This window comes from Sardina pilchardus, chromosome 16, assembly GCF_963854185.1.
Source record: "Sardina pilchardus chromosome 16, fSarPil1.1, whole genome shotgun sequence".
Taxonomy (NCBI): Eukaryota; Metazoa; Chordata; class Actinopteri; order Clupeiformes; family Clupeidae; genus Sardina; species Sardina pilchardus.
The window spans coordinates 17,487,790-17,559,878 of record NC_085009.1 but is presented as its reverse complement, the minus strand read 5'-3'; the positions used below and the strand labels follow the sequence as shown (position 1 = coordinate 17,559,878).

The following is a 72,089-nucleotide window of genomic DNA, read 5'->3' as shown; positions in this document are numbered from 1 at the left end:
TTTGCACACCGCCACACACATAAAACAAACAAGGGGGGTGTAATAGGTTAATGCACAATGTTGGTGCTGTCTCTTTAAATCTGGGAGGAGCGTCCTTTGACTATGCCTTACTGAACAGGAATTGAGATACAGACCATGTACAGACATATTCTTCAGCAGTGTGCTTTAGAAAAGAAATACAAAACTGAATCAACTTAAGTCTTAAATGGGGACATAACATTTAAATAAGGGAAGTAGTAGTGGAAAAGGCATTTTACAATGTTTATTGAATAATTATAGTAACATTTGTGATTTCCAGTATGAAGTGAACTGTAAAGGAGTTTAAAGCATTTTGCGTATACTGTATGTTAAAATGAACACACTCAGCATAAACAATGATTTGAACATATTTGCAGGATTTCAATGTTTGAATGTACAGTCAGACAATAAATCACATCTATAGTCAAAAAAACTATCTTCCCATATATATATCGCTTGAAGCTGAAGGCACTAGAAGTTGAAATGAAAGAAACATTATACCATTCTTTTGAATGACATTAAAATCAATAGTTTTAAAAGATTCGTATATGCTCCCTCCACAGCGCTACTCAACCACTGATTCCAGACCAGATATGGTACAAATCTGTAGGGGGGAGATCTGAGCTGGAGGGGGACTCTTTATCGAAGGTACCAGTGCAAAAACATCAACCCCCCTCACACCCTGCCATTTGGTGAGTCTCGGTTTCCTCACAGGATTTTGCATAAACACATTGAAAGCCAGCGGCTTGCATTCAGACAGCATCACACACTTCTATTCAGGCTTATATTTGGCACTCAAAACTCAATTTACTACTTGAGTTTTAATTTCCCCCCCCATTTTATTTCATCAAACACTTTCCTGAATTTTGCAATCAAATGGGTCATGCAGTAGAGATTACCAGGGATCACTTTTTGCAATATGACAATGAGTTTCATTTACCCTTCTGCCTTGTGATTGTGACTAATCCAGAGGCCGAAATCACATGTACAAGTTGCTTTCACTACCAGAGGGACCCAGGCAACCACCACCAAAATATGTGCTAAGCTAGTTCCAATCATTCTTGTAATGAACCATATTCTTCTGGTACATTAAATAGATTTATGGTATTGCTTTGTATTTTATACATTTTAGCAATACATTTCATTAGTCATACACATTTTAAATGATCATATATGATTTTTCATACATACTGTGTATGGTTATTTCCAAGAAAAGGTTGGATGTGTAAAATACTGGAAGGAAAGCAAAGTATAAAAATGGGGGGGAATTTCTACCGCATTACCACTCTGATTCAGGTTCTCAACCCTCAATGCAAACACACGGCTAACTCAACACCACCTTTAGTGCATTCCACTACTTGCGTCCGCCGAAACAGGAGAAGCACGGGAGGCGTTTCTTATTCAGATTCAGCGGCACTTTGCTTTGCATCTCCGCACTCTGCTCTGTGACTTTGCTTTTCTGGGCCTGGATTTTCTCCCCCGCGGGCTGCTGCTGCTGAAGCATGTCGGGAGTGTAGTAGCTCCCTTGGCTCGCCATCTCCTCCACGGTAGTCAGCAGGTTCTCCACCTGAACTACGTTGCTCCGGTACTCGTGCTCCTCCTTCCAGCGCTTGTTGTCGACCACGTGGCAGCGGCCTCCGCACTTCTGCACCAGCTCCTTGAGCCTCTCGCTCTGGCCCACGTATTTCTCGATGGTCTGGTCGTCGTCGAGCTGGTCGCCCCAGGTGAACAGCACCACGGCGTAGTCGAAGACCTTTTCCCCGAACACGTTTCGGATCTGCTTCACGATGTCCATCTCTTGCTCGGTGTATTTGCCCGTGCGGAAGACGAAGAGGAAGGCGTGAGGTCCTGGCAGACACATGCTGACGCTCTCCCTTAGCTCCTGGGTCAGCTGGTCGGTGGACAGCGTGGTGTTGGACAGCCCTGGCGTGTCGACGACTTTGATCTTGCAGAGGTCCGCAGCACCGTCCTTGGCCATGCTATGCTGAGTGCCCGACTGGGTTGCCCTGGCCACCTCGAAGGCCTTCGTCCCCAGGATGGTGTTTCCGACGCTGCTCTTGCCATCGCCCGTCTTCCCCAGGAGCACAAGCCTTATCTCATCCAATCCTGGAACAGAAATAGGACATTGTGAGACCCTATCATATGCCCTGAATGCAAAATGGGAAATTATAATTTGTAGTATGGTGGGCAACATATCACATTGGTGACTGAAAATCGCTTTTATCCAGGAAGGTGTTAAATTTGAATTGATCTGTAAATTCAGATTCATTATACTCCAGTTGCTGTTCATTACAGTCGTAAAATGACCCTTACACTACTGAACGCCAATTGTAACTTGAATGGCTAATCATCTAAACAGGTGTTTGTGTTCTGCTACATAATATTTAATAACAAGAAAGTGGACCAGTATTTAGTACCAGTACAAAGTCTAAACCAGTATTTAGCCAGCATTAAGAAAATGAAGCATTCACTCAAAATGATAGCAGAATAATAGTCATAACACAAAATAGTTATCCAGTGACAATGAGGACAAGTCATAACTGTTGTCTGTGGAGACTCTCTGGATACAGGCCACTTTCTGAAATGATCATTTTCAAGTAAATATTGTTTGGATGAAAATAACTCATTTTACCTGGAGCTTCTTTTTTGGCTGCTTGTAGCATGTCCGTTGTGTAGCAGCCTCCGCTCTTGGCCATGTCCTCTACGGTGTTCAGCAGCTTCTCCAGTTGGACACTGTTGTTTCTGTACTTGTCCTCCTCCGCCTCCTCTCCTGCCCAGCGTTTGTTGTCAATAACATGGCATCGGCCTCCACACTTTTGAACCAACTTCTTCAGATCTTCACTCAGGTCGACAAACTCCTCAATGGTCTGATCATCGTTGAGCTGGTCACCATGGGTGAACAGGACAATGGTGTGACTGAAGGTCTTTTTGCCAAAAACTTTTCGGATCTGAGATACATTTTCCTTCTCTTGCTCAGTGTATTTGCCCACTCTGAGCACAATGATGAAAGCGTGGACTCCTGGAGAACACTGGGAAACAGATCCCTCCAGCTCCTTTCTCAGCTGTTCCTCAGTGAGCTTCGAGTTGCAGAACCCAGGGGTGTCGACGACTGTGATGGTTCTACCGTCAACGCTGTTTTCTATAGCCTCGTGTTGTTGGGTTCCTGCTTGTGTTCCACGGGCCACTTTGAAAGGCTTACCTCCCAGGATGGTGTTCCCAGTGCTGCTCTTGCCATCTCCCGTCTTACCCAGAAGCACAACCCTGACTGGAAAAACACAAATGTATCGTCACATATACTCTGAGTTATGAGGACATTGTTATGTTACTGTTGTATGAAACATCATAGAATTACTGTAGTGCTTGTTGGAAGTCAAACTTCACATACTGCTTGGTAGTACATAATACGATTACCACACATATACAGAATGGGTAGAGTATGTCCCGTTCCTAAAAAGACTGCCATGTTACATTACATTGCATTACATTTGCCTGACACTTTTTAACCAAACATCTTACGCATTTTTAAAGCAATTCTAACAACAATTCTAGGAAAATCTAAAAGGGTAGAGTGCAGTAAGAGTGACAAAAAAATGTAGAAAGTGACAAAAATAGTACAATTAAAAAATGTAGCGTGGTAGGAATAACTGCATCAGTGAGTGCAAATGTCCGTAGGGGAAGTGCAGCTGGGATTGACTGTGTCCTTTACGCCTCCTTTACATTACTTCTTGCCATTTCTATCTAGCAACACTTGAATACAAAGAAAATACTGTGTAATATTCTGGGGACATTTCAGGAAATAGAGTCTAGATATAGTGATCTATGTTCTTTTGCACTCCCATCATCGTTGAAGTCAACAGTGGGGGCCCAAAAGACCATCAGGCAGATATAGTGTCTGTACAGTGAGATAGTGTGAAGCAGTATCTGAGATATCTTCTGCAGTTCTGTGACCAACCTAGCAACTTTGAAGGTGAGTGTGACTTTGTGAAATGTATTCAGTTTTGAATTTGAGCATTTTGTGAGATGTACTGTACAGTACATGTACAAAGCATCGTAAATTAGTGTAAAATACACATAAATGTAATGTATCAGTATTTATCAGAAAAGTTATACATTCTATTATGTATAACATAAAAGGTGGACACTTTATCATGGTAATAAGGTGAGTTGTAAACATTGGGGTCCAAGCAGTATGTATGAACTGCCATAGGTAGTGAAAGGTTGAATGAGGACGATTTCAGTTTTTATCAAATGGATTTTGATGATGGAACGAACAATCATGTCAGAGGAATAGAAGAAAACACGCTGCAACTATAATGCTATATCTTATCAGCATCAGATTTGGTTCTGCGCACCATTAGGAATGTGTTTGCCACATTTGTAAGCCAAAACAGATTTTTTTTAAAAAATAGATTTAGAAATAGATTTAGATTCCGTGGTTCACATCTCAAGTTATTGAAATATGTAATTTGTATCAGTCCTTATGGATAAAATTTCCAAAAATGTTGCTTGTGTTCAAAGAATTTGATTGTGATGCTGGATGAGAATGTTCTGAGGTTTCAGCATGCTATATTTTGTTCTGAGCATCAACAACTACAGAGGTGCCAGAAATTAATCTGAATGAGGTAGATCTAATGCCATCAGAATTTCATAATTGTTGGCAAAACAAGTTTTTGCTATTGCCCACTATGTGCTTTGGGCCTACCCTACCTCAGAGACTGCTAGCATAAAGAGAATCACATAAAAAGGGATACTTTTATAGGCCTATTTTGTGTCAACCATGTGGGGCGACAACCATACCAAATCTCCTATGGACTATTGAAGTGTGCATGCACTTGTCTCAATAGGCCTTGCTGAATGTACACTACTTGCTTTCATCTTCATTTATAGATCTATTTGTGTTTTACTTTCTACAATAACCACTCATTGATGCAATCACATCAAATTAATTGCTGATGTTTTCATGCAATTAGTTATAGTTATTTGGATGAGAGAAGACTTTTCTTTTATAGTAAAAAAGTTTGTGCACATCCCAGGTCAAGGTGCAGAACAAGGGTAAATCATAAAAAGGTTTTGAAAAAAGGTTTGCACACCAAATCCTTTCTTTTTAGTTTTCTTTTCTTTTCTTTAGCACAGAATAATGACGTTTCGACCGTGTGGTCTTCTTCAGATTCAGATTAAGAAGACTTTTCTTTACCTGGTACTTCCTTTTTGGCTGCTTGTAGCATGTCCGTGGTGTAGCAGCATCCGTTGTTGGCCATCTCCTCTACAGTGTGAAGCAGCTTCTCCAGCTGAACACTGTTGCTTCTGTACTCGTCTTTTTCTTTCCAGCGTTTGTTGTCTATCACATGGCAGCGGCCTCCGCACTTTTGAACCAACTTCTGCAGATCTTCACTCTGACCTACAAACTTCTCAATGGTCTGATCGTCATTGAGCTGGTCACCATGGGTGAACAGGACTATGGCATGATCAAAAGTCTCTTTGCCAAAGATTTTTCCGATTTGAGATATGATCTCCTTCTCTTGCTCAGTGTATTTGCCCACTCTGAGCACAATGATGAAAGCGTGGACTCCTGGAGAACCCTGGGGAACAGATCCCTCCAGCTCCTTTCTCAGCTGTTCCTCCGTTAGCTTCGAATTGAAGAAACCAGGGGTGTCGATGACTTTTACCGTTTTGTCGCCAACATCATTTTCATTCATCTCAGTTTGCTGCGTTCCAGCCTGTGTCCCACTTGAGGCTTTGAAGAGCTTGTCTTGGAGGATGGTATTCCCAGTGCTACTTTTGCCATCTCCAGTTTTCCCAAGAAGCACAACCCTCACTAGAATAAAAAATATACAGTGTCTTTGTTAGTGTCTCACAAATAAAGTTATAGTTTGTAGTTTGTGTACGTTTGATGGGAATAATGGCAGCAATTAAAGCAATTAAAACAATTAAAACTCAAAATAAGCATTGAGGAGACCTGAGCATCTCAATTCTTGTCATTGTAAAGCTACATTGCAAGCATCGGAGAAACAGGAGTAGCCAGTCAGTAATTCTTAACTAATAATTCCATTCCTCACAATCACATTACAAATACACATTAGTTCAAGGATTTCCCACATTTGCAATTGCAGATTAGAATTTTCTGTAATTTACAGAGGGACATGGTTTGTGGTTTTATCACAATGATTGCAATAATCACAAGAAACCTTCCAGGATCTTAGAGAATGTTTTAAAAAAAATACTATCTAATCTCTATTTTAGTTGTGATTTCTTTTCAAGAATCCCACAACAAATTCAGTCAAATTTGGCTGCAACAATCAAAACAAAACCCTGCAAGATTGTGATGGGACTGAGAGTCGCAAAATAATCACAGTTAGCTAGCTAGCTACAAATCACTTACGATTTTAGCTCAAAATATGAGATTATTAACAAAAGTATGAATCCTTGTTGTCAAACATTACATAATGTTGTTTCTTTAATGTAATAGTTCCTGTGTGAGTGTTCTTGCACAGTGTCTACTGTATATTGTTTTATTCCGACTGGTGGTGGAAAGTATTTCTGTTTTGGGATAGCTATTACAAGAATGAGGCTGTAGGCTATTTTTAGTTAACATGCTTCAGTTAGCCTGTGACCTTCACCTACTTCCAGGTGTATGTTACTGTTGTATTCCTAACTATTACGAATACTGTACCACTAGGTGCTAGCTTAGCTTTGTCTGGGTTTTTTTTTAGCTGAGGTCATAGGCCCAAGGACATTTAGTTTGTGCATGGCACTGTTAGTAGAATTGATCTTAATGGGACCCTCATATTTGCACAACCTACAGGCAGGAATGGAGCCAGCAATGAATCCAAGTCAGTGTGAAAGTGTTGATGTTCTGCTAGCTAGGCTATAGTGCCACCTGGTGGCATTTTGTCTGAAATAGTCTACTTCTGTTCAATTTTCCTAAAACTTAATGACCTTGCCAAAGTTCATAAATTAGCAATAAAAACTCTAAATCATCATGAACTGCACCCTGATTATAAGCAACAGTTTGAAAGTTTCTTCAAATGTTTTATAATTGTGAACATCATCATCAACAACAATAATAATAGTAGTTATAACAATAACAATATTATTAGCATTATTATTAATAATAATGATGATCGTAAGGATAATGATGATAATAATGATAATAATAATAATAATAATAATAACAACAATAGCAACATAGCGGCAACAACAACAACAAAATGTTATAAAAAATGAATTGTAGCAATATGCTTAATAACTTTTTTTTGTTTGCCCTCTGGAATAGGCCCTTATATGTTGCATATCAGTCTTTGTAGAATGATCACATTTGCTAAAAAAGAAATAATATAATTAGTAACATTCATTTTAAAGCATCCATGTTTTCAAAAACATCCCAACACCCCTGAAGGGGAATGAGAGAGCTAAGTGCAGCTTGTAGAGAGCAAGACTGTCAACATTGCCCAGTGCATTGACCTGGATTTCCCCTCAAACCACACCCCCTCCTGAATAACAAAGCCTCCCTCCCTCTCTCTTGCACACATTCTCTTCCATAGTCTCTCTCCCTCCCACCCTCCCTTCCTCTCTCCCTCCCTGCCTCCCTCTCTCCCTCATATGCTGATTCCCTGCGCCAAGGCAGCACAGTGTGAGAAGGACATTCAGTGAGTCAGGCCAAGGAAGGAACCTTCCTCTCTTTGTTTACAACTTCATCCATCACCATGGCAGCCAAGCTTTCAGTGTTGCCGTGGAACATAACTCAGTTTGTGGGCTGAGCAGATGATTGCAATCTAAAGGCAGAGCATTCCTAACTCACATGGAAGCAATTAGAGCCTCAGCAGTGTTTAAAGGGATCGGGCCCTTTAAAAATGGCAACACTCTGGCTTTTAGACTAGTCTGTATGTTTTGTATTAGGCCTAAATATAATGCGTAAAATGGAATGTAATCTCGGGAAAATAGAAACACACTCTTTCACCTCACATATCACACTGATTTTTACTGTACTGTAAAATCTAGTTTAGCCACCCCTACTCAGCCTAGGAGATTGCATCAGACAGTAGGGCCCAACCCAGACAAGGAAAACGGTGAAGTAACATGCCTGAGCAAAGTCGATTCTTGTCCCTGGCACACCTTCTTTCTCTGAATGTTTATGGAGATTAGCTCTCCATTCAAAGCAGCAGAAAACAGCACAACACAACTCCACAGAATAGGACACACCCAGAGGAGCTATGCTGATAAGTCTGTTGTGATTATTAGCTAAAGGTGATTTGTTTTTATATACATTTCTGTATATAAAAATGTGGGTATATGTGCATGGACAACTGTTAGAGATTTAGTCTTTATTTCTAATTCCTCTGTATGACTTCTTCATTCATGTTTTTACCCAGAAATGGTAAGACCATAAAGGACAGAGAATGCTGAGCAGAGCAGCATGTACAGTAGGCTACACTGCAGGGCCTCTACTCCAGATGAGGGTGTGTATGCTCTGAAAAACCATATGGCTGTAATCATGGCTTTAGCCTTTAGGAGATGGAAACTATTTTGGATTTCCCTCTCAGTGCCTAGAAAAGCTGTCTTTAGATGAGGCAGCAAAAAAGCATACCAGACAGTGTCTGTGGGGAATACTAAAGGCTGCTCACAACAGCTCATCATTACAGTATGGATCAGAGGGGTTGCTTAGCAACAAGCAGGTTGCCTAGGAACAAGAGGTGACATTGAAGCAACTTGATCTTGGTCTACAAAGGTCTCCTTTTGTGGGGAGTGAAAGCATTATTCCTTTTTGACAGTTTAGACACGTCAATAAAGATGCAAATACATGATCAGCTCAAGTTTAACCCAGTGTTGTATACAGACATGTATATTTACATATTTCCAATGATCCTTTCTTTAACAGTTTGATATATTTGAGTGTATTTCTCTATTGCTTTATCTATTGTTTGATGAAAGAAAAAAGATTCTTGACTCTCGGCACTTGAGAAGTAAGACAAAGCCGTGTAAGAAATGGTAAGCAACCAATGTCGACAAATATGATTGGTTGGAAGAGCAGCAGAACCATGTCAGTAGATCATGATGCTCAAGCGGTACAGTTGAATAGGATGGAGGTTTTGGGAATAATTGGCACTTGTCTATGGTGGTCCATTTCCAAAAAGTTTCAGCATTATAAGTGTTATCTTCACAATTATGAAGACAGTGAGGATTTTCCAGCCAGTAATGTTACAACAATTGAGAATGTATTTTGTACATTTATGGATATACAGTGAGATCAGACAATTGTCCTTTCAGTGGTATGTTGAACCATTCAAAGTCCTTGACCAAGGCATCATGCCTATCACACTGATGGGCTTTCCTTTAGAAACACCAAAGGAGTACACTTTGACAGATGGTACTGTAGGTACATTTCTTCGGGTCAGCCACCTTATTGCTAGACATACATGCTGCACTCTATGCTCCCACATGTATGTTGTGTTATCTACTGTAGTTCAGGCAGACATTTATTTGGTTTTCCAGACCATAGTTTCCATCTGCTCCTGTACATAACAAGCCAGTAAACAATCTAAACATGTGAGTTTCAGATTGGATGTTATGTGTGTTAATAATTCCTTTGGAAGAATCAGTTTGTCTAACAACTCATTAAATTGTCCTCTTAGTGAAACTGTATTGTCTCTACTTGAACTGATGTAGGTTGGAAAGCTTATAAAGACCACCAATTCAGACAAAGCTTTGTCTGTATTGTATGTGTTCCTACTTGGAGTTTAATGTGGATTTTACTCGCCATAGGATTGCGACCTTGTCCTTGCATCACAACAGGAACCTTTGATTGTGTCAATGTTACCGGCCTATCTTTCTATTGAAATTAACGCCAATTTCAATGTTTCAGTGACCTTGTTCACATTGCAATTTCTTTGTGGCAATACTATTATGAATAATTAATATAGTGCTGATGTGACAGCATGCCAGTCTTTTGAATTACTTATGATATGATGTTTATGTAGCCTAGGCCCTAGTCATCACATTCGCCATCACCTCACCAATCTACTGAGCTGAGAATTATAAGGTTATATCTTCACTTTTGGGCGAAATTTAGTTTTTGACATAATCTGATCCATGAGGTGTTTTGTAATGCCTGTGTGGTGTTACTTTTATAAAAATATATATTTTTAGTTAGTTATTAGTAAAATAAAAAGGTACTACATAACAGTTTTGCTAGCTATGTAAGAACTTTGATGCTCAATATCTCAGAACTACCCTGAACGGAGATAGAACCTTATAATTCTAAGCTCACGAGCTGACAAGGGTGGCTCAAGGGTGAACTATAGGGGACTAAAAGAGATCATTGCAGAACATGGAGCCAAATGTAAAAGGAAAAAAAATCCTTGTCCACTCACTGTCCAATACACAGTGCAAACAGAACCAAAAGCAAAAACATCAAAGCAATGAAGTAACACTTGTGTCGAGTTGGTGGGTGCAAGAAATCTAGCCAAGCACTACTGGTCCTCAATGCTCTCATCAAAACTTTAGCAATTCATGTTGAAGTTGAAGTATTTTGAACAATGTTGTATGTATGTTGGGCTTGCTACTAAGAACATGATATGCAAATATCTGTGACTGTCTGGTACAAAGTGGTATTAGGAGTGAGGTCTGGGTGCTGCTAGCTTGTTAGCGTAATATTTTAGATAATTTAGTAGCACAGGCCACACATTTTTGATATTGGCAAAGGTTCTTTTGTCAATCTTTTCACATTCTGTTGTCATTTTGTATTCATTTTGAAGTTTTTAGACTATAACGATTACACAAAGTACCTTAGAATAAGTCAAATGAGATGGATACTCTGAGCAAACATCTCTTTCAATATATGCAATCTGGCAGCATGGGACTAAATATGTTAAATATACTCTGTCACATAATACATTATAATTCATATGTATTAATATGGCAATATGGCAATTGTGCAATGATATGTACCAAATGATCTTGCCGATTTTGATATGAAAAGTTATCCATAGGAAGGTCAGCAAGGTTAAATTTATTCCTTTACGTTTACTTTTTGACAATGTTATATTTACATTATAGCCAAAACAAATCAATCAATATAGTGTTTTTTTTTTAATTTTGAGCCATATGCCTTGTTTCATCTTCTAAATGTGTCTTGTGTTTTATTGTGTATTTATTTTCAGTACCAGTCAGGCGTTCTTCTGAAAACGGAGTAGCGAGATCATTCATGCCACTGAAAGCTAAGTCTCTACAGGTAATAATTTTAGACACAGACACAGTGATGATATTTTTAGGACATTGACAAATTAGGAAATATTACACAACTGCCACACATACAGCATGTACGTGCTGACAAAAGCCAAATAAATGTAATTAATATGTTTCTTACCAATATTGAATACAGTATATTTTATACTCAGAATTTTTGTTCTGCAAATGTATTATAACAATGCATCATCATAATTAAGCATCATTGTAATTTTTCATTTTTCAGGGTGACTCTGTGGTTTACATGCATAAATATGTGCCCTATGTATGGTTATCATCAGAGATTTGATTTACCACTGCATTTTTCACAGTTTTAACCATTTATAGTCTATAGCTCCAGGCAGGACTGTCCTTCCTTTGACATAGACTCTTGGAATAACTAGCCACACCTCAATGCAGAAAATGACGTCACCCACACAATATATTATCAAAACATCTCAGATTAAGTTATAAAATCACCTGTGTATGGGTGTAATTCAAATTGTAATGTATTTTTGGGCAGGATATTTGAGTTTGTATTTCAAAAATTTTCCACATTGACTCTTCCTCAAAAAGGTTACTAGGACTGGAACAGTGTATGACTCACAATCCACTCTTCCCCTTCATTGTATCCCATGTACAGTATGTTTAAAAGGACACACAGATAAATTATCTCTAATCATTTTCATTAATAGTCTTTTTATATTGGTTTTGTATAGGAATACTTGTAAGGTAAATATCCTAGGCAAAGTACAAATCAAACAGAAATAATTAGAAGGTACTATCGCTGTGTAATGCTTTACATGATCAAAAAGCAGATAATATATACACATTGAATATTAGTGGAGTACATAGGAGAATAAATAGACAATGTTGATAGCTATGCATTATAGGGTAGCTATGTAGCTCAGCTATCACATACAAGACAACAAGTACAAAGGATAATGCACTTACATTCCATGATAAATCCTGATTCCTCTCCCACAGCCAGAAAGAATGATGGATATTCTAAAGATGAATATTTTCAAATGTGTTAAATAGCACTAAAGGATTCTTGAGACCTAAAGGGATCAAGAGGAGGCTCTGGCAAGAAGATCTCTGTGTACTGTGTTTGACAGAAAAGAGACTGAAGTATAAAATGGTGGGTAGGATCTTATGCAGAAAAAGGGGCTGGTCCTCTTGCAGGCACTTTCGCGGCAAGATTTCCCTCTAGCTGCGAAAAGGCCAAACAACACATTCACATAGCTGCTGTATCCCTACCTGGTTCAGGACAAAACCTATATATTTTTTGCTCAAGTCTGACCTTCTGATAGCACTTCAAGTGTGTACCATTATTTTTTTTGTTATACAACCCAAGATTGTAAGAAGTTTGTTTAATTCTATAACAGATGAAAGGGATTTTAATCCTATTTCTCTGAATAGACCAGTAGCATTATGGTGTGAACCATGGAAAAATAAAGAAAACTTGAATTCTGTGAAGACCAATACCATTTTGGATATACACAATTGTCCCTAATATTCCAGGTGTTGTACCCTTATTTTTCTAAAAAAATATTATAATGTGATGATAAATAGAATGCAGTAATGCTCCTATAATGTTGGTAAACAGCCAGGCCGCACAGGTGCTTTCTGCAGCCTCATATGCTCTCAAATGGCTAAGGCAATGCCTAGCATTGATGTCGGCTGCTTTCCCTATTTATAACTCTAAGGGAAAAAAAGTTTTAATGGTCAATCGTCAACTAATTAGTCCCTCTGACTTCACTGTATTCAGATTTTACCCAAACGTATTTGTATGTTTGCGTAAAAAAAAAAAAAAACATGGAATATACACAGACTGCATTGTAATGCAAAGCTTGTCAGTGCTAACAGTTTCTCCAATGTCTGTAGCTTCCTGAGTGTTTCCTACAGTAATGTTTCCCTCAAAATGGTGTAACATCTAGCTCTCTGTCTACACTCAAAATGTTTCTATATTTGATTCTGATTTAAAGTTTTAAATCTAGAACTTCCCTGACCTATGGCAAGTAATGAACAGAAACAGTAAATCAATAGTGTGATGAAGAGTAAACAGTACATTACTAAGCAATGGTAATAATTTGAAAAATGTTCAACTTTAGTTAAATGCAAAACATTTTCAAATGCAAAAATGTATTTTCAGGTTTCATAATATGTCAGATTTTTTGCATTTCATCAAATGCAATTCTATCATTTAACACAAGGGGCATTTTAAGGAAAAGCGCTTCACGTACCTACAGTATACACGCCACAGCTGCAACTAGTTTTGTAATGTGGTTCTGATGTGTATGTACTGTATATTAATGCTCCTCTGGCTATTTCACATCCATGCATTGCAGTGAATGAATTCCATTTCATGAAATGTTATGTATTTTTGTTTCATGTAATGCATGTAATAACAAACATATCCAGCAAAAAGAAAAAAAATATATATACACCACTGTAGGTCACATATATTGCATTTAACTGCCATAAGTCAGAGGTGTCAATTTATTGCAACTTAAAACTTGTCTTGTCTGATTCAGTATATTATTGTCATATATATACATCATATCATCTACATACAGATCAGCAATCCAAGCAATCCAAATGTGATTATAATTTTTGTCTAGTGATGTTTGGATTTGGATACGTTTTCATTTGAGTTAAGTTTTCTAACATGAAACTTGAGATTTGGGTATAAAAACAAACAAGTATATTCTGTTGCATTATTCAATGCAAATTCTGTGCTATTTCAATTAATGCAATCCACAGGTATAAGTCACATTATCATCCAAAGGTTGAAGTCATATAAATGCTATGTAACATCCCTCCCCATCACATAGCCTAGACAAAAGATAAAGCCAGGGCTTTGTCTTTAAGGCCAGTTCAAACACAAGATCCGCGACGAGACGAGCTGCAACATTCTAAAAACCAACAACTTTCTGCAACAATGTGTTCTAAAACTAGGGCGTTCAGACCACTGCAACAACATTAAAACGGCAACATTGTTGCCATAACAACAGTCTAGGCGTGAGGACAAGATAGAAGTTTTTAGCCAACGTCACAAAAGTGTTCTAAAACTCTGCAACTAAGATTTGACATGTTGAATGTTTAGCGACGGCTTGAAACTGCTTGTAACTGCTTGCAACTTTTGATTCACACCACCGCAACTGCTCTCCGCAACCGTCTCAGACCGCCGCGAATCTTCGGTTTGAACTGGCCTTTAGGAGCACTGAAGACTGCTAACTTATTTACACATATCTCCACACTATTTATCACCTGAGTATGAGTGTAATTCAAATTGTGATGTATTTTTAGGCAAGATATATGAGTTTGTCAAAAATGTTCCACTCTGACTCTTCCTCAAAAAGGTTACTAGTACTGGTACAGTGTATGACTCACAATCCATTCTTCCCCCTCATTGTATCCCATATATGTTTAAAAGGACAAGCACATTAATTGTTAGAATAATTATTAGATTAATTATTATTATGCAATGCATGCAAATGAACATTTTGGCACAAAGTACGCAGCATTAAAGGGAAACCTGTCTATAACAACAATCTAGGGTATATGGTTTGATGAACAATAGTAAACAGGAAGTCATTTGTCACCTGTAAGCATGAATAAAGGGTATAAAAAAGGACTGTTTGCAGAGACACTCTCCAAAGATATGTCATTATATTCTGGAGCCAAGTCAATGGCTCAAAAGAGCAATTTACTTTGTGGAAGTATAGCATAGCATAGCATAGCATTTGTGGAAAAGCTGCCTTCAAAGGCTATGCTAAATGCTATTCAGTTGTAAACCCATATTCCCATCCTATACTCAAAAATGCACACATTAACATTGTCCAGTCTAAGCACAACATAACTCAAAAATAGCTAATTTTAGATCCCTAAGACATCAATCCAGTCCAGTCTGAAAATATCAGGGGATGAGGAGTACTTTTGCTTTGCAAATAGGTCTTAATTTGACATAACAATTTGATCTTACTGTTGTCTGAAAAGCTTCAAGGTAGGGTAGTAGATCCTGGAAAACGATTCCAGCAAAACTGCATGTTGAAAATACACAGGTCAAAAGTCCCAACCCCTTTCTTCAGACTTCCCCCGAAGTCACGCCTCCAGAGACGTGCAATGCTTGTTCACAAGCGGGAGGGAGGAGCAGATTGCGGTTTGATAGATGCATCAGAATCCAATCATCGTTAACAGTTCGTTCAGTATGATTGGATTGTGTTTTTCCTGGATTGTTCGTTCTAGAGGCCACTAAAACTTTTTATTTTTGTGTCAAAACTTGGTTGCAATGGGGGTGTGAAGAGTATTTCAAGCAATATGTTAAAAAAATGCTCCAGAGAGCATGCTCCAAACATCTCCTATCCCATTTTTAAAGGTCAAGGCAAAGATAGTGAAGCGAAGGAAAAAGAGAGGTTCCTAATATCTTTCTACTCTGTGATACGTTTCCTAGTTTAGCATCCACCAATAAGTACAAAGATACTCAAAACATTAAAACCTAACTCTCCCTAACCGGACAAAATGACACACATTCCCTATACTAACTCTAAAACGCACCTTCCTAATATAAAGCACACTTTTACCATTATTACTCATAACACCAAACCGTCATGTCACATCAATGACAAAGCCCCTCATATGTGTAGTAAGAGCCCCCTTTTCTGTCAGACAGAAGAACACATATGAAAGTAACACTTACCCCTCTTCACCAGACATTTAACCTCCAGCGGAACTCTGCAGCCATTGTCAACACACGAACATCGAGACTATTCCACAGATATTTCAGCTGTGATATTTGTCCCCTTTTCTGCCAGACAGAAGAACATATATGAAAGTAACACTTACCCCTCTTCACCAGACATCTAAACTCCAGTGGAACTCTGCAGCCATTGTCAACACACGAACATCGAAAATATTCCAGAGATTTTAAGTCCACAAGAAAAAAGTTGTGTTGTTTATTATACAAGACAAAAAAGTAATGCCAAAAAGCACAAAAATCAAACATATAAAAATGGTTCAAATACCTTTAAAAATAGTAAAAAGTATTAAGAAGCGGTCCTGCGTGACCTTACAGGTGACTACAGTATATCTCAAAAAAGTTTGCGAACTTATATTTGTTCTCTGTTTTTATACTCTCTCCTATGACTGTGGTACGTTCAACACTTCACCTGATTCTGGTGTAAACTGTTGTTTTGACAATCTGGTGATTTACCTTGCCATGACACAGGATACTGATCAGTCACGTTAACGGGGATTGTTCTACTCAGACATCTCTGAGCACCCCGTGTTCTTTTGTGGTTTGTCTAGTGTGGGCTTTGCAAACAGCCTACCCTCGTGTGGTTATATGAACATCCTGTGCACCCACATACCTTACACACTACACAGGTTTACAGTTCAAAATATGATTACATTCCAAACATACAGTAACAATTCCAAATACTTCAAAGTTATATCACTGGCAAAATCTAACTGACCATTCCTTGCGCTTGGGTATCTCTCACATTGTATTCACACAAGGTTTGGTTCACACTTTTTATTTCAATTTAGTTTCAAAGGTCTCTTGGCAGCATGTTTCTTTCCAAATGTGTTTATGTAGAAACCTAAAATGGACATTTTACTTAATCAACTGCTTTAAAAAATCTATTTTTATATGCTGAGATTGTGAAGAAGAGTTTTTTCCACTAACCTGTTAGCGACCATTGCTCCATTCGAGATGGAATGGGACTGGTACTTTTGCTAACAAATATGCTAGTTGTCTGTTGCCCTCATTAGTTGTCCTGTAATACCGGCAACATTGTCTGAAAAATTCCCCTGTGTATCATCAGCTTTACAGTTAACACTCACGGCGTGAGTGTGGATGCAGTATCTCACAGCCTACCTAGTGAGAGGTCATCTGATCCTGGTGAGTGACACAGATTCTGGGGCAGATGGACGTCACTTGTTTTGGTTTTGACGCAAGACAACTAATAGGTCTACATGTTCCCACGGTGATCATGCATAAAGACTCATAAGTAGCCTACAGTATATGTTATTTTATAAACATATACAGTAGAAAGCATCTTTTCTACGTTCTGTTTATGTTTCTGAAGCCTATAGGACGAAGCCTACTCTGCTACAGTTATGTAGACAGAGTCACTTGCAGTACAACAATACATTGCAATTCTTTAAAGGCTGAAAACATGTTTTGATGCTGCAATGGATCATAATACAGAGAATAACATCTCTGACATTGCCAATGCATGCCCAGAACACAAAGGAGCTTATGTATTCATTCTCCCGTGGTGTTTCCTTTTAAAGCCGGATCAGAGGTTTATCTGGGTGAAATCTTAAAAGGTGATCCAATAGGTATCCAGGAGAATTGTTGCAACTGGCATTGAGAGCAGAGGATTCAAGACTCAAGAGATTATATGATTTACTAGTTCTACATACACAGACTGTGCAGTGCATATGATTTTTTGTGTATAACTGTTAAGAGTTAGCATTTAGAAAAATAGATGCAAGTGAATAATAGAGAATAAATAGACTTATTTATTAAAAACCTAAAATCCCATATATGGACAAGTTAAGAAGACATTTCACATGTAAGAATATTGCACATTGATGTTCAAGAGACATACTGTACTTGCCGGAAGATGGAGCACAAGGCTCACTAGAGAAGAAATGAACATGATCATGCTTACTGTATAACTCAAAATAAAGTAATTATACATGGACCTCTTGTTTACTGTTGACTCTTTTGTGTGTGATATGTGGTCCTCCCTCCCTCAAAACCAAGTTGTAATGACAAGCCAAAATCTCAGTGTGTTACAAACAGAGATATAAACCGTTTTCATGTTACACATCATCATCGGTAACGTTATGATCCCCAGAGATTTAAAATTGTTTGTTTGAAGTGCATTCCTTCTATTACCAACATCTACATGTACAGTAAGAGTTTTATGGAGGTGGGTGGAGGTGCCGCTGTGCTGTCTAGGGAGCAAGTTGCCCAGTTGAAATAAAGAACTTATGACCTATGTACAGTATGCTATTTCTGGTGACCACTGTCATTAAAGGTACAATTTCAAGACACCAACACTGACATTTAGTATAACTAACACACACACACACACACACAGAGAGAGAGAGAGAGAGAGAGACACACACACACACACACACACACACACACACACAGAGACACACACACACACACACACACACACACACACAGGTGGTATAGCAATTGAACAGCAATCTTGATGACTGTCGATCGTGCAGAATTACGGCTCTCATTTCATGGCATGATTCCAATGTAACTGCTTCTCCCTTGTACTATGCCACTGACATCAAAAGAAACAAACAAAAAGGTCTCTAAATCTCTAACACTGTTGGACAGGAAAATGTTTACTGTTTATTTATTCACACTAGAGCATTCTAGAACATTCATAGCCCTTGGAAATGCAGATAGAGCAGACAATCATTCAGTCCTCAAGGAGAGGCTCTTCCACCCAGTCATAACACCACCCTCTGGTAGTCTAAGGGCAGACCAACATAGAGTAGCAGACCAGCATGAAATATGTGTGGGAGAGAGCACTACGTAGAGGAGCTTCTGTTGTTCACTGGAGAGTTGGAATACAACACAAAGTGTTAAAATCATGCTAGTCCTGAAGATGTCTTTTGTGTGTTTTGTCACTGTTTTTACATTACTGAATATGTAAAGCATATATGTCATGATATGCCATTATGCCATTTTCCTCTATTTTACATGATTACCTCACCCCCTTGAAACAGTGCTTGATAATGGTTTGATGGTACAAAGTACAGTACATTATATATTGTTTGTTGTTGAACATGCAGTAACTCTTGGTCAAGTATGACTTTCCCTGTCTTCCAAATGAGGTCAGTGTCTGTTAATTACCTGTTGCCTGTACTTTGCCAAGGTATGGCAGTTCTGCATTATCCAGAAAACGTGTTTGTGGTTGTTTTTGATCATGTCCATTAAGGAAGACAATCCATTATACAGTACAACTCAACTCAAAACAGCTCCAGATTTGACTTGTTTGGGGTAATAGAACATTCAAGGCAGACATGACAATAGACTTCGCTGCTTGGCCCCCAGTATCTGGTCATAAATAGGCTAAACAACAAGACAATTTATCAACTTGATCTTTCCCTCATGAGTTGTGCAACAGGTTCCATAAAGCCCAGAATCAAACCTAACTGATATATTTAATTTATGTTAATGCTGATATTTACCCAAATGAACCCATATTTGGTGAACTGTTTGAAGAAATGTTTCCACTTATTCAAGACAGCAAGACTTTTAAATACTTCAAAGTCTTGCTGTACTTGCAATACTTTGAAACTGTGGGTCTCTTAATAGACCATTTTGTATTATTGTTTCGGGGTGTTTTTCTTTATTTATTTAAGGGCCATGAAAATGAAAATGCAAAACAACAGAATGTAGAATGCAGTCATGTAGAATGCTGGGCCAAATCATTGTGTACTCACCACCAGGTGGAGACAAATACTTGCCTTTTTAAACATTTGTATGGTATTGCCTCTTGCTTTCAGCTGCTGCAGGTGTGAATGTCGCGTTATTTGTTTTCTATTACTGTATGTACAGTAATGGTGTAGTGGGCCACTGTTGAGAAAAAAATTGGGGCCCACTCGATTTTATTTTGCCTGCACTGTGGTCATAATTACATTCTGTCTCAACGTTCTGTTAACTCGAAGACTGATTGCAGTTCACTATCTGACCACAGTTTAACATTGTCTTATATGGGGCAATGGGGGCGCTATTGATCAGGTAGGGTAGATCCATAGTCATGATGATGACATACTGTATGGTTTCCATTTAAATGTCTCCATTCCTTTAAAGAATGTTCTGAAGAATGTGTCAATTTGTCCCATAGGAGCATGTTGCGTTCTAATTAATTATGGCCGCCGGTAGAGCGGTCATATAGCCTAGTGATTGTCAAAGGTTTTTTATTTTTTTTTATTTTTTTATTCCCCTCCATCTACTTCCTGAATTTTTCATCACTATTCCCGGAACACCGTAACACCAGGGCTCATGAAACTTGGTGGGCATGTAGCCCTAGTAGACTTATATGGAATCGCTCCTATCTTCAGATGAGATGTTATGAACTGGACCAAATGTCCTGTGTATTATTAACCTGACCCTCTGGGAGTATGCCAAGTTTTGTGGAATTTCATCCAAAATAAAATTAGAATTAATGTATGTGTACATTTAGTGACTACACCCATCAGCCTGCAGATGGTGGTATTAAACGAAGTGTTGCTCCATGCTACTGTCACACACAAACAAACACACACACACACACACACACACACACACACACACACACACACACACCTACCTACATGCCTACACACACAGTAGGCAGGCAGGCATACACACGTAAAAATGCACCAACATACACACACACACACACACACATAACAATGTACACAAACACATGCATAAACACGCCCACAAGCATGCACACACAAACACACCATTACCCACACACATACAGTACACAAATATACACAAAGAGACATATAAAACACAAGCAGGCAAGCACACACACACACACACACTCACCATTATCCCCACCACACACACTCACAGTGAAAACTCACAGACAGAGACGCACTCATACACAAAAGCAAGCGCACACATGCACAGATTCATTTACATACATAAAAGTTGCAGTAGGAGATGGAGTAGATGATGGAAACAAAAGCGTGATTTCTATAATGTGCAAGACTGAGCAGCGGTCATATTGTGTATAATTAATTACTTTATTCTTGTAATAAACAACTTTATTCTCATAATTAATGACTTTATTCTCGTAATTAATGACTTTATTCTCGTAATAAATGACTTTATTCTCGTAATAAATGACTTTATTCTCATAATGAATGACTTTATTCTCGTAATTAATTACTTTGTTCTCGTAACATTATGACTTTATTCTCAAAGTTATTGAAAAAATATTATTTTCATGTGCCACTAATCCTCCATCGTACTGCCTTATATTTGAAAGTTTAATTCTTTTCTTTTTTTTTTTAATTCGATTTGTATTCGATTTTACTCTCAAATTCTTTACGTATGCACATTGAGAGTTTAAACTGTAGGTTTGGAAGGCATAACTTTGATCATGCTGTGCATAAACTTTCCTGAAGAAAATGCTGAGGAATCAAAACACTACCTTTTTGAGAGAAAAAGAAAGCACAATATAACTTGATTTTGATGTGCAGTAGGTGAGGACACAGCATGGACCTTTTGTTTATTATCTTGATAAGATCACCATCTTGGAGATCGTGCTGAATCCCATGCTCTCAGACAGGATATGCTGCAAATTCTCATGTCTAAACTGGCAAGGGTCACGTTTCTGCATGTGCAACAAAGTTGCATAGTGAAGTGTCTGGAATTCAATGATTTTTTCCCCCAAGTAAAACAATTACATACTACAGTAATACTCTAAATGTGGCTTTAACATACTTTTCATTTTGTGTCAATCACTTGTAAGGACCTTCTCAATTCTGAATTCCAATACAATACTATGAACAGCTTTCAGTCAATACCATGGGCAGCAGTTTACTGACAACAGAGATAGCACATCAGTTATGGGCCACAGACTAGCAAGCAGACACTTGTGAGAACAAAAACATCAGGTGTCACTTGCTTTCAATGTGACTTTTCAGTCATGGAAAATCCTATCGCACCTCCCTCATATAAAAAGGTATCACTGTGCACATTTTTTAAAATCAATTCAGTCAAGATGAAACTCAGCATTACCTTTGGTCTTTTGTGTGTGTTCATATCTGAAGGTAATCATTTAAATGATTTGTGGTTTTAAAAAAGATGAAGGAGTAGGGGTATTTTCAGACATTTCGACTATTTTGGCATGCTGTGATATTTTTGAAAATGTGATGTCCCTTAATTATTCTGTATCATCAGTTGCTGCACTCACTTGCAACGATTGCGTTCATGACACACATGGATACCTTTACTGCTATAATAAGACCTGTCCAGAGAGTGATGGACATTGTGCCAGCAAGACTCTTGTAGGTAAGACTAAGCCATATGTCAAGGTAAGACTACGCCATTTAATGTCATGGGCATTGCATTGCCTTGTCTGATGCAAAGTTCTGATTTGCACAACTTGTTATTCCTTTTCACAGGTCCTTATAAAGTACATTTGCAGATGTGTGCTTCATCACATGACTGTATATCAGGGTCAATAAACCTGGGGTTGTCCAACTACACAGTGAACACAGAATGCTGTGAAGGAGACCACTGCAATCATCAGATTGTCCCAGGTACATACAGCACAGTTTTTAACACTCGGAGGTCCGGGGGCCTTTCAGACACTTTGATGCAGTCTGCTACACCTTGACAAGTTTTAAGTTTTTCATCTACTGTAACTAAAAACATCTATGCAAAAGTGGTACATATGGTTATATTTCTAGAAGACCTCAACAATAATGATATGAGAGTAAAGTGGATGTAATGAAATCAGTTTTTTTTAATTATTATAATTCAGTGTAAACACAATTATATAAAATACCCAGGGGGCAAAACACCCATTTTTTAGGAAATCAGACATGGGCTGCTGTAAAAGGTTGTCATATAGAAATGAAATCTATGAAGTCTGAGGATCACAACCTGGGTGGCCAACCCAGTCAACAAGCTGCTGGAAACTTGCAATTAGGGTCTAAACAATGCTACCTCAAATTCTGTTTTAACTCCCGGAATCACCAAATAATGCTAAAAAGATTTAGTTATATTCATGAATCCTGGGCCATATCTCCCTGGTAGTTTATGCTAGAAACAAACTGAGCACACCTTTCAAAAGAGTGGAAGATGAGCTTTCATCTGATGCTTTGGTTGTACATTTAATTAGAATGTAAAAGTTAACAATGGTTCTGAATGTATAGGTATGCAAAGAAAAGAATAAATTATAGAACATTCCATTGTAATCGATAGCATTCTATTCCCTTTATTGTTGTTAAAATAAACAAAATACCATGTGAAGTTAACTTTTACTAGATTAAATCATATTTTGATCATTTTTACTACCAGACAGTCCTTCTGGCTCATAACACATTTAGAGGGAATTCAATTTCAAGCCCATAATAGGCTATCAAGTCAGACAAGATCCAAGACATGAGTTTACTGTTAATCTGTTAACTGATGTTAATTGTAGTACTGTAGTATTGCTCTGTTTTATGTATGTACAGTACATAGTTTGCATATGTATGCAATATTATTTGTATAACTAAGTAGGATAGCTTTATTTATTTTATCGAAATAACAAAGAGCATTTGATGATTTGAGTTAGGCTGGTTACTGTGGAGTTCAATCCAGGTGTTTGGAGTGTCAGATAAAGGTGCCAACAAATAAATACTGAAAGACTAAAACACAGGAATCAAGTGTAGAGTAAGTTTAAAAGTATTTACTGATTCATAAATAGACATTTATCTGTTTCATGAATAGTTTTTTTTTGTACAAACAGGTTACAATTCATTGTGATAACTCATTTCTATAGTAATGTTTATTCAATTTATTTAGCTGTTTTCGGAGTCACTGCTGCTGTCGCTGCTCTCTACTGTTTCAGCATGCTGTATCCTGCTAGGCCTACATTTGGTTGCCAACCCCTGGCAACGGTATCCTATGTAGCATGGAATCGCCCTCTTTGCACAGGAGCAGTTCTTCTGACAACCTTTAACACAACTACATGATATTGCCATAGCCATTGACACAGGCCAGGCAGGCTGTGTAGATGGAGTTGGAACTACAACTGCTTGGCCCTCATCCAGAGACCATCCAAAATGACTGAAAGGGGGAATTTCTGGCTTGGCAATGTGCACATTCTTGTCAATGATGGTTGTCAAAGCTGCCCGTTTAAGGTGGAAAAGAAATGTGTTTTCAGTTGGAGGAAGTAGCTTTAAGAGGGTTGATTTGTTGTTCAAGAACTTGTATGCTCTCAGTGTCGCCAGATCAGAATCTTCAAAGTGGTCAGCTGAGGATGTGTACACATCTATGATGAGGCCTCGTGCCTGGTGAAGCAAGTCTTCTGTTATGTCATCAGTTGTGTTTTGACCAAACTCTTCAAGTGCAGGTATGTCCATTCTCATGCTGCTTTTGAACCAAGACTTCTTACCAGTGAAATAAGGATAACTAGTTGTAAGAATGCCTATCTGCCCATACATGAAATGGTAGCTGCACTGGGACCTTCACTATGCTGTGCTATGCCGTTTGTCCACAGTCTCAGTGGAAGAGATACAACTAGTTATCCTTATTTCACTGGTAAGAAGTCTTGGTTCAAAAGCAGCATGATGACATAACAGAAGACTTGCTTCACCAGGCACGAGGCCTCATCATAGATGTGTACACATCCTCAGCTGACCACTTTGAAGATTCTGATCTGGCGACACTGAGAGCATACAAGTTCTTGAACAACAAATCAACCCTCTTAAAGCTACTTCCTCCAACTGAAAACACATTTCTTTTCCACCTTAAACGGGCAGCTTTGACAACCATCATTGACAAGAATGTGCACATTGCCAAGCCAGAAATTCCCCCGTTCAGTCATTTTGGATGGTCTCTGGATGAGGGCCAAGCAGTTGTAGTTCCAACTCCATCTACACAGCCTGCCTGGCCTGTGTCAATGGCTATGGCAATATCATGTAGTTGTGTTAAAGGTTGTCAGAAGAACTGCTCCTGTGCAAAGAAGGCGATTCCATGCTACATAGGATACCGTTGCCAGGGGTTGGCAACCAAATGTAGGCCTAGCAGGATACAGCATGCTGAAACAGTAGAGAGCAGCGACAGCAGCAGTGACTCCGAAAACAGCTAAATAAATTGAATAAACATTACTATAGAAATGAGTTATCACAATGAATTGTAACCTGTTTGTACAAAAAAAAAACTATTCATGAAACAGATAAATGTCTATTTATGAATCAGTAAATACTTTTAAACTTACTCTACACTTGATTCCTGTGTTTTAGTCTTTCAGTATTTATTTGTTGGCACCTTTATCTGACACTCCAAACACCTGGATTGAACTCCACAGTAACCAGCCTAACTCAAATCATCAAATGCTCTTTGTTATTTCGATAAAATAAATAAAGCTATCCTACTTAGTTATACAAATAATATTGCATACATATGCAAACTATGTACTGTACATACATAAAACAGAGCAATACTACAGTACTACAATTAACATCAGTTAACAGATTAACAGTAAACTCATGTCTTGGATCTTGTCTGACTTGATAGCCTATTATGGGCTTGAAATTGAATTCCCTCTAAATGTGTTATGAGCCAGAAGGACTGTCTGGTAGTAAAAATGATCAAAATATGATTTAATCTAGTAAAAGTTAACTTCACATGGTATTTTGTTTATTTTAACAACAATAAAGGGAATAGAATGCTATCGATTACAATGGAATGTTCTATAATTTATTATTTTCTTTGCATACCTATACATTCAGAACCATTGTTAACTTTTACATTCTAATTAAATGTACAACCAAAGCATCAGATGAAAGCTCATCTTCCACTCTTTTGAAAGGTGTGCTCAGTTTGTTTCTAGCATAAACTACCAGGGAGATATGGCCCAGGATTCATGAATATAACTAAATCTTTTTAGCATTATTTGGTGATTCCGGGAGTTAAAACAGAATTTGAGGTAGCATTGTTTAGACCCTAATTGCAAGTTTCCAGCAGATTGTTGACTGGGTTGGCCACCCAGGTTGTGATCCTCAGACTTCATAGATTTCATTTCTATATGACAACCTTTTACAGCAGCCCATGTCTGATTTCCTAAAAAATGGGTGTTTTGCCCCCTGGGTAAAAAATGTTTTTAAATGGTCTTCAAGCCTTGCAAAAAAAAAAAAAAAAACACTTTATTAATACATCTACCCCAAGACAATTGGAACACTGAAAACAAAGGTGTTGGCTGCATAAGAGTAAGAAGAACATTCAAACATGTAGTTTTACTACAAATTGGGAAAAAGTCTGACTAAATTAATAAATGTGTCTCTTAGGGAGTGGCTCTTTCAAATGCAAATTAAGTTGAATGGGCTTTTTGAATGGGTCTGCTGCAGGTGAGAGGAATGAAAACCCTAGGATTTTCATTTATTGTTTTCACAATACATTTTCTTTTAAATTTGAATTGTATAAGTATTTGGAAACTAATTGATTCAAGGTTTCTAATGGTACAGTACACTTACAGTAGCCTGACTCTCGCCAGACCCTTGTAGTTCCGCCATGCTCCACCAGAGGTGTTTCGCTGAGCTCCACACAAGGGTCTGGACGCGAGGGCAATCCAAACCCCTGCCAGTGATAAAAAAATGAGCAACCAATCAGGAGCGCCGAAGCGAGTGTTTGATTCAAATAACAATGGCGACACGCAGCGAGGAGTCTTGTGCTGACATTGATTCTGCTATTTCAACCGTTTTGTCGAATCTATCGAGTATTCATTCTTTAAAAGATTAACAGAGAATAGTTTTGAAGACATTTATTGGTGGCAAGGATGTTTTTACTCTTCTTCTGACCGGGTTTGGCAAGAGCTTGAAGAAGCCTAGCACGTCATTCAAGATAACAGGCAAGTGGTTTATCAAATCACATGCGAGGATGTTTTACAAGGACCCGCCTTCATAAATACATCTCCTATCGAGAAGTCCCAGATCCTTGTGTGAAGCAGACAGCGAACTACAGGATCTGGCGAAAGTCAGGTTACACTTACAGTATATGTTTCTAGAACAAAAAAATAGCTGAGATTGAGATATGTGTTTGGAACAGTTTTTGAAATCCCCAGGGGGGGATTTATCTCTTGGCGTGCCACATTAGCCACTTGATCATAAGGATGATGATGATGATGATATGTATTTGTGTATCGAGGAGTCTGATTCCAAGGAGTAACACTGTCATAGGGATATCCTGTTCTGTATGCGCACTCTTGTCTTCAATGCATCTTAATTGGTATATTTGCCCCACTCCATCTGCTCTCTGCTCTTTGAAACATTAAAATGTGTCAGTCCACATGGAGTTAACCAGTTGAAGAATATCTTCCCACACAAGGCAACTCAAAAATCTATTTTTACTGTAGCTACAATTCCAGAGAGGACCCCTCTGTATTTCAGAGGACATTTTGTTAAAGTCATGGACATTTTGTTAAAGTCATTATTACAGCAATGTTAATCTAGAGAACTACACTGTAAAACGTCATTCAGTGCTATTGTCCATATGACTTAATTTCAAAAACTATATTTATTACAAGAAAATCATATAATTACATTTTCTTTCTTTCTTTTTTTTTTTTTTTTTTGAGTTAGCAGTAAGTAAAATGTGTGAATATTCTCATAGCTTAATATTTTCTATTCATTGGAATTTACCATAAATTGATTTTACAAAACTCATTTTAAAAGTTTATATCAGACGTAAAACAGAAGAACAAGCCCGGGAAATTACTGAACCAGTAAGGCAAAGGAACGCATGGGTGTCACCATTTCATTGTGTTCCCATGAGCCTTTGCAAGAACACTGAGATAATTGTGTAGCTTACAGCGTTGCCAAAAGTTTTCACATGAGTTTCTTGACACCAGTAGCATTTGGAGCAGAGTTGTATCTTACGTTATACTTTGAGATAAACTATGCTTTGTTCTAACCATGAATGCATTAGGACGGTATTGAGCATGCACAATGTATCAGTGGTTTCGTACCATACATTATCAACTTCATAATACTTCTTCATATTGCGGTCCACTTGATTGAGAGTTGTCCTTCAACATTTCTATTGCAATTTTTTTTTAATTGCATCATTGATGGGAAAGGATATCTTATTATACAGGCGGCATGGATAGGCATTCAGGTTCATCTGACTTATATTCTCCGTCCTGCCTGTATAACACAATGACATTGAGATGATGTAAATGCACAATACAACATGTAAACATAGATGTTTCATTCATGTGCAACCAATGTACAGTACATGATCAAATCAAGTAAATCCAGCATTTTGTTTTCTCAGGGTAGTATTGATTCATGTAAATGATACCTATTTTAATTACTGTAGGTCTAAGTCTAATGTATATAGCCTAATATGCTGATATCTTGGGCATTGATTGTACTCAATGTATTGGCTTTTCCTGAAAATGCAACTTAATCTTTTTTGCATACATCAAAATGTACATTATTAAGTTGGCAGTACTCAAAATATCAGTTAGTTCACTAAACTTAGTAGTTGGAACAAAGTAGTTGGAAAATTTAAGATCTCTATACTTTGATAGCCATTAACCAGTTCACCTTGCCGCACTACTCAACCTTGTACACCCGTAAAAAATCTTGGGTTATTGTGAGAACCTGTGTTCAGAGTAATATATTGCTGCTGTCGGGTGGACAGGTGCTGTCGGGCTGTTTTCAGGAAATATCAGGAAAAAAATACTTGTTTTGTGAAAATATGTCAAATTTTTGTAATCAAAATGTTTCCACCCGACAGTAACAACATGTAATAGAATATAATATACTGTATGTATGTTTGTTGTATGTTTTTTTTTTTCAGAGCTAATTAGAAATAATACACCCAATGGGATGGAATGTTTCACCTGTGAAGGAGGTGACTGCAACAAAAATCTGTCCTGTCTTGGAGACGAGGATGTTTGCATTACATCATGTGAGTTTTCTTTCCCCTTTTCCCGTCAATCTCAATCATGTCTCAGTTATCTTTTTCAACCACTTTCAACCACAAAATATATCCAGGGGAAACTAACTGTGAAGGACCTTTTTACTCTAGATTGTGCATTACTGTATGAATTCTCTTGAGTTTCAACATTCTTACAAATTCAAATCAAGTTATCATTATTTCAGCACAGCAAAACTCACTCCATTGTCAAGACTTACCCTTGCTTTTGACTTACCATGGCTATAAACTGAATATGAGTCTTTGGGCACAAATTTGAGAGCAATTAATATGTGATTACTTACAGTAAGGGATATGGGAACCGTGGCTGGTTCTGTGAAATGCAATGTGCTACACAGTTTTTTGCAATCACTTTGCTACTATTTTCAGAACCTTGATGTCATTTTTCAAAACTCTAGACACAAAACTCAAAACAGTTATCACTTGAAACACAGGCTGTCTAATGTTGAAAACATTGGATTGTGAGTTCACATCTTCAAAGAAATCTTGCACTTGCACAATCATTGGTACAAAAAGCAAATTTACCTTGAAATACCACTGAAACATAGATCACCCGCACACAAGCAACCGATAGTTTCATTGTGTCATTGTTCGTACAATCATTAAATATTGTAGAACAAAATAGGTGATACAGGTTTCATTATGGTACTACATGTACAGCACAGTAAATACATTTCTGTAAATGTACTGCAGTAGTAGAGAGAATACTACCGACAGAGTGATATCATTGAACTGTAAGTCTGTAATATATTGATGCAAAACACTACAGTACAATCACAACATACTGTAGGTTTATTTTAATTAAAGTAAAAATAATTAACTATGAAATAGAAAAGAAAAAACAGCCTGATGTAGCATTGTAATTGTAATATTAGGCTACTGTACATCCATGGACATTGTAGTCTAATTGGTTTATGTGCCACGCTAATTGGTGACAGTGAATCTCGTTACAGTATCTTGAAACTTTCATGATTTGCAGTAAACATGGAAGATTGTGTGTCTGTTTCTATTCAACTATGCATTAGGAGTAATGCAATAGTTACTTATCATTTTGAGCTGCTGTCAATTGATAGTTAGATCATTGTAAGGAAATGAATAGACGCTCATTTGAAATGTATTTTGTGAATTGCCTTTTGAAATTGTAGTGCTTTGATGTTCAATTGTATCAATTGTATCTTAGTTGTATGTGTATTGTATCCAAGCAATTGAGAAAAGTTTCGAAAAATGCATTTGGATCATTGGTTGTGAGTTGTGAAAAATGACATCAAGGTTCTGAAAATAGTAGCAAAATGATTGTAAAAAAAACTGTAATGAAAAAGGGACTGTATTATCTCTAAACAAATAAGCAATACGTTCTGCTAAAAACAACTGCCTGCACAACCTCCTTATTTCAACAAATTTTACAGTGAGGAACTCTGAGACAGTGAAAGGATGCGCCTCCCTTGATCTCTGTTTGTCTGCACGACGCATGACGTATGACCTTTCCTGGACATCATGTTGTAAGGGGAACCTATGCAACAGTGAAAGTAGGCACCCATATAACTACCATGGCATGTATCCCTCCACTCCCCCCTCTGATGTGAACCAACATGGCCACGACTCTGACAGCCACAGTCATAGCACCCATTCTGATGGCCATGGTCATAGCCCCACTCATGATCATAGCACCCACTCTGATTACCATCATGACCCCCACTCTGACGGCCACTATGACCCCCACTATGACGACCACTATTATGACGGCGACCACTATTATGACGACGACCCTTGTGAGGGCATCTTCTGCAGCAGCAGCAAGACCGTGGGGCAGAGTGTCCTGCTCCTGCTGGGGTCTCTACTCTATCTCCTGCTCGTCCAATGACCGGTCTGCTTCTCAGTGCTCTCAGATCACACATCGCCATGTCCTCACTCTGCTTGTTCAAGTCAAATCTCCTGCATAGATTAATGTACCTTCTGTCTTTCTTCGCTTGAAATTACCAGTTTTGTGAAATATTTTTTTTTAAATCACATTCACTTTGACTATAAGCCTTTCTGGAGAACAACATACTATGTGTTCATCTAAATATGGAATGTATAAAATGTTGCCAATTAATATAGCATAATACTATCTCATGCAGTTAATGATTTAAGTGGATATATACACAACATGTTCTTAATAGAATAAAGCTATAGTGAGGTGGAAGAAACATGTATTTTGACATCACCAGAGTAACACTGTTACCTGGAATAAATCCCTTGAGTTCCATGTATAATGCACTATGTAACCTTGCACTGTAGGATTTAAGCACTTTGAATCAATTCTGTTGTGTAAAATGTGCTATATAAATAAAGTTGATGTACTGTAACTCTAAGTTTTGTTTACGCTGGGTACTACCTTAGCATTGAATTCATATCCAGTATGTTGATAGATTACTGACATACTTGACATGCTTAACCTTGACCCCACATATGCATGATCATTTCTGCATGGTTATGCAATGATATGGGTGGAAAAGGTTGGTAGAAAGTGCAGTTTGGGATGAACAAACCTTGACAAACAACATGTGCAATGTGGGCAAAACAAAACCTGCTGTTTTGAGTCCTGTATCTTTGAGTCATCCTGAGTCTTTGTGTCAGCAAAACCACTGTCTCTGTTTTTGTGTAAGTTGTATCAGGTGAGAAATGCTTGTGCTCTCCAAGTGATTGACAGCTATCGGGACATCCAAAGCTCCCTGGAGTTATAGAGGACTGCCGCTTGTTTTCTTTAAATATGAGACAAATCATGATTCCTTCACCATTGAAATAAGAACCTCACCCATTCTGATGTAGTCTCTAAAGCATGATGAGACAATACCGTATGGTGGTTTAATTAATCCTTTAATTTTTCAAACAGACAGCACAAACAATTAAAGTTTTATCATAGCTGTTATCAGGTCTGATCATGACTATGTTAAACAGATATTTGAAATCAATTAATTGTTTACATTTTGGGAGACATTTGAACTTAGACCAAACCCTTTTTCAACTCCACACATTAGTTAGTGGGCTCAAAAGCTCCACCTGGAGGCCAAACATTCAAAATGATGAGTGTTAAAACAGGCTATTGTAGCCTAGCAAGTTACTCATTAAAGCAAGCCTCTACAGTACATACCCATGTTCGTAGCTAAGTGACTCTCAAGGCAACAGATGGACCGCACGCGCCCATGTTCAGCTACAGGCACACAAGAAAAAATGTTACGACTCCAAACAGAAAACCACACTATGGGAGATTTAAGAAAAGCATAAGTGCATACCTGATGGCCGAAACTGGTACGCTAGAGGGTTGCGGCAGAGCTTACAATGCTTCCTCATACTTGGGTTGTTTTTTATACTGTGCAAACAGTAATCAGTGTGAATGAACTCAGGTGTATAACTAATAACCCCGCCCCCTAGTTAGCGGGAGCAGACCAGTTTGGGGGGAAACAGGGAGACGCATGAAAACAGTGTCCCCTGGCTACATTTTCATCTTCCATTACATTTCATCTCCCTTTTTTTTTTTTTAAATCACACCGTCAGAGAATTTCTGATCGTCCCTACGCAAAGGATTGTGGGTTATTTCTTCACGCCGAGGATCCCTCGATGCATCCTCCAAAATTCTCAGAAATTCTCAGAACGAAGGACTCAGTACTTGATAGAATTTTAAAGCATCCTTGACTTTGGAATAGTGCTTGATGAGATTTGATGACATAACGTCCTTGAAAAAGTGTCTTTGAAGGACCCATCCTTGACTTTGAGAAACAGCCAATTTATCAACTTGATCTTCCCCTCATTACCTGTACATCAGGTTCCATAAAGCCCAGAATAAAACCTACCTGAAATTTTTTTTATTCATGTAGATGCTGATATTCACCCAAATGAATCAACTGTTTGAATAAATGCTTCCACTTATTCAAGTACTTGCAATACTTAGAAACTGTGTGTCTCTTAATAAACCATTTTGTATTAGGGTGTACCAGGGTGTTTTTCTTTATTAATTGAAGGGCCATGGAAGTGAAAATGCAAAACAGCAGAATGTACAATGCAGTCATGTAGAATGCTGGGCCGAATCATTAAAGGGACACTTCACCGATTAGCATTAAGCTTTGTATCTTTAGAGAACCAGTCATGTTTTTGAATGATCATGCATCATTCCCTCAGTTTGCCTTGAGATGAGAGAAATACGGATTTCAATGAAACCCATGAATAGGACTTCCTGCTTTCAATGATGTAAAATGATGATTTTTACATCATTGAAAGCAGGAACTCCAACATTGAAATCCGTATTTCTCCCATCTCACGGCAAACTGAGGGGATGATGCATGACCATCTAAAAACATTACTGGTCTTCTAAAGATACAAAGCTTAATGCTAATCGGTGAAGTGTCCCTTTAATTGTGACTCAGTGTGTACTCACCACCAGGTGAAGACAAATACTTGCCTTTTTAAACATGTGTATGGTACTGCTTCTTGCTTTCAGTTGCTGCAGGTGTGAATGTCACATTATTTGTTTTCCATTACTGTATGTAATGGTGTAGTGGAAAACTGTTGAGAAACAATTTGGGGCCCACTCGATTTTATTTTGCCTGCACTGTGGTCAGAATTTTACGGTGGCCGTATTGCTGTCACACTAGAAAAAAAAAAGGCTCAGTATCAAGTAATTACGTGAAAGTTTCAAGTAATTACATGAAAGTTTCTTGTTGTAACAAGATCTTTTTCACCTTTTAACAAGATAAGTTTCATGTTATTACATGAAATTATCATGTTATTTCATGATAATGATATATTTTCACGTTATAATGTGAAAATATCATGTTATTTCAAGATATGATATTTTCACGTTTTTACATGATATTTATCACGTTATTACATGATATTATCACGTTATTTCATGATAACAAAAGTGGACTACGCATATACTGGAGAGCCTATGGCTGGCATAGGCTGAATGAGAACAGGCTTGTGTCTATGAACATGCTGCTATTGCAGTGCTGCTTGATGAGTGTTTGCTTTCGTGCATGTGTGTAGGCTAGCCTACATAGTCGCCATCTGACCAAGTAGCAGGAGCAGGGCTGTGTATCGGCAGAGAGCCTCTAAGGAGGCGGACAGAGAGGTGCAGGAGTAGCCTGCTCACACAGCCTGATAGTTCTGCTTCTTCTTCCCATCCACTTAACGCAATTTAACGCAAGAGGGAGAAAGGGCCTTGATACATTTGCGAATGTTTATGCAATTTGGGTGCTTTGGCTAGCTTGCATGTCAGGTCATCGTGGTAATTTTTAGGGCTGCGGGGAGAGGCCGCTGGGAGTGAAAATGAAACGCTGCAGTCACACAGTGCAGGCTGCTGGAGAGTACGGCAAAGGAAATGTTTAAACAACAAGATTTTTGAGATCACTTCATCACAGTAATCATCAGCACGGCCCAAAACGCCACACCGGGATTCTTCCTGACTCTCCCGATTTCCACTCCACTGCATACAGGTGCAGAATATTCTGGACAATGCTCAGGTGTTTGCATTTATAACAATATCATCCACAAGTTTAATAACTGGAAAATCGCCATAAACCGAGCTTAACATAGAATTTGATTGACTCGTGAGCCATGGTAACCAGCTTTTCTTGCCCCTCCTTCTGTTTAGTTTCATTATCATGAAATAATGTGATAATTTCAAGTAATAACGTGATAAATATCTTGTAAAAACGTGAAAATATCATATCTTGAAATAATATGATATTTTCAGATTTTTCACGTTATAACCATGAAAATATCATTATCATGAAATAACGTGATAATTTCATGTAATAACATGAAACTTATCTTGTTAAAACGTGAAAAAGATCTTGTTATAACAAGAAACTTTCACGTAATTACTTGAAACTTTCACGTAATTACTTGATACTGAGCCTTTTTTTAATTCTAGTGTGACAGCAATACGCCACCGTAGAATTTCATTCTGTCTCAATGTTCTGTTAACTCAAAGACTGATTGCAGTTCACTATCCACAGTTTAGCATTATCTTGGATGGGGCAATGGGGGCACTATTGAGCTCATGATAGGGCAGATCTATAGTCATGATGATGACATATGGTTTCCATTTAAATGTCTCCATTCCTTAAAAAAAAAAAAAAAAAAAAAAATGTTCTGAAGAATGTGTCAATTTGACCCATAGCAGCATGTTCTATATTAATTATTATATCCTTTAACAATGGGATTCTCTTCTCTGATTGGCTGATGGGGTGGCCATTAACTTCGAATAACAGGCTACCTTTGAAGTAGTTCCAAGGTATTGCCCGTAACACACTTGAATATTAATTCGCCAAACTCGTTGCGAAGTTTAAATTAACTGTCACATTGCATCCAAGATGAATACAAACGGGAGATAAGCGGGATAACGGCCTTCGAGGTCGACCTCTTCGATGGAAATAATGGCTGGCAGAGACTATTTGCACCCGGGTGTAAATAATGAACATTACTATTTACACCCGGGTGCAAATAATCAACATTACTATTTACACCCGGGTGTAAATAGTGTAATAATCAACATTACTATTTACACCCGGGTGTAAATAGTGTAATAATCAACATTGCTATTTACACCCGGGTGTAAATAGTGTAATAATCAACAATACTATTTACACCCGATGTCTAACATCCATGTTCTCTGTCAATAGGCCTGTGTATTTACCAGCTCTACAGTAGGCTAGGCCTAATAGTTTTGAACAGTTTTTAGCTGTTTTGCCATGTCTGGGTTACTTGGAAGTGATTATACAAATATTAGGGTAATGAGTGGTCATGTGGTAGCTTCATCAAAGACAAGCTACTTTAAAGAGTTGTTTTCTGAGTTGTCTTCCAGGCAGCGCTGCCACTGTTGACTTAAAAACACTTAATCCTACTCCTAACCTTAACCCTAACCTTAACCTAACCTTAACCCTAACCTTAACCTTAACCCACGCCTAAGCGCCTTCCAGGCAGCGTTGGGGGCTCAAAGTCAAAACACAACCTTTCTAACAACTACTGAAGCCTACTTCTACTTAACTCTACTCATAACTGAAATAAAACCAGTAAATCTTTGACAGGTTCAAAAAGCACAAACTCTTATTTGCCGCGAGGTAACGTCATCTAAGAAAAAAGAAGTCATGGTGCGTAGCAGCTACTTTGGCAGGGAAAAAAAAAAAAAAATTCATCTGAAGTTCGAACCTAGCACCTCGAGCTAACACAATCACTTTACCGCTGTACTACGCCCCGTCGAAGAGGAAGGGGAGAATACTAATTATTGACTAACTTGTTGGGGTTGCTAGGTAACGGTAAACAAAACAAAAAGATCGTGTTTCTTGATTGTGCTTGCAAACGGACGGCTTTACCCGTTCACTGAATAAAGTTTGTGGAAATTTAGCACCACTTTCCCATCTCAAATATAGTTTTAATAATCCTAACTTGTTAGATTTAGGTAGGCCATCTCCTGCCAAGATGGTCCCGCTATGTTGGATAGCACGCATTTCCGGTTTGGGTGCAAATAAGAAAATGCCTCCATTCCACTATTTACACCCGGGTGCAAATAATCACTCCGATAATGGCTAGGCTAACCTCCACCTAGTCATTATTTCCATCGACCAGGACTTTTATTTTGACAAGTTTCCGTCGTTTTGTCTTCCACATTTATGAAAGTGTTGGTATGAATGTTGAGTCACGTTTCATGAATCAGTCATGAATGCTTCATGTGCAGTTCATGACAGCTGTAATGAATGTGTTATGAATGAACCTGTCAAGTAAAGTGTTACCAATATATCTTGCAATGCCAGCAGTAGCCACAAGGGTTTTGATGATGATGCTGTACAGTATATGTTTATGTGTTGAGGATTCGAATGGCAAAGATAAATTTGATTAAATTTGAAAAAGATATTGCCATACTGTATATCCTCTATATCCTCTCAACTGTCTTTGTTGCATCAAAAGACTGACTCCGACGGACTGAAAACCGCTAAGATTGGCCCCTTACACTAAACGATTTAGTTGACGGGAGCGCGCCGCGATTCCAATACAACTCCCATGATTTCCGCCCGATTTTAGAAATTTAGTCGCCGACTGCTAAAACAGACCAAAATTGTACAAAGTAAGCCAGCCTTTAGTTACATTTCCACCACTCAATTACATTACCATTACCCCTTACATCCTGGACACAATCTGTTCAAACTCCTTCCCTCTGGTAGGTGTGACAGGGCTACAGTTTACTGTACCAAAACCAGCCGGCAGAGTCTTTCCCTAAACAGTCGCTCTGATGATCGTCCAACAGTCAATCATTATATTCTTATTTGCACTAAAAGCTTTGCCTTATATTTGAAAGTTTAATTCCTTTCATTTTTAAAATATTTTTTTTTACTTTATTCTATCTCTCAAATTTGTTATGTATGTACACTGAGAGTTTAATACACTTTTATAGATGGAATGTCCCTCCGCTTCACGTCGGGCCGTATCACCATCTAGAATGTGCATTAACTTTATATAACTGAATGGCTTGTCGTCTATTATCCCTTACATAATTAATAATTGATTCATAAATTAATTATCACGTAAACGTGGCAACTGTTGGTTCCATTAGTGCACTAAGCCATTGGGCTGATAGTGCTAACTCGACCAATGTTTGACCAGGGAAAAAAGCGTTTGGGAACAGCTTTGGCTTGAAGTCATGGTGCAAAGGACCCATGGGAGAAAATAGATGTACCGGTAGCGGTACACAATATGACCGCCGCTCAGTTCTGCACGTTCTCTCCACAGAAATAAATAACGCTTGTCAACTGTCCTACTGTATATCACCTATTTGTGCAGTTCATGCATATATATCCTACTCTTGCAGCTCATGTGTATATAAATGAGTGTGTGCATGTGTTTGTTTGCTTTTGTGCATAAATGTGTGTGTAAGTTTGTGTTTGTGTGTGTGGGCAGTACACTGTCTCATACAAAGGTTCTTGTAGGAACCTTTTGAATTCCATCTTTAGAGTACTATGAACAGCTTGGGGGGTTTACAGGCAACATGGATAACACATCAGTTATGGGTCACAGACAAGCAAGCAGGTGCTTGTGATATCAAAACATCAGGTCTCACTTATGTTTGATTTGGTACTTCAGTCCTGGAAAATCCCATCCCACCTTACTGATATAAAGAGGTTCCATTGTTCCTTTTTGTATCACTTCAGTCAAGATGAAACTCAACGCTATTACCCTTGGTCTTTTGTGTGTGTTAATCTCTGAAGGTAATCATTTTAATGATGTGTTTTTAAAACTATTTTTGGACCAAGGGTATTTCCAGACACTCACATGATTTTGGCATGTTCTGATATTTTTGAAAATGTGATGTTCACTAATTATTCTGTATCTAGTCGCTGCACTCATTTGCTACAATTGCAATACAGATGATTCTCAGGACTGCCCAAATGTGACCTGTCCAGAAAGTTATGAGTCTTGTGCCAGCACGACCTTTGCAGCATACGGTAAGATTAAGCCATTACTCAAGGTAAGCTATTGAATGTTCTGGATATTGGGCCTTATCTGATGCAGAGTTGGTGACTTGTATTCCTTTTCACAGCTCTTTCAAAAACAGTTTCCTATGGAAGAGCGTGTGCGCCATCACCTTCCTGCATATCTGGGTCAATAAACCTTGGACTTTTTCAGTATACACTTAACACCAAATGCTGTCAAGGAGACCTCTGCAATGATCAGATTATTCCAGGTACATTAAGCACAGTCTTTAATATCTCGTCAACAGTATGCACAAGGGTTTTGATGATGATATGTTTATGAATTGAGAAGTTGAATGCCAAGAACAATCATTGTCATGCGGACATCATGTATGTTCACTCACCTGTCTTAATTTCCCCATCAATGTGCTCCCTTTTGGCTGCGTTCAGACTGCAGACGAATCTGAACGTATTCCTTCTCATATCCGATTTTTAGGGCTGACTTTTTAGGGCGCTGTTTATAGCAAGTGTCCAAATCGGATATGGCTCTGTTCAGACTGGGCCACACTACTAACCGATCTGAGAGGTTGCTGTAGCAACGAAATCAAACGTTTCTGCCACCAGGAGGAAATAGCTTACTTGCTAATTCGATGTGATTAAACATAGAGCCACACTAGGTGAGTGTTCATTGAATGCATGCATGCATGCGTTTGCGCGACAAAAACTGAAACTACTCTGTGGTAAGCTCCGCTTCAAACTATTGGAAGGCAATTTAATTATTTAACGACATTTAATAGACCTACATGGATTCTTGCAACATCCATAAACAGAACAGAGACTGTATAATGCACTGTTTAGCATGGAGTAATTGTTAAGTCAAATTTTCAAACAGTCAAAACCTGAGTCTGAGTCTGAGTGTTGGGAGCTGTTCAGACTGAGACGGATCTGTCCATATCCGATATGAATGCCATATTATGAAACTACCTCCTGGATGTGGTTTGGATCCGTTTCGCAAAAATCGGATTTCATGTGATCTGTCACTGTTCAGACTTTAAAAGCGCCATCCGATTCAAATCTGAATGGGCTAAAAATTGGGGTAACACTTTATAATAACTACACACAATTCATCATCTATTAAGCATTTGTTAACTATTAGTTAATGGTTTGTTCACCATTAGTGATTAATTGTCCATGCATAATTTATCATCACTTAAGCATTTGTTCATAAAGTTATGATTGGTTTGTCCATAGTGAATAAGCCTATTTCTAAAATATGTATAAATTGTTGCTAATACTTCATGTATCATGCAATAACATTTTGTTAATGAAATACTATTCATTATTTAACAGTTGTTACATATGCACTAATGATTAGTAAGGATGTGAATACATGTTTTGTAAACCACTTCCTAATACTATAATTCATGACTTATCTGCAAGTAGACTGAAGCAACTTGCGTCGCCAAGTTTCATGTGTATGATCAACCTGACATCCACGTTTTGTGGACTTTCATCCATGGGGGGCTTACATCTCTCAAGTTTGTTGCGCACCTACCTATGTTATGATATTTAGGTCATTTAGGCTTACTGTCGGGTTCAATGTCAGCAATAAGCTACGCAACCTTGGCGAATTTGTACATCTGGAGATAGCTTATGCTAACTAAAATCATAGTGCTCACTAAAATCATAAAAGGAGCATTGCAAGACACTCATCTCTTTTATGATCCCAGAAAGATTTTCTTCGACTCGTTAATTTTATTAATATGTATTCTATCTAATGACACAGAAAGCATAACGAAGTGCATCCACATATCCTTGTCATCATGCACTATATCACAAGAATCTTCTCAAGAATAAAACCGACTGCAGGCTACCCTCACGTATTTCTTAAAGCGACAGGGACTCAATTACACACACCTCCTATGCGCACTCCATTAGAGACCTACACACCACATTAAAGATAGGCTAAATCAGTACACAAATGACTAAATATTTGTAGCTAGTAATTATGCAGATTGTAAAATACTAAACATTATTAACAAAATATATACACTTATATATGAATTCTAAAATATATGTATAATATATATAGAAATGACTATAAATTTCTCTGTGTGTGTGTGTGTGTGTGTGTGTGTGTGTGTGTGTGTGTGTGTGGAGGGTCAAGCAGAATCTTGGATGGCCACTGGTGTGAATGATCACACAATATTCAATATAAGGCTACTGATGATTAAACACATAATCAACTAAAATTGTAAAAAAGCATCGAAAAAGCCATTCTTGACTTAGTATTGTTTCGAAACAATAATTTTGGTATCGTGACAACACTAGCCTACTTTAAATACACACTAAAAGTGCTTGAGCCACGTTACTACATCCCGTCAAAGATAAAACTATGTATTTGTATTGTCTTGTCTTTTTTTTTTTTGCTGATCTGAAAAATGATCCAATCCGTGACTCTTGATCCGAGGAACGATCCGAACTGTGAGTTTTTTGATCCGTTGCACCCCTAAAATGTATGCACACACACAAACACACACACAAACATGCGGTACATCTAGTTTATATACACATGAGCTGCAAGTGTAGGAGATATAAATGGCACAAATAGGAAATACAGGAAAGTTGACAAGCGTCATTTATGTCTGTCGAGAGAATGTGCAGAACTGAGCGGCGGTCATAATGTGTACTGCTATGCGGTACATCTAGTTTATATCACTTCAATCAGGAAGTAAGCACTATGAAAAGACCACAGGTGAGCACCTTTTTTGCAACAAAAAAGTTTTTCTTGCAATTTTTTTTTTCAGTTTATTGCGGTTTTTTTTGTTTGTTTCTTTTCTTTTTTTTATTTTTTTTGTTCACACCAATGTAAATATATCTGCTGTGCGTATGTTAGACTGACTTGTTTAGTGAAAAGAATTAAACAGCATGCGTGTGTATCTGCAAATATTTGTATGCATGTGAAGACATGCAGTGCTGTCTTTTCCTTTCTGTGACAGGGTCTGTCAACAAATTACAGTAAAACACAGTAAAAGCGTAAATGTGAATATAGTCCCATAGTACACTAAGCTGTAACCTACAATTTACAAAAAATGTCATACATATTTTAGCCATAGTTTACATCAGAACATCCCTCCAGAGAACACTGTTATGCTGACAACATGACTAAGTCATTTGACTGTCTTATCCGTACACGATGACACAAGGACTTGACATTCTGATGCACTGACATGTTCATTGACACAAATGTTTAGTTTGAGGATTGTGAGCAAGAAACTGTCTTTTGCAGCTAATCCATGGTGTTTTGCTATTTGTACGAATAGTTTTGAGAAATACACTTACTGTTTAGCAAATCTCAGGATGATTCGAGAAATGTACCAAAGCGACTGAGAAAAACTGTAATAACCCGGGTTAAGGCTTTGTGTAGCCTCGATATGTCTAGATAGCCTATATGTCTAACTTGCTTCGTAGGATACCCCAGTGGGGTTGTTTGTTGTTATGCATTGTGTGTGTTGTGTTTTAAGAATAATTAATTAAATGTATTTCAGTATTTCAGTGAGTATATATGATTACCTGTATATCTGTAGGCACTGTTGTCAATGTCCCTTTGACCATACCTTACACGGTATATATTTGATTTATATTCAATCAAAACAGCACAAGCACAATTGTATTGATATGACCTGAAATGCAAAAAAATAATAGCATGACTTACTGTGTGTGTGTGCGTGTGTGTATATAATGTTTTTCAGAGTTTCAAATAGATGATTCACCCAATGGGAATGAATGTTTCACCTGTGATGGAGGTGACTGCACAAAAAAACTCACCTGTGTTGGAGATGAGGATGGTTGCATTACATCACGTGAGTTTCCTTTCAAGTCCATCAATCTCAATTGTGTTTCAGTCATCTTTTATAACCACTTTGGTAACACTTTACTTGACGGGTTCGTTCATAACACATTTATAACAGCTGTCATGAACTGCACATGAAGTATTCATGACTGTTTCATGAAACATGACTCAACATTCATACCAACCCTTTCATGAATGTGGAAGACAAAACGTAAAAAACTTGTCAACAATCGCAAAGCAGCATTGCTGTCTTTTTTGTTTTAGCCCACCTGATCATGTCACATCTTAGTAAACAGGGAAGTTCAGTGTCCAGGAGAATTTAGGTTTTTTTGTTTGTCTGTTTGTTTATTTTATGATAGTAACCTCTGAAGAATGCATAATTGTCTACACCAATGACATAGAGATAATGAGATATATAAAACAGGAATGTCCAACCATTCAGAGGTCAACAGATGGTCAGTCACTTCGATAAATACTTCACAACTCGTATAGTAAAGTGACATTTGAAGTAGACTTCATCAAATATTCATGAGATGTTTACAAATGCTGGAGTAGATTCATAATACTCTGTATATGGATTACTAGATTGTTGGACTTTTATTTTGACATGTTTTCGTCGTCGTTTTGTCTTCCACATTCATTAAAGTGTTGGTATGAATGTTGAGTCATGTTTCATGAATCAGTCATGAATGCTTCATGTGCATTTCATGACAGCTGTTATGAATGTGTTATGAATGAACCCGTCAAGTAAAGTGTTACCACAACTTTTCATGTACAATTTCAGCTGATTGGGCCAATGACAACATCACTGCGAAAGGATGCACCTCTTCTGATTACTGTCTGTCTCTGCAAAACAGTAACGTTTTTGAAATAAGTTGTTGTCAGGGGAACCTGTGCAACTGTGACATGAGTGTGGAAGATTGTGAGAGGCTTTCTGAAGATGGCACACCTTCAACAGATGCCACACCTGTTGAAGATGCCACATCTGTTGCTCCTGAGAATAATTCTACTGAGGCTGTCACGGTGCCTCCGAATAACACTGATAAGAGTGGGGTACAGGGTGTTCTGCTCCTGCTGGGGTATGTCCTCTCTGTCCTGTGTGTCCACTGAACAATGTGCCTTTCAGAGTTTCTCTCAGGTCACCTGTTCTGTCCTCCTCTGTCTGATACTGAGAGGCTGTGGTTCCATAATGTCTTGATTTATGAATGATTTATGAATATGCTTATGATTGTACTCAGGCTTGGGGTTTATGTGTGTTACCTATCAATAATTATGATATAATAACCAAATAATCTGAGCATATTTGGTCAAAGCTGTTTTTAGGGGAGGAGAGGTGATGCCTGTTCTGCATTGACCAAAAAAGTTCAGCAATATGAGTAAACCTCCACTATCTATGGTTGGTATAATTGGTTTGTCATCCCCAGGACTGACTGGACACATCTTCAAGTCCAAGAATAATACTGTCATATGATAAATATAATAGTGATATGATGAATTGAATAGTGTGCAGTGCACACATCCAAAGGTGATCAGGTGCCAGACAAAGTATATATTTAAAAGAAGAGAAGATCTGCACACAGTTTCTGCATTTACATGAGCGCTTTAATTCCGAATAAAACAAACTTAAAAAGACCAAAAAATTAAAAAGACCATGTAAACACTTATTCTGCATGGAAATGATTATTCAGAATGAAACTTAATTCCGAAGTAAGTGGGTGGTTTACTACGATTTTAAAGCGGAATTAATTAATTCCTTGATGATGTAGGCCTACAGTAAACCTTTACGAGCATGCACCAAACAAACAGAATAAACTTTCCTCTTAAAGTTTATTCTGTTTGTTTGGTGCATGCTCGTATGAAGACAAAGAAGTAGCGCATGCTCGTTCCATTGCCAAATTCGGCTCCACCAGTCCTTGCTTCGGACTTTCATCCACTGCTTTTTGGATTTGCGAGTAGGATACGGGAGTGGGCTGAGGTAGAGTAGTCGAAGAAGTCGTTTGTCTCCTTCCTCCCTTCTCCGACACTCTTCTCTTCTTCTCTACAGCTGGCATATGTGAAGCGTGATAATATTCTCGAGCTGCTGCTTAAATAGTAGGCCTATTATCAGAATGACTGCGAAAACAGTTTTTATTGTTTGTGTCCATGGCGTAACTGTAACCCGAGATGACAAAAAAAGCCAGTAGCCAGCTAGAGTTTATTTTCTTCCGTTAGACCTTAATTAGGCTCCGTTCATGCACCGCCTGTCCAATCAGAACCCTTCCCAACCCCCAGACATTGAGCGGAATAAAATAAAGGCGAATTAACGTATTTTCCATGTAAAATTCAATTGGAATTATTATTTCCATGTAAACTCGAAGGAGAATATTTTAATTCCGAACTATTTATTTTGGAATTAAAAAACATCATGTAAACGTGGCATGTGATTCCAGAAATATTTATTTCATTTTCTTTTAAAAAGGCAACATTCTGATCTAACAGGATTCTCTTCAGGCAAGGTTATGCACAGCAGTAATAATGATCTAATCTCTGATGCCAAACAACAGAGGAGATGTTAAATGGTGGTCATGCAAGCTTGACCATTTTGATGTGCAAAGCCTTTCCTTTATCCAAACTGCATTTTGACCAAAAGAAAATAACTCACCAAGAGACCAATAAAATGCAATATCCAGATCGACAATGATAGTAGAAAAAAACAGATGTGCATCCTGACTGAATAGGACCGAAGGTGTCTTTGATGAAAGTCCAGATTTCTGAGGATCTGGATAAATTACTTCTGGGTTATTATGCTTCTTACATGTTTTCAAGAAGATTTAAAGTGTAACTGCACCCTAAAATATGTTTAGAGAGCTGTTGATTGATTGAAAATACTCATAAGTGGTGATCTACACTATTATTGTCAAAAATCGTGTTTCCCGAGAAAAGTAACATTTCGTATGATTTTGTATGATCTCCGCGCCCTCTACAGGCTGAAACATGCCATGGCATTTTGGTCCAAAATGCTATTGGAATGCTGACGTAGTCCTGCACTTCTCGTCCAACTCTACGTCACCGGGTCTTTACAAATTAAGAATGAAATGCCCCAACACCTGCTGCCCTGATTAGCCTACCTGTGATAAGCCATGTCTGCAGCACTCATTCCCAGATTGACACGAAATCACCATGGTTGATTGGCGGCAGCAGTGCTGCATGCCCTTCCAAATTTCAGAACGTCTCACCCATTTTGAAAGCCTTTTTCAGAAATGTGAAGTGGGTGGAGTTATGGGGTGAAGTTACACTTTAAACAGTTTATGGTGTACATGCATTTGTGGTGTGGTTTGCCATATCTTTGTAAATGGTCTATGACATCAAACGCTGAAGGCTTTGTTGTGCTTGGAGTTTAGTGAAATTATTTAAATTACAGTTTTTTTTTTTCTGATTGCTTAAGCTCATTTTTGTTGGCTATTGGCTATTTTTGCAAAATTCTACACACAAATCAGCAACACATTGTAGTTCTCTTGCAAAAGCAAACACGCCTTGTTTAACTCTTCTCACCTTCATAAAAATGGTGTTTTCGTATCAAACAGTAAACACAAGCCATTATTATTAGGGGAATTGATTTTAGCAATCTTATTCAAATAAAAACATCCTCGATTACACAATCCCCCCAAAAAACGCAACTTAGGCTTGCTTTACTTAACATTCGATCATTATCAAGTAAGACCCCCTTGGTTAATGAAATTATTACTGACAACCACATAGATGTAATGTGCCTCACTGAAACCTGGCTTAAACCAGATGAATACCTTCCATTGAATGAGTCCACACCTCCTTCCTATCTAAACCACCATGTACCACGCCATACTGGCAGGGGTGGTGGAGTAGCTACAATTTATCACTCTAGCCTTCTCACATCTCCCAAACCCGCACATAAGCTTACATCTTTTGAAGTCCTAATTCTTAATTTTATACATCCAGACTGGAAAACTAATCTGCCTGTAACCGTGGTCACACTTTATAGACCCCCAGGCCCCTACACTAATTTCCTAGAAGAATTCTCTGATTTTCTTTCCACTTTAGTTGTCCAAACAGAAAAAATACTTATATTGGGTGATTTTAATATTCATATGGATAATGTGAACGATAGTCTCACAATTGCATTCCAATCTCTAATTGACCATCTCGGCTTCTCCCAAAATGTTAATTCACCCACACATCGTCATAACCATACTATTGACCTAGTCTTGTCATATGGCATAAACATAGAAAAGTTAACAATCATACCACAACACCCCACCCTAACTGATCACCATCTAATTACTTTTGAAATGACACTACATTATTTAGTACCTAACTCCACTTACTACTATAGTCGCAGCCTATCTGAAAAAACGACTGCAGACTTTCTAGAACAAATTCCACTAACCCTTTCCACATCTGTGACTCAGGATATATTAGAGGGCCCTTCTCCTAAAACAGAAGGTCCTTCCCTTAACTCAACAGAGGTCGATTTACTAACTGATAATGTAATGAATGCACTACACTCAACCCTAGACTCTGTAGCACCACTCAAAAAGAAAACAAGGAAACAAACAAGACACGCTCCATGGTATACATCAGAGACTAAAACCCTTAAGCAAAAAACACGCAAACTAGAGCAAAAGTGGCGCACCACTAAAATGGAAGTGTTTCGCCAAGCATGGAGAGATAGCCTCATCGCTTACAAACAAGCACTTAACAAGGCCAAGTCAGCTTACTATTCCTCACTGATTGAAGAAAATAAAAACAATACAAAATTTCTTTTTAGCACAATCTCCCGCTTAACGAAGAGCCATAATGAAGTAAGCCAATCTATTCCTTTAAGCTTAGATAGTAATGATTTTATGAACTTTTTTAATGATAAAATTGAAACAATTAGAGTTAAGATCAACAACCAGTCAGTTTCACCAAATACACATACTCCATTGCCAAATAATAGTGAAAACATAACAGAATCACAGATGCAACCTAGCACAACATTTAATTCATTTACACCTATTGACACATTAGAGCTCACCTCCACAATTTCCTCATCAAAATCTGCAACTAGTCTGCTAGACCCTATTCCCACTCACCTTCTTAAGACCGCCCTCCCCCTCCTCGATAATACGTTACTTCAGATTCTAAATAATTCAATGTTATTAGGACATGTTCCACAGCAGTTTAAGATGTCTGTTATCAAGCCATCACTCAAAAAACCTAGCCTTGACCCTAACATCCTAGCTAACTATAGGCCTATATCTAATCTCCCTTTTATATCAAAAATACTTGAAAAAATAGTATCCAAACAAATTAGCGCCTTCTTACAAACTAACAAAATTCAAGAACTGTACCAATCTGGCTTTAGAGCCCACCACAGTACCGAATCAGCCTTAGTTAAAGTGTTTAATGACCTCCTTATTGCTGCTGATAACGGCTATGCATCAATACTAGTCCTCCTTGACCTCAGTGCTGCTTTTGACACCATAGATCATGACATACTACTCCACAGGCTTGAACATTCCATAGGTATCAAAGACTCTGCACTTGCTTGGTTTAGATCATACCTTACTAACCGCCAACAATTTGTACAGGTCCATAATGAACCATCCTCCCAGACTATGGTTAAATATGGAGTGCCTCAAGGCTCAGTACTAGGGCCCCTATTATTTTCTCTTTATATGCTTCCTCTAGGTTCTATAATTAGAAAACATGGCATTGATTTCCATTCTTATGCAGATGATACACAATTATATATTTCCATAAAGCCCGATGAACCAACCCCGTTAGCCAAACTCAACACATGTCTGAGAGACATAAAAATTTGGATGACTAATAACTTCCTGCTATTGAACTCAGATAAAACAGAAGTTATGGTTTTAGGTCCTAAGAAGACTAGGGATATCCTATCCACATCACAGGTTACATATAGTGATCTCTCACTGACCTCATCCACAAGTGTTAAAAATCTAGGAGTTACAATTGATCAAGAACTTCTACTCAATAGTCACATAAAGCAGATCACAAAAACCTCATTTTTCCATTTAAGGAACATTTCAAAGATAAGGAAGTCCTTATCCTTACCAGACGCTGAAAAATTAATCCACGCTTTTGTCACTTCCAGGCTAGACTATTGTAATGCGCTATACGCCGGCTACAATAATACCTGTCTAAAAAGCCTACAGCTTATACAAAACGCAGCTGCTCGCACACTCACTAGGACCAAAAAATATGAACATATTTCCCCCATCCTAGCATCTCTACATTGGTTACCTGTTAAAAGTCGCATTGACTTCAAAATTCTACTTCTCACATACAAAGCCATAAATGGAAGAGCACCCGAATATATTAAAGATCTTCTAGTCCCATATAATCCACCTAGACCCTTACGATCACAAAATACTGGACTTCTTGTAATTCCAAGAATTTCAAAAACTACAGTAGGAGGCAGAGCCTTTTGTTACCGCGCACCCCTCCTCTGGAATAATCTTCCTCCCTCAATTCGATTAGCAGACACCCTCCCTATTTTTAAGTCTAGACTTAAAACATATCTCTTTAGTGCTTCCTATAGTTAGGTATGGTGCAGTGTGGAACTTCAACCACCTCAGGGTCTTACTGGAACGGACCACCTCTGCTGTGGGCTTGTGTGACTGGTGCCCCAGTCATGCATCCCATGGTGGCTACTGACCACACCTGATCTGGTGCTGACCACCCTCCACCATGCCTTAGTTATGCTGCTTTAGCATTGCGCTGTCATGGACTTCTTATGTGGCATGCCGTACAACTCCTCTTCTCCCCTCTCCCTCTGTCTCTCTCAACTCTCCCTCTTTCCTTCTCTCCCTGTCCTGTCCTCTATAGTGTAGCTTGGGGGGGAGGGTCCCGCGTGCTGTCTGTTGCGCGTGCGGGCATTTGTTCATTCACTGCGCATGCGGGCTTTTGTCCATTTGCGCCGTTTCGGTCATGGGCCTTCCCCGGGTGGGCTTGCGCATCATGTCTGGGCTGCGCGCCTGGGTGGTGTGGCTGGGTGCTCTGGGCCGGTCGGGGTCCGTTCGCGGGTGGCGTTGCTCGTCCGCGGGGGGCCTCCCGTCGCCGTCTGTAGATGGGGGGGGGGGGGGGGGGGGTTCGTGTCGGCTCCATTCGCCAGTGGCTCTGCGTGGGCGTATATTGGCGGTCTGGCTGGGGCATGCAGTCTGATCAGATGTGCACGGCTGTGCATTTAGTGGGATGGGGGGGACGGGGGAGGTGGGAATGCTGGGAGTGGATGGCGGAGGGGAGGGCTGTTGCGGCATTGTATTTGGATTGGGCTCGCGGTCCGGGCCTTCTTGGGGTGGTGTTTCTAGAGTGGAAGTCCAATGGTTTTAACGATTTTAATTACATTACACCAATGTCCAATGATTTTAACGTTTTTAATTACACTACATCGCCTCCCTACGCCTCCCGACCCTGTCAACAGGATGACAGGATGACACGTCCAAAGACATGAAGCATTCTGGACTTTTGCTCTGGGGGCGCTGCTTCCGGGGGGCCTGGGCGGCGGGGCGGATCAGACTGTGTGTCCTGGTCGGGCCGTGGTGTGTGTTCGCGTGGTGTTGTGGTTGGGGTGGGGCTGGCGCGGGCCCCGTTCTCTCTGCTCGCGGATGGTGGTGGGGGGTGTCTGCGGATGGGTGGCGCCGCCTGTGGGCGGACTCTGGCTGGCCATGCTCAGCCATGCTGCTCCGACGCGCGGTTCAGAGGTGGTGTGTGGGTTCGCCTGGGGGGGGGGGGGCATTGGGGGGGGCATTGTGGGTGGATGTTGCGTGCGTGGTGGGTGGGTGGATGTTTGCATGCGTGGTGGACGATGTGCGGGATGCCTCTTCGGGTTTAACTGGGTAACCTATTCCTACCTGTCCCCACAAAAGAGGTGTGTAAAAGCGTTTTGTAAACCCTCTATAGTATAACCATTTATATCACCATTGATATACTTATTAATACTTAATATGACTTACAGTAATACTAACACACTCTATTTCTCTTCCCTTTCCCCTATACCTCACCTGTGAGGTAAACCATTACCAGCCATCAACCATCTCTGTGCCTGTCCCTCATCACACCTGAAGTCACATCCCTCTGACTGCCCTACCATCGCCATTGCCTTCGCCATCCCTATGACTGCCCTAACATCGCCTGCTGTGGTTCCCTGCCCGAATCTTTGGCCCTCGGATCCCAGCGACCCATCACCTTCAGAAATAACTAATGGATTACTAATGGACAATTTATTCCCTACACTGGACTATTTGAACTTTCATTGTCATTGTAACTTTCAAACTACAAATGACTGTACTGTAACTGACCCAAGGCAGATGGGTTGGGCCCTTGAGTCGTGGGTCTGTCTGAGGTTTCTTCCTATATGTATCTCCAATTCTAGGGAGTTTTTCCTTGCCCCTGTTACTCATGGGCTCTCTTTGAATGTCTAACACTCTGTAAAGCGCCTTGAGACATGTGTAATGTATTGGCGCTCTATAAGCGACATTAAATTATTATAACACAATCTGCCAACTACACACTGATGGTATGAAAACAAAACACATCTGGCTTTTACTTTCTCTATGCACAAGATAGATGTCAGTTTGAGGTCATACTTTTGTCATAGTTCTGTAAACATACATGGATCCAAAGTATTGGTGTTTATCCTGAAACGTTTCCACATCTAGAATCCACCAAAAGGTACAATGATACTCAAAACGTTAAAACCTAACTCTCCCTAACTGGACAAAATAACACACTTTCCCTATACTAACCTTTAAACACACCCTCATAATATAAAGCACGCTTTTACCACTGTAAAATAATATATATTTTAGAAAATAGCAAAAATCTGCATGTTGCCCACAGGCAACATTGTACCGTAATGGAGTCATAATAGGCCATACTTGATATAATTGAGGGGATGGAGGGTGTTTTTTTTACTTAATGTAATGCTTTTTACTAGGCCTACTGGTAATTTTAATAAGCAGTCATTTAAAATAATACATGATGATTTGAACATATTATGATTTGGTTCCAATCCACAGTGTTCCACAGTGGTACAATGTTGCCTGTGGGCAACGGGTGAATATATGATACTTTTGAATGAATAATATTGTTGTGTAAAAACAGCATCATTTTGTTTTCTATGTCTTTGACTAAATAAAAATATGTTCTAAACAAATATGCCTATTCTTTTGTATAAGAATACATGCATAGTTTAAAGGAGAATTCCGGTGTGAAATTGAGCTTAACTGTACCGAAACATGTTAAGGTGTACTCACACGTGTTTTAGACACACTTTCACTCACCCCCAGCATTCCGAACTCCTCCGTTTTCAGCCTAGCTTACAGTAGGCTTGAATCTATTAGATTGGGCATTACGTAGCCTATGCAGCTAAATCGCTATTTTTAAACCATTAAAAAGGTTCCAAGTAACTCCACACTGCATTGGTTGACTTCTGAGGGTCCTGACATTTAAAACGAGATACTTAGAATTTTGGAAGTGCACAGGAAGTTTATTTTAAAAAGACTGTTTATTCAAGCAGTACCTTCATAGAATCTCTCCGCTGGGCGCCATCTTGGTGAAGTCGCGATAAGTCGACTGACGAGCACAAACGAACAGGAAAGACAGGGGGACATATTGCAAACATTTTGAGCTTTGTTACTCATCATGCTCATGTAGACAGTATAACTATATATTTCCTATGGAATTACTTTAGCAATATGTTCCCCTGTCCTTCCTGTTCGTTCGTGCTCGTCAGTCGGCTTATCGCGACTTGATTCCAAGATGGCGCCCAGCGGAGAGATTCTATGAAGGCACTGCTTGTAAACAGTCTTTTTTTAATAAACTTCCTGTGCATTTCCAAAGTTCTCAGTATCTCGTTTTAAATGTCAGGACCCTCAGAAGTCTACCAATGCAGTGTGGAGTTACTTGGAACCTTTTTAATGGTTTAAAAATAGCGATTTAGGCTACATAATGCCCAATCTAATAGATTCAAGCCTACTGTAAGCTAGGCTGAAAACGGAGGAGTTCGGAATGCTGGGGGTGAGTGAAAGTGCGTCTAAAACACGTGTGAGTAGGCCTTAACATGTTTCGGTACAGTTAAGCTCAATTTCACACCGGAATTCTCCTTTAATGTTTTCCGTTAGGGCCTATGTTTCAATGTTGCCTAAAAGCAACGGTTTTATAAAAATATAAAATATATTTTGAATTCTTCACTAATTTTGTTTAAGTGACTATTTCTAAGCAGGAGATCATAATGCGTATAGTGACTCTAATGTGAGGCCATGATAGTAACGCTTCAAACTACAAAATGAACATATATTTCAGGATGTGGTGCATCTCTGGGAACAATCTGAGTATATTGTATTTAAAGGTGAACTATGCAGGGTTTTTTAGATGTATTAGCGAGTCAGCTTCGGAGTCATTGGAATGGTTATTTGACTTATTTCGGGTTGAATGATGGCTGACTCGTTTCCCCCTAACGCCTCTGAGCGGAAAAACCATGCATGCAAGTTTAGTGCCACCGGTTTAGTGCACTTCCGGCACTTCCTAACAGAAAGTCTCCAGCCTCGCGATCATGCTCATGGAAAGGTAGACTGACCGATTGAGGAGTTTTGTAAAAAATACAAGCTAAAGCTGTAGGGGAAGCTCTGCAGAGAAATCTGCAAGCATAAAAAAAGCGAAAACGAAAAGCAAAAGCGAAACCGCTTTGAAATCGCCAAAACTGCGTTCCCTTCAAATACGGCTTTCTGAAAAAAAGTGGTCTTGTGGCACAACTTGCCCCCGATGCGGGGTAAGTTGTGTCTTTGGAAAGAATAAATTGGGGTAAATTGTGCCACATTGATTAATATTACCAATAACATTAATAAGACCAATAAGGGTCTTATTGGAACGGACCACCTCTGATGTGGGCATGTGTGACTGGTGCCCCAATCATGCGTCCCATGAGTGCTGGTGCTGACTACCCTCCACCATGCCTTAGGGCGCACTCACACTAGGTACGTACTAGAGCATGGTTGCCTCTGGTCCCTGGTCTGCGCTCACACTGCATAATCAAACCGTACTTGGGTACGATTGAGTTGCTGTGTTCTAGAATCTTTATGCAACGTGTGATTGATAATTGGAATGTTATTGTTTATTTCACCATTAATGACGTCGTGCTTCCATGCGTACCGTACCAGAGTCCACCACCGACTCATCAAACGAACCGGACTTTAGGGGCCAAGTGTACTCGGGTACGGTACGAATTGCCTAGTGTGAGTACGCCCTTAGTTATGCTGCTATAGCATAGCGCTGTCATGGACTTTTCTGTGTCACGCCGTACAACTACTCAGCCCAATCCCAATGTCTGGACTCACGGACTCACGGACTTTGGTGCGCGTTCTCGTGAAATTCGTAAGGGCTTAGGGCTGTCCCAATGTCGAATTACAATGGGCGTGAGGGTTTGAGTACACACTTACCGAGCCCTTTCCGTGAGTCTGCATCGGTGCAGACTTAATCTAAGGGAATTACCCACAGTTCAAAGTGTTGTGACCTTTACCGCGGAGATCATAGAAAAATCCGGAAATGAAGGTAAACAACAGCACACACGTGCATGGTGCAAATGTTAGCAACGTCTTTGTTAGTAAACATCGCCATGTACATGTGATCTGGTGAAGTGCTGTCCCAATCCCAAAATACCTATCTAAGCCCATGTGGCCTCACACACTCACTCACTTAGCACCTGAGCTCAATTAAGTCTGTGAGTCCTTAGTCCTAGTCTTTAGGGCTGACATTGGGATTGGGCCATTTTCTCCCCTCTCCTCTGTCTCTCTCAACTCTCCCTCTTACCTCCTCTCTCTGTCCTGTCATTCATCTCCCTCTACTTCCCTCTACTTCCCTCTGCCTTTTTCTCTCTTTAGTATAAAATTACATATCACCAATGATATGCTTGGTAATACTAACCATCATGACTTATAGTAATACTAACCTACTCTATATGTCTTTTCTTTCCCCCTACACCTCTCCTGTGAGGTAAATCTTTACCAGTCATCATGGCTTCAAGCACTTTGAATCAATTCTGTTATATGTGCTATACAAATAAAGTTGACTTGACTTGACTTGACAAGAATGTAACTCTTCACATACGTTTTGTTCACGCTGGTTCTACCTTAGCATTGAATTCATATCCAGTATGTTGATAGATTACTACAAATGACATATTTGACATACTTGACGTGCTTAACCTTGACCCCACATATGCATGATCATTTCTGCATGGTTATGCACTGATATGGGGGGGGAAAGGTTGGTAGAAAGTACAGTGTGGGATAAACAAACCTTGATAAATAACCTGTGCAATGTGGGCAAAACAAAACCTGCTGTTTTGAGTCCTGTATCTTTGAGTCATCCTGAGTCTTAGGCTGCGTTTAGACTGCAGATCGTATGCTCAATTCCGATTTTGTGCTCAAATCCGATTTTTTTGATTGCATGTTTACATCTACTTTCGCCAGTGACCCAAATCTGATCATATGTGTTTACATTTGCCAGACACTTGAAATGGCCCGCATGCGCATGGGCTAAAAGTTTCTTGTAGGGGAGAACCAGCACAATCGTAACATTTTTTATTTTTTTCAGTTCAAACTAGCTTTAGACTTGAGAGCAGTGAAACTTGACCAGAACAGAGTCTTATAACATATTTTAACACAAAACACTACTGGCTTAAACAATGAACATCTGTTTTCATATATGTAACAGAATGGGCTACGCCCATCAATTGTTTTGGCGTCTCCCATCTCCCCCTGTGCTGGATTGGTATGTCGGCGTTTCTCTTAATTACGGGGTGGACCCAGGCACCTATATGTAGGAACGCGATCACTGCCTGGATGTGCTACCTCCTATCTCTCCCGGCTTCCGGGACGTGTATTAGTTTGGGGTGGATGCCCGCTTGGCTGGTGTAGCCACCATCAGGTGAATGCTCTCTTCAGTAAGGTAAGCTATCCTGTGTTCAACCGTGCTGTATGTTTAAAGCGTGTACGATTTGCTTTTACACCTAGTGTATTTCCACTTCCGCGTTTGTAGAGTGTGGTCTGTTCTGTTGGCGTTGAGGCCGGTGTAGCACTGTTGAGCCTGGTGCCTGCCTTAAAGCAGCGTGAGGTAGGCTTGCGAGCTAAACTATTTTTTGCCTAAACCGATCTCCATTTACCAACGGAAAGCCTAATTACCTGCAATCTGGTATTAGCAGTGTGGTCGGAGCTAGCAGCGCCTCCTCGTCTTCTCCTCAACTTGATCAAGAGCAAAACCTTTTTTTTTACATCGGTATGTATGTGATTCATACATTAAATGTAATTTACGATCGTCATTGTTTGTGACTACTGTGTATGCACTTGTTGATGTCCGCAGATGTACGACGTCGGCTGGCATCTCCCAAGTGTCTCCACACCACAACAAGGCTGCTGTTCTGTCTTACGTTAAGTTCTCCATAATGACTTGATGTGGGCTTATTGTTCGCTCTGCTAATTGTTGGTTCTGTCTGGTTCTGGTATTGTCTGCCTTACCGACTGGGATTAAGTGTGCATACTTCATGTTGTCTTAGTGTACTGCATGTCTAAGTCTGCTGGGCCGTGTGGTGCCTATTTTGCATGTTTAATTGTGTGCTTGCTTTTCTTTATGTGCATGTGGCTCTTGTGTTAATTTTTGGTTGTTGATCCTGTGCTTCCCTCTTTCAATCCTTGTTCAATGCATGAACTGCATGGCTTGTGCTGCATGCGCAATTCATCCCCATTGTAACTATCCCAGATAGCAAAAAGTATTTGGCCCGGATCCGGCCCAGATCCACCTTACGATCTGGGCCGGTTCCGCAAAACGGATCTGGGCCGGTGTCTTTTGGCACAACGGGCCAATACCGTTCCGGATCCGTTTTCATGATCTGGCCCAGCTCTGGAACGGCTCTGAACCGGATGTGTTTTTTATGAGGCGGATCTGGGCCGGTGTCTTTTTGGCACAACGGGCCAATACCGTTCCAGATCCGTTTTCATGATCTGGCCCAGCTCTGAAACAGCTCTGAACCGGATGTGTTTTTTATGAGGCGGATCTGGGCCGTATTTGGGCCAAATGTACAAATTATTGCAATGATCTGGGCCAGATCCGGCCCAAATAAGTATTCGATAGTGGCGATTCCGGCCCTTATTTGGCCCAAATGTGGACCGGCTCTTGCCTCGGCCAACTCATTTTACGTCTGGCACCCATGTGTACTAAATATTAAATGTCACTAACAAATCAAGCAGTTATAGTAGGCTATTTGTTGTTTGTTAAGATTGTCAAATCTATAAACGATTACCAATAATGTTTTTTAAACAGTAACATCTAACATCTAATACCCCTAGTTTGACTCAGTAGTCAGATCGTGTATATTGAGTGTTCATTCAAAGATGTTACTGATAATTTATCTAAAAATCAAAACCTTGTACTCTTAAGAAACATATTTCAGAAAAGAAGCAAAATTCTAAATTTTACTATATTTATTATATAAATAGAATCAATACTAACAAACAACTATTAAGACATCAACAAGTACAGCGCTCAGGAACCATGCATTAGACACACACACACACACACACACACACACACACACTCTCTCTCTCTCTCTCCCTCTTTCCCTCCTCTAGCCATTTTCAGACAGGTTTTCTCTGCACATTCTGCGATAATTGCTCATGTTACAGAGATGGAACTGTTCAGTAACATTAGGGCGCTTTAAATACACGTAATACTTCCTCGGTCATCACTGACAGGTGCAGAATTTTTCTGCGATTGAATTCACATAGCAGCTGTGGCGGCAACATAATTCTCACTCTCTCTCTCTCTCAAAACACACTCATACACACACGTATTCCCAGTGTAGCAAGTGCTGGGTGGTTTCCTCAGAGGATGGATGACATGTCCTTACAGCCCCTGTTGAGACAGAATATGCAATCAGCACACATGACATTCCTTGGCTAATGCAGTTGTGTACAATAACATAGCTTTAAGTTAAAAATTGTCTTAAAAACTTAGGGAAAAGCTTACTAACAAGTGCTTACAAAATGACCAAAGGAAAACAGACAATCATACCTGTAGAAAACGCTTCAGACTGCCAAAGGTTTCGCTGAGGTCTCATCTGGTAACCTTCGTTGGATAGGTGATTATCTAAAGGCAAGGGATAAACAATTGTCAACAAGTTACTGCCTAAAGTAGACTTCAAGTAATCTGTTTAACATCGAAAGACATTCATTGTGCTTCTCAAGAGTTAATAACATACTGTTAATTACCTTAGTGAGCCGTTTGCAGGCATGCAAACTCCTCACCTTTCGGCGAAATTCGCCGTTTTGAATCAAAAATAGGTGACTTACATGATTCGTGCAGATCCGATGAGAAAATATTTACAGTAGGGGGGGGGGGGGGGGTCAAGGTGAATTGAATTTACAACTGAGTTTAAAAATCATGCGCAGACGCTAACGCATCTTGAGGTGTTTCCAGAGCCGCATTTAAAACGTGTCTGATCAGCAAGGGATGCGTGAATGTAGCCCTTATGCGTTTAATAAACATTAGTGGAAGCTAATTGTTGACAAAGACGCAACGAACAGAACGCGCACGCCAATAGCCTCCCTGTTGTGAGCGCAGATAGATGCGTATCAGGTGGAATAGTGATTCTGGACAGATGGAGGGGAGATGCCGAGGGATTTCAAAGGTGGGCTAGTTGAAACTTTCAACTTCTATTAGAAAAAGACGCGAGTGAAGCAATGGGCATAGGTTGTTTTCTTCTAATGTTATGAAAGTCAGCGAAATTAGACAAAAATGTAGACATAACGAGTTATTTTGATGAAGAATACGTGCAGTTTGAACCATCTAGATCGGCAAAAGGTGAAGCAAATAGGCAGACTTTATCAGTATATCAAAGGCTAATGTGACTGTTGAATTAAATGCTCATAAACTGGTCTGGTTTGTTTTGTCCGGAGACGTAGTTGATTGACATGCTAATGCTGTATTGAAGCACACTGCGCATAGACCTTACGCAAAGCCTACGCAAAAGATATGCAACTCAAATGATTCGCTATAGTAACGTAGCCAAAAAAAGTTGCGACTGCTTCAGACCACACGTAACGCACGTAACCGTTTGAGTGTGTGTGACTTGCGACAAGTTTCAGTTACACCCGGATCATTACGAGTTCGTAAGCCATGCGTAACGTAAATTTACATTTGATTGTCGAGTTACAGGACCCTGATCAGTAGCCTAGTCTGTGCCTACAGGTAGCCTACAGTTTAACATGTAATATGAAGACAGTTCACATAACTTTATTGGTTGGTTAAACACTAGCACAATATAAACCACAAGTAGCCTAGGCTGCATATTAAAACATTTAAAAACAATTTGAAAAAATAAAGCCTATCTACCCTATTTTATATAATAATATTAGGCCTAGTTTGAAATAGTGTGTCTCAAGCAAGTTTATTGATTACCTGGTTTGGTCCAACAAATATTCAGACTTATAGTTTAAAGGGACACTTCACCGATTAGCATTAAGCTTTGTAGGCTATCTTTAGAAAACCAGTCATGTTTTTGAATGGTCATGCATCATTCCCTCAGTTTGCCTTGAGATGGGAGAAATACGGATTTCAGTGAAACCCATGAATAGGACTTCCTGCTTTCAATGATGTAAAATGATGATTTTACATCATTGAAAGCAGGAAGTCCAACATTGAAATCAGTATTTCTCCCATCTCAAGGCAAACTGAGGGAATAATGCATGACCATTCAAAAACATGACTAGTTTTCTAAAGATACAAAGCTTAATGCTAATCGGTGAAGTGTCCCTGTGTCCATTAGGCCTATGAAATCATCAGAAAAGAAAGCGGGTCCCTCACACTTTGGAAGATTTTTTTCCATTTCTTTTTCCGGGGGGGGGGGGGGGGGGGTCTGGGGGTCGGAGAAGAGTCTCACCTTTTTCACCCCTGACCAGTTTGCATGCCTGCGTTTGAGACAGGAGATTAAAAATATAATACAATATAATACATATTGTTATTTCAATTTACAGTACAGTATGAAGTCTGTCTATAAAATAACACAAAATAAATTCCTAAAGGGAATAATGTGGCATAAAAAACATGAGTATGAATGTTTAGATGTGTGTAAGTAGGCCTACATAAGTAAAAGTTGAAATCTGCTAAGCTTACTAACAAGTGCTTACAAAATGACCAAAGGAAAACAGACAATCATACCTGTAGAAAACGCTTCAGACTGCCAAAGGTTTTGCTGAGGTCTCATCTGGTAACCCTCGTTAGATAGGTGATTATCTACAGGTAAGGGATAAACAATTGTCAACAAGTTAGGCTACTGCCTAAAGTAGACTTCAAGTAATCTGTTTAATTTGATATAATACATATTGTTATTTCAATTTACAGTACAGTATGAAGTCTGTCTATAAAATAACACAAAATAAATTCCTAAAGGGAATAATGTGGCATAAAAAACATGAGTATGAATGTTTAGATATGTGTAAGTAGGCCTACATCAGTAAATTACTTATCCGTCAAATATGTCTAACCTGCTATATTTCTAAATTAATCTAAATATGCTAAACAAGGGATGATCATACAGTGTGATAGAATACATTGAAACAGTAAAATAGGCCAACATTCAATTAGAGAGTGAATTTGGTATACCACATACAAATACAAACACTACTTCATCTATTTTCAATACTAAACGCGCAGAACAGCGCTCATAGAAAGGTAAACACTACACTCTAGTGGTCACACAACGGTACTGCATTTAGAATGCGACAAAGACGTTAAAAAGTTCATGGCTAGTCATGTTAACTCGTGAATGCTAGCCATGCTACAGACGGAACATAAAACACTCATCAAACATAAAATCAAAACAACAAATACAATACAAATACAATTGGTTACCTGTATGGATCAGTAAATAAGATGTTACGGCAGGGCAATGGATCTGCTCCGCCTGAACAAAATAAATATCATATTAAACGATTGCACAATATCAAGGTCAAACGAAAATATTAGCTGCTAGCTGCTACACCAAATACAAATCACAAGACAAGTTTAAAAGTAGTGTGAACTTCAGAAGGAGCTACTAACATTATATGAAAGCAAAACAATGTATTTTGTTTTAATATGGTTGAAGCAAATAGGCTTACCTGAAATAAATCAACAGGACCGTACTGCAGTGCAGCCGCCAACCGCATTCATAACCAGAGGATAACGGCTCAGTCTGACGACATCGTAGAACTAAAATTCGCGCTTCCGCTTCACGGCGGCGGGCAGTATCAGTTGTGGAGCAAGTTGTGATTGTGCTTCCCGCCCCCTGGTGCCGGGTCCGGGTCGATGTCTCCATCACAGCAGTGTGCTTGCAGTGTGCTTGCAGTGCGATCCTCACGTGTGGCGTGTGTGTGTGTGTCCTCTGGACTCCTCTTCCCTCCTGTAGTCCTGCCAGTCGTGGTAAGCCCTTGCCCTGTTCCAATTCCCCCTCCCTAAAGAGAGCCCCTAGACATTGTGTGCTAGCTGACGTGCAACCTCGCTGGTCACCGTATGTATTGTGGTGTGCAGGGCCGGCCCTAGCCCATTGGCTGCCCTAGGCGATACTGAGATTTTGCGCCCCCCCACCCCGTATTTAATTCCCAAATTTTATTGGGGGTTCGGGGGTATGTCCCCGAGAACATTTTGTAAATATTGTTATGTAAATGCATAAATTCTGCACACTTTCAGTCAGAGATTAGGGCCAGCACTATGCCTAAAACACATGTATGTCTCCAAAACATTCCTCACCTGTTAACCAGACATGCATGAAAACAATTAAAACTCACAGCCATAGGTTATTTAGAATGATGACTGTAACCGTCAGATAGGCCTCTGCTATTGAAGATTTGGAATAATTCACTTGGAATGTAATATGCTAAATAATTCTGATGTTTTCTAATCTTATTTGATTTGATGTCTTATAATTTGGTATAACTTTACTTAGTTTGATTACACTGTAGGCCCAACATGACATGTTGTTTAATTAGGTGCATGTCACTTTAAGACTTTTTAGTTTTTGGTTTAGAACGTGATTGAATGATACATGGCATGAGATGTTTGGATTTCCACGGTTTTTCTGGCCGTGTTGGTCGTGTCAATTGTATGAGTAGCCTATGAGCTGTGCTGTTTGTTACAATAAACATTCAAGAGCATTAAATGGAAGACAATAGCCTACTTTTTATAATAACAGGCGTCAGCCATAGGACTCCTATTAGCCTAGATAAGTTTTGTTTATTGGAATCGGACCTAGGCCTACAATGACTTTCTCTTCAGCATTGTAGTAACATATAGCTAACCGTTAAAACGAGGCAGATATGACATCGCAACAATGTTTACAATGTAACGTTGCAAAGATTATGCAGACTGTTACGATTGACTGACACACGCTCACACACACATCAGCCTGTCGAAATCATACGCTGGACGCGTATGATGCGTCTTTCTACATGGGTTTAGTTATCGGGCTATAATGAGACCACACTTTTGTTACAATTGAAGACGCTAGCTCCGCTTTGCAGGCTACTTTGTAATGACTTTATGTTTCCAGCGTTTCTTATTTTGTTAATCAATGTTGTTAAAAAAAAGAAAGAAAGATGCTTTAGGGCGCCCCTCAACCAATTTGGCGCCCTAGGCGGTCGCCTAGTTGGCCTGTAGGAAGAACCGGCCCTGGTGGTGTGTGTATGATCTGTGTCTTCCATATGGGTATTGTGCATTGAGATGGCTGTGACCTCTCCATAGTTGTGTTTTTATGTTATAAATAACAACCTGTCAATAAAAGTATATTTGTGGAATTTATGTCTCTAGCTTCCTACGTGTTGCGAACCTGTGTGCCCTAAATTGGATGTAAGGGTTAGCATTGGCTTAAATTATTTCCTAGGGGTGACCCTCCCCTAGGTGGCGTAGTCGTCCCTAAATTATACTAAATCTCTTGCCCCTGCTACATATATAATCAACAAAAAATGTCCAAATGTTTGACTGTTAAAGCTAGTTGTATGAGTGATTAGCTATTGCAGACCATACGGTATTATAGCTCACAATAACCTTTAAATAGGCTTATTTTGGTCATATCGACTTGATAAAACCTGTTATATAGTTGATGAACTGCTTATTTCTTACATGTCTGAAGCAATTGGTCCAACACTGATATTTGAAGTTGCTGTGTTAACTTTCTTTGGGTGTGATCGCGGCACATAAGAATAATCCATAACTCGCAATCATAATTGCTCGTGCATGCGCTATAAAATCAGTTCATTTTGCCAGAGACGGGTGTTACAACTAACTATTTTACTGTCTATGCAACTAACCCGCACAGGTCTAGGTCATGTTTTTTATTTTCATTTAATTACATTTGCTGTGACTATAGAAATCAAATGGCACTCATGTTAACTTGAAACAGATCGAGGGACTGACGAAATGAATGACATGTGATTGAAGTCTACACATTCAAATTTCAAGCAAAGTGAAACAAACAGAACTGCAGTTGCAGTTTTAAAAATAGGCTAATAGCCTACAAATCGCGATGCTTGAATTTGGCACTTTTTTGCTTCTCTGGTTGTAGGCTATTTACAGTAGACCATTCATATTTGGATGGCTATGGGCCTACGATTGTAGATAATTAGGTAGGCTACAAATGTTTTATTCTCAATCTACGGAAACGTAATAGTCTATCAAAGTATCAATAGGGCAACTTTTAACACGCTCCGCCAGCGCGCCCACTTGGAATTCACCTAACGTCACCAGGCGCAAAATTGTCACAGATTAATGACGTGTGGGACGCATTGCACTGGAATATCCGATTTGTCTGTTTAGACTGTAGACACATGCACACAAATCCGATCCATATCTGATTTAAAACCACATACGAAAGGGGCCTGTATCCGATCTGAGGAGATCGGAATTCATGTGTTTTTTTCTGTTTACACTGTCGTGGCACAGATCGGATGCGTGCCACATGAGAGCAAAAAATCGGATTTGGGTCACTTCAAACTGGCAGTCTAAACGCAGCCTTTGTGTCAGCAAAACTGTCTCTGTTTTTGTGTAAGTTGTATCAGGTGAGAAATGCTGAAACCAATCGGTTTTAGTGTCAATTCAAACTGAAGTGGACTTTTTGTTTTCTATCTGAAAAGGCATTGGCTGTGTTTATTTTAGATACAGCATGTTGTAGCTGTGTCGATACAGCAGAATGCTTGCATTGCTTGCATTAAAGATGGGATATAGGTACAGTTATATTTTTTTTTATTTTCATCACTGGCATGAAAACCTAAGAATCATGTCACTCAATGTGCTGAGAGAACTTGGTTCCAGAGACGGTTTATAAAGCGAGACGACTCATATGAGGGTCAATTCCGGTTACCCTGTGACGTAGTGCCACTACCATTTAGGAGGCAAACGGGAGAAATAAACCTCATCTCGGATTATGACCATTCCCTTAGCCCTACATTCAGCAATGCTAGTAACGAAGCCATATTCTACAAGGCACACGTATTTCTAACATTCCTACATTGAAATCGTATTTTCCAGCGTGATAAATACATAGAAAAGTAACTTTGTTCACAACCTGTCCCTCCTGACCTGACCTGTCTCCGCTAATTGTGCAGGCCACCTGTTATCAACGGCACACTGCTTCTGCTGCTTCTACACTGGTCTAAACCATAGGTCTAAACCGATTACTCGTCACTGATCACGCCCAGATAGGAGGCGGAAGTGGGCACCATTTCATTCCATTGAAAACCCCCTTTATGATTCATCTTCCTAACTATACGATCTTTGTTGGTTCCCTGTAGTGGGAACAGGCACCACCAGACTACTTCTGCAGCCTGTTGGAATTGAAGGAAAAGAAGCCTCCTGAAGGACCTGCTCCCCCTTGTGCTCTCCAAGTGATTGACAGCTATCGGGACATCCAAAGCTTCCTGGAGTTATAGAGGACTGCCGCTTGTTTTCTTTAAATATGAGACAAATCATGATTCCTTCACCATTAAAATAAGAACCTCAACAGTTGTGATGTGGTCTCTAAAGCATGATGAGACAATACCGTATGGTGGTTTAATTAATCCTTTAATTTTTCAAACAGACAAACAATTAAAGTTTTATCATAGCTGTTATCAGCAAGTCTGATCATGACTATGTTAAACAGATATTTGCATTTAGGGAGACATTTAAACTTAGACCAAACCCTTTTTCAACTCCACACATTAGTTAGTGGGCTCAAAAGCTCCACCTGGAGGCCAAACATTAAAAATGATTAGTGTTAAAGATGAATGTAGGCTAAGTCAATTTCATACCCAAATCAAATCAAGAAATATCAAACTTCTTGACCTATTATCAATTTCAGAACAATTGTGACACCAACATTTTTATCATGTATTTTTTATTGACTATGGCTCCTGACTCCTGATGCATATAGATAGATAGATAGATAGATAGATAGCCTACAGAACATCTATGATTCTGTAATTAGGCTAACTATTATTGTATTGAATGTGAGTTGTATCAGTCTACAACACCACTACACAAATGACACTTGGAAACCCATTCTGTTCTACTTTATTCACCTGGTTGAACAACTACCATGTATAGCCTAGTCTATGGTCTAGGCTATGGGGCCCCCTGATAGAGAGCATGAGCATGCTGACCTGGAGGAGAAACCAATTCTGAAATATTTGAACATTTGAAAAAAAAATATATGTACTGTATATATATGGAAAATTATGGTTAAGAATGAATTGAGTTGACATTTTGTCAGACTCCACCACAAATTTGCCCCCCCCCCCCCCCCCCCCAATGTTGACATCATGGCTACGGCCTTGATCAGAATTGGTGAGGTTCTTATTTTAATGGTGAATGAATCATTCTCAATTTCCTTGACAATGCATTTCAAAATGATTTGTCTCATACTATGTTTCATATTTAAAGAAAACATGCGGCAGACCTCTAACTCCAGGGAGCTCTGGGTGTCCCAATAGCCTGTCATTCACTTGAAGAGCACAAGGGGTTCCTTCAGGGAGCCTCTTTTCCTCCTGCCGTCAATTCCAACAGGCTGCAGAAGGCTGGTGCCTGCTCCCTTAGGTATTTTGGTCCTGCTGTCATCAGTTCAAACAGGCTGTAATTACACATAAATTGTACAACAACAGTATATATAGCCTTTAGTGTCAATGTCACTTTGTTTTATATCGTAACTTAAGATTGAATTTCAGTAAAAATGAATATGTGATCCTTTAAATGTCCTATTAGTTAGCTGAGCTGTGACATTAGATACAGTAGCACAACATCCAAGTTAGTTGAATTAGGAGTTCTCAGTAGTTTTAGTGCACTACACTATGCTATTACTTTTTTTTAGCTTGACTGACAATGGAACAAAGGAATGTTTGAACCGGTTTTGTTTGCATAATGTACCTTCTCCCTGAGGGCATTTGTGAATATTTGTTGTTCAAAATATGGGAACTGTTGTTTAGAATGTGTTCTGCCTGAGTGATGACATCTTTGTCAAACATTTCCTGAGGATTCAGGGGGGGAGTGACCCATACTCTTGCCCGCTAGTCTGACCAGGATGAGGATCTGTAAGCCTAGTTAGCATAGTTAACATAGTTAGCATTTTTGCAAGCCCACTCTTGCAGGTCCTCGTACATGCACATTTCTAGTTTTGGTTTGACCTTAACACTCCCAGCTGGTGATACTGTACCGTAAGATGGACTCTGTTGCTGCTCTATAAAAAAAATAACATTATGTTTTTGCAGACACCGGACAACAAGTCTACCTGTGCAGCCACCTCCTATACAGGTGAAATATTCATTCGTTGGGTGTATTGTTTTCATTTAACTCTGAAAAAAGCATCATATGCATTATGCATACACAAGCGCACCCATATGTTGTTATACTAAAATGCATTTAATTCACTTCATAATATGTGATTGTTAAGAACGTTCACAACAAATATATAGCCCTAGTTTTCAAATGTACCAACAGAGCCACCTGAACTGAAAAATATTGAACATATTGAAATGAGGGCTCCTTCCTGTATTTAAACATTCCGTAAAGATATTTCTAAATACGTCATGTGGAAGGTTTTCTTCATTTGGTTTGTTTCATATGGACTGAGCCATTTTAAAGTTTCAAGTGATGACAGGGAACAGATGGAGTGATCCAATGGAGACAGATGAGTGGTCATACAGGATAAAAGACTCTGCATGAATTTGTTTCAGTGTACTAATTCTAATGGTCCAATGTGAAGCAAGGGCTGCTTGTAATTGCTTTGAAATGCAATTATTCGGGCTACAAACCATGTTTTCTCACATCAAATTGATCTTTTCTGTCATATGGCTATCACAAAAACTTAAACGATAGTTCACCTATATGGCTTTACTTGCTTTTTACTTCGACTGTTTACTTCAGCTGTCAAAAATATCAAACTCAATTCATAACATGTGTGCATTAATGTAACCATACCTAGATTACAGTTTTGCTTTTTGACAGAAGGAGATGTTGATAAGAACACAGTTAAGTGAATTTGAAGTCTATTGATCTTAATTATTGATTACTGATGAGTATTTAGCACTGAGCCTTTTCGTGTGAAGTAGTTCAATGTCAATATCTCTCCTTTATAGTATTTGTGGATCTTTCCTGATAAGTATGTGATGAACTAGAAAGTTTACCACTCACTCTGCGTTCAACTCTAAGCCCCTCTCACCTTACACATTACGTAACCATTACATATGTGTTAACATCGGTCGTGTCCTTAAAGGACTGACTGCGATAAAGGGGAAGCACATGTTACTTCTCGCTTTATCATAGAGGAAAAAAGGCCGCACTTTGCATACGAACGTGTTTATCGCACAGACGTGCTTTCTGGCTTAGTGCCTTCCTCAGTGGGCACACTGCGCTAAGCCAAACCATGTCTGTGCAATAAACACATTTGTATGCTAAGTGCAGCCTTTTTTCTTCTTTGATGTTACGTATAAAAGACATAAAAAAAACTGAGTGAAGCCTGCTCCTGCCACACACTTCTCTCTTATGTCAATCACTGGTGATGGCAATTTCTAGACACATATTGCTATTTAGATTGCTTGTCTCTTTACCGTAGTATTGATTGTAAGAACCTTTTGAAATCCCAATTATAGTACAATACTATAGACACTTTTGGCAATTTACTGACAACAACATTAACACGTCAGTTTTGGGTCACAAGGAAACAGGAACTTCATCAGGTCTCATTTACATTAGCTTTGATGTTTCAGTCATGCAAAATCTCATCACATCTCCTTATATAAAGAGGTATCATTGTTCCCTTTTGTATCACATCAGTCAAAATGAAACTGAGCATTACCCTTGGTCTTTTGTGCATGCTCATATCTGAAGGTAGGCTAATCCATTTAATGATTTGTTTTTTAAACAGATTGTTTAGGGCTATGGGAATTTGAAGAGTTCTTTTCCAAAATGCTATATCCACCATTTTAATGAATTTTCGTAAATCATTTTTTATTTATTTTTTTACAACTAAATTCAGTGAAACTGTAATTGGGTTAAGTTAGGTGATTTATCTTTACTCAATCAAAACAAAATAACTGCATTTTTATTGATATTCCCTGAAATACACAATGAAATAACATAATGTTGATTTTTTTTGGAAAAATTGATTTACAGCGTTTTGGAAAAGAGCTCATTTTTAGACTCTCAGACGATTTTGGCATGCACTGATATTTTTGAAAATGTAATGTTCACTAATTGTTCTGTATCTCACCAGCGGCTGCACTCACTTGCTACCAATGCCGTAATGGCATCTCTCAGGTCTGCCCATATATTCAAACCTGTGTTGGAATTTGTGCCAGCATAACTATTGTACACAGATATCAAGGTGAGAATAAGCCATTTAACATTATGGATATTACATTGCCTTGTCTGATACAATGATCTGATTTGCATATGGTCACTCGTTGTTCCTTTGCACAGGTATTCAGGTAAGAGCGAGCAATGACAGAAAGTGTATCTCACCGCGTGGGTGCATATCAGGGTCAATAAACATGGGACTCTATAAGTCAACATTGCACACTAAATGCTGCAATGAAGATCTCTGCAATGATCAGATTATTCCAGGTATATTCAACATATCTAATGTCATGTGACAGCAGTTGCTACATTTGTCCACAGGGTTTCTCAGTGAAATTATATGTTTATGTTATGATATGTTTTTATTCATATGGTTTTACCAAAAAAAAGGATGATTGAAGGAGGTCCGAGTGTCCTTATCCCAATGCACAAGATACAAAAACAAAACAAAGCAAAACAAACCTGAGCATATATTTTCAAGCAATAAAGAGTGGCAGGATGTAACATAAAGACAGGGAGGTACACAGACAGACAGACAGACAAATTGGAAGACAGGCAGTCAGAGACAGACAGGCAGGAGTTAAAAGTGTGGGGTTGATATGTCTGTAAGTGTGTGACTGATAGGTGTTGTTGGGGGAGGGGGTAGAGATTCTTGAAGGGGATGATGGGAATGTACGTGGCTTACATTAATTGTCAAATTAAAAGGTTATGAGGGGATTAATGGCAGATATATTGTTATTTTTATGAGCTACTGTATAGTTTCTTCTGTCAAAATGAATTCTTTGATTATTAGTCCAATGGGTGAAATGACAGGATGATTTTGATTTTCAGTTTTGAAAGACTGTTTTCTTAGCGATAGCTACTGTAAGTACTTGGTTGATTTGTTCCCGTTAATTGTGTAGTGAGACACTTTTGAGTTTGGATTGAGTTTGTAAGTATAATAATAAATCATCTGCATATAGACTTTTTGTGATGAAGGTTGTTGACTTGGATTCTTTTGATTGTATTGTTTTGGCATATTACTGCTGCAAGTGGTTCAATGAATATGGCGAAGAGGGATGGAGAGAGTGGGCATCCTATTCTGGTTCCTTTGTACAACGTGAAGCTTTGTGAAGTGATCCTATTTGTGGCCCTTGGGGAAATGTACAGTGTTGTTATCCATTGGATGAAGGACATACATTTGAGTGTGAGTGTGTGTGTGTGTGTGTGTGTGTGTGTGTGTGTGTGTGTGTGTGTGTGTGTGTGTGTGTGTGTGCATAATTATGTTTTTTTTTTCAGAGTTAAATGAGAGTTATATGCCCAACGGTAAGGAATGTTTCACTTGTGTAGAAGGTGACTGCACAAAAACACTGTCCTGTGTTGGAAATGAGGACGGTTGCATTACAGGTGAGTTTCCTTCCCCTTAATGTCCATCAACCTCAATCGTGTTTCAGCCATGATTCTCAGCTACTTTCTGTTAACAATTGCAGCTCATTGGTTTGAAAACACCACAAAGGGATGTGTCTCCTTTGATTTGTGCTCGGCTATAAAAACTCACGGGGATGGCATTGACACCTGTTGTCAAGGGAAACTATGCAACAGCGACAATGGTGGACACCCCACTCATGATCCCCTGACAACTCTCTCTGATGACCACGATCCTGACCCCCAATCTGACAACCCTTATCATGACCCCCACACTGGTCAGTCCTCAAGAAACACCTTTCCATGCGACACAATCCCTAATTGTTTTAGCTTTAAATGCAGAATGGAGCCCTCTCTATTTAAATATGCATCTTGTTAGTCATTACTCAAATGAATCAATCTTTCATGTACAGCACAACAGCTTTGATTACTTTGGTGTTCATCATTAGCCAGTTGACCTTGTTTCTCTACTCTGACTCAGTTCAGGTGGTTCTGTTGGTACTTTCTAACACTAGGGCTGTAAATTAGTTGTGATAACTGGTTTTAGCAATCCCAAATTATATGTATTTTAGTATAACGACATGCATGCATATGGGAGCATGTGTGTGTGCATAACGCATATAGTATATACAATGTTTTTTTTTTTTCAGAGTTAAATGAGAACAATACGCCCAACGGTAAGGAATGTTTCACCTGTATAGGAGGTGACTGCACAAAAACATTGTCCTGTATTGGAAATGAGGACGGTTGCATTACAGGTGAGTTTCCTTCCCCTTAATGTTCATCAACCTCAATCGAGTGTCAGCCAGGACTCTCAGCTACTTTCTGTTAACAATTGCAGCTCGTCAATTTGGAAACATCACAAAGGGATGTGTCTCCTTTGACCAGTGCTTGAGTATGAAGAAAATTCAAGGGAATGACATTGACACCTGTTGTCAAGGGAAACTATGCAACAGCGACAACGGTGGACACCCCACTCATGATCCCCTGACAACTCTCTCTGATGACCATGACGATCCTGACCCCCAATCTGACAACTCTTATCATGACCCCCACTCTGACGGCCACTATGACCCCCACACTGGCGACCACTATTATGACGACGACCCTTGTGAGGGCATCTTCTGCAGCAGCAGCAAGACCGTGGGGCAGAGTGTCCTGCTCCTGCTGGGGTCTCTACTCTATCTCCTGCTCGTCCACTGACCGGTCTGCTCCTCAGTGCTCTCAGATCACACATCACCTGTCCTCACACTTGTTCAAGTCAAATGTCCTGCAGAGATTAAGTAATGAACCTTCTGCCTTTCTTTCCCCTTTGAAATGGCCAGTGATTTTAAGTCACTTTGACTACAAACCTTTCTCTAGAACAGCATACAGTATGTTTAACTCATTATTATATACTTTAGATTAATATTAACAACTAATATATGGCATCAGCATATTACGCAGTTCGTGATTTATGTGTATACAGTATACAACATGTTCTTAATAGAATACAGTACATCTATATTGAAGCAGAGGTAACATGTATTTTGACATCACCAGTGTAATACTTCCCCTGGAATAAATTCCTTGAATCCCTGCACTATGTACACTATGACACTTTGTTGCACCGTAGGCTACTAACACTTTGGATAAATGATGTTGAAGTTGACTTGACTTGACTTATGTGACTCTTCTCATAAGTTCTGAGTACTGCCTTAGCGCTAAATTGATACCCAGTGTATGTTGAAAAATGACTGCAATCAACATAGACATATTTGACATACTTAACGTGCTTAACCTTTGTGTACTGTAAGCCTTGATAACTTCGGAGGAGGTTCTCTGAGTAGTTATATAGGAAGAATTCACGTACAAACAAGCTCAAACTGAAAGCGATGTTTATTCATCACCAGCAACAGCAATAATCCAAACTTTCCCTCTCTTCTGTCGTGGAAAAATGTTCCACTATGCGAATCCATTATCACTAATTAATACTTAACACTTAACTATATACTAAATAGCACTCCGGAACAAAGCGTCCATAGGAGACAATACAGACAGGAGACTTCTGTAGACTGTTGATCTTTATTCCCCATATTGCAATGATAGTACAGCGAAAACAAAGTTTCAGGCTGACAGTCAAGACAATAGGGAGAAGGTGAGGTGTCATCCGCTGGCCATCCCGATGAACGTCCTACCTGGGATGGCGGGGGTCTAATCTTATATACCTGAAACACATTTATTGGCGTCCCCGCTCGCATCACCCCATATTCTTTTAGCAAATCAGCGTAAAGTTTATATAATTTTCCTAGGAACTTGTGTTTTTGTGTTTTCTTTGCTTTGATATGTCAGGGGGATGATATAGATTCTCTCTTGGCAACTCCCTTCTTGACATCTCTATTATGGATGATTGTTGCAAAGTGGTCCGAATTAGGTGTGTGGCGAGTTGTTTGATGCCTAGGACAGTGTGCCTCACATTGTCCTGTCTCGGACCCTGCCAGCGGATGACATCCCCTCTCCCTTGACCATGATCTGCCCTAATATGGCGTTTCCATCCCATATCATTCTTTGGTTTGTTTAGATGATCAGTTAAGTT

At 39.2% G+C, this 72,089-nt stretch overlaps 4 protein-coding genes and 1 long non-coding RNA gene across 10 annotated transcripts; 4 read left to right on the top strand and 1 right to left on the bottom strand.

Moving 5' to 3' along the window:
* Positions 1-247: 247 nt before the first annotated feature.
* On the bottom strand, positions 248-12,346 carry LOC134060148 (GTPase IMAP family member 8-like). The gene is made up of 4 exons (XM_062516764.1): positions 12,193-12,346; positions 5,213-5,833; positions 2,651-3,283; positions 248-2,124 (listed from the first exon to the last, which is right to left on the bottom strand). The coding sequence occupies exons 1-4, from the start codon at positions 12,197-12,199 to the stop codon at positions 1,373-1,375; spliced, it is 2,013 nt and encodes a 670-aa protein (XP_062372748.1). The 5' UTR covers positions 12,200-12,346; the 3' UTR covers positions 248-1,372.
* A 9,568-nt stretch (positions 12,347-21,914) lies between these two features.
* On the top strand, positions 21,915-31,284 carry LOC134059970 (uncharacterized). Its single transcript, XM_062516531.1, has 5 exons — positions 21,915-22,056; positions 22,187-22,297; positions 22,411-22,548; positions 28,802-28,912; positions 30,346-31,284. Exons 1-5 carry the CDS (start codon positions 21,933-21,935, stop codon positions 30,798-30,800), a joined length of 939 nt encoding a protein of 312 aa, XP_062372515.1. The 5' UTR covers positions 21,915-21,932; the 3' UTR covers positions 30,801-31,284.
* Positions 31,285-37,958: 6,674 nt separating this feature from the next.
* Positions 37,959-43,345, top strand: LOC134059559 (urokinase plasminogen activator surface receptor-like). The gene is made up of 5 exons (XM_062516002.1): positions 37,959-37,980; positions 38,305-38,415; positions 38,511-38,654; positions 42,135-42,245; positions 43,020-43,345. The coding sequence occupies exons 1-5, from the start codon at positions 37,959-37,961 to the stop codon at positions 43,343-43,345; spliced, it is 714 nt and encodes a 237-aa protein (XP_062371986.1).
* An 11,720-nt stretch (positions 43,346-55,065) lies between these two features.
* On the top strand, positions 55,066-56,755 carry LOC134060257 (uncharacterized). Its single transcript, XR_009935151.1, has 4 exons — positions 55,066-55,207; positions 55,298-55,372; positions 55,458-55,534; positions 55,619-56,755. It is a non-coding gene; the product is annotated as an uncharacterized LOC134060257 (long non-coding RNA).
* A 2,484-nt stretch (positions 56,756-59,239) lies between these two features.
* On the top strand, positions 59,240-71,064 carry LOC134060255 (protein psiQ-like). Of its 6 annotated transcripts, none has more exons than XM_062516896.1 (9): positions 59,240-63,328; positions 66,025-66,067; positions 67,589-67,642; positions 68,028-68,138; positions 68,234-68,377; positions 69,389-69,496; positions 69,580-69,792; positions 70,165-70,272; positions 70,356-71,064. In XM_062516896.1, exons 3-9 carry the CDS (start codon positions 67,594-67,596, stop codon positions 70,715-70,717), a joined length of 1,095 nt encoding a protein of 364 aa, XP_062372880.1. In that variant the 5' UTR covers positions 59,240-63,328; positions 66,025-66,067; positions 67,589-67,593; the 3' UTR covers positions 70,718-71,064. The 6 variants fall into 6 exon arrangements, with proteins under 6 accessions (XP_062372880.1, XP_062372883.1, XP_062372879.1 ...); XM_062516895.1 differs by lacking the exon at positions 59,240-63,328 and adding an exon at positions 65,250-65,356; XM_062516899.1 differs by lacking the exon at positions 67,589-67,642.
* Positions 71,065-72,089: the final 1,025 nt, after the last annotated feature.

Bases quoted from the DNA above. Each gene is read 5' to 3' on its own strand.
- LOC134059559 (XM_062516002.1), top strand. From the start codon at position 37,959: ATGGATAACACATCAGTTATGG. The intron at 37,981-38,304 runs GTCACAGACAAG...TTCTGTATCTAG, and splicing joins GGATAACACATCAGTTATGG to TCGCTGCACTCATTTGCTAC. The intron at 42,246-43,019 runs GTGAGTTTCCTT...GTACAATTTCAG, and splicing joins GGATGGTTGCATTACATCAC to CTGATTGGGCCAATGACAAC.
- LOC134060148 (XM_062516764.1), bottom strand. The intron at 3,284-5,212 runs GTAAAGAAAAGT...GTGTTTTTCCAG, and splicing joins AGCCAAAAAGGAAGTACCAG to TCAGGGTTGTGCTTCTGGGT. The intron at 2,125-2,650 runs GTAAAATGAGTT...TTTCTGTTCCAG, and splicing joins AGCCAAAAAAGAAGCTCCAG to GATTGGATGAGATAAGGCTT.
- LOC134060255 (XM_062516893.1), top strand. From the start codon at position 66,013: ATGTTTTTGCAGACACCGGACAACAAGTCTACCTGTGCAGCCACCTCC. The intron at 68,139-68,233 runs GTGAGAATAAGC...TCCTTTGCACAG, and splicing joins TATTGTACACAGATATCAAG to GTATTCAGGTAAGAGCGAGC. The intron at 69,497-69,579 runs GTGAGTTTCCTT...TAACAATTGCAG, and splicing joins TGAGGACGGTTGCATTACAG to CTCATTGGTTTGAAAACACC.
- LOC134059970 (XM_062516531.1), top strand. From the start codon at position 21,933: ATGGAAAATCCTATCGCACCTCCCTCATATAAAAAGGTATCACTGTGC. The intron at 22,549-28,801 runs GTACATACAGCA...TTTTTTTTTCAG, and splicing joins CAATCATCAGATTGTCCCAG to AGCTAATTAGAAATAATACA. The intron at 28,913-30,345 runs GTGAGTTTTCTT...CAAATTTTACAG, and splicing joins GGATGTTTGCATTACATCAT to TGAGGAACTCTGAGACAGTG.